At 52.1% G+C, this 68,421-nt stretch overlaps 1 protein-coding gene across 1 annotated transcript; it reads left to right on the plus strand.

The window, feature by feature from the left end:
- Nucleotides 1–28,783: 28,783 nt before the first annotated feature.
- LOC115187897 (E3 ubiquitin-protein ligase RNF19B) lies at nt 28,784–60,548 on the plus strand (the record flags this gene model as incomplete). Its single annotated transcript, XM_029746951.1, is given in 3 exon segments — nt 28,784–29,445; nt 49,080–49,288; nt 60,407–60,548. Coding segments are annotated over 3 exon segments (986 nt in total), but the record flags the coding sequence as incomplete, so codon positions are not given.
- Nucleotides 60,549–68,421: the final 7,873 nt, after the last annotated feature.

Here is a 68,421-nt window from a genome sequence, read left to right on the forward strand (position 1 = left end):
AATTCATCCCAAAGGTGTTAGATGGGGTTGAGGTAAGGGCTCTGTGAAGGCCAGTCAAGTTATTCCACACTTATCAACAAACCATTTCTGTATGGACCTTGCTTTGTGCACTGGGGCATTGTCATGCTGAAACAGGAAAGAGCCTTCCCCAAACTGTTGCCACAAAGCTAGATGCACAGAATTGTCTAGAATGTCATTGTATGCTGTAGCGTTAAGATTTCCCTTCATTGGAACTAAGGGGCCTGAACCATGAAAAATCAGCTCCAGACCATTATTCCTCCTCCACCAAACTTTACAGTTGGCACTAAGCATTGGGGCAGGTAGCGTTTCTCCTGGCATCCTCCAAACCCAGATTCATCCATCGGACTGCCAGATGGTGAAGCATGATTCATCACTCCAGAGAACGTGTTTCCACTGCTCCAGAGTCCAATGGCGGTGAGCTTTACACCATTCCAGCCGACGCTTGGCGTTGCGCGTGGTGATGTTAAGTTGCTCGGCCATGGAAACCCATTTCATGAAGCTCCCGACAAAATAGTTATTGTCCCAACGTTGCTTCCAGAGACAGTTTGGAACTCGGTAGGGAATGTTGCAACTGAGGACAGACGACTTTTACACACTTCAGCACTCTGCGGTCCCGTTCTGTGAGCTTGTGTGGCCTACCACTTCGCGGTTGAGTCGTTGTTGCTCCTAGACTTTTTCCACTTCAGAATAACAGCACTTACAGTTGAACCGGGGGCAGAAATGTGACGAACTGTCTTGTTGGAAAAGGTGGCATCCTATAACGGTGCCACGTTGAAAGTCACTGAGTTCTTCAGTACGGCCAAATAGCTGAATCTACTAATTTGATGTGGTGTCCACATACTTTTGTGTTCTCTCTCTCTCTCTCTCTCTCTCTCTGTCTCTGTCTCTCGTCTGTGACAGAATGTTTTTTGGAACGCGAAGCGAATGGCGCTCCGTAGTGCCGGTTGTGAAATCACTGTGGAGAACCCTCAAGAGGCACTGTAAAACTATCGTGTGAAAGTGTGGGAGTTGTGGAACAATCCAGGTTTATAAGTGTGGATATCAACTCTCTCTTATAAATGTTTTTGTGGCACAGTTGATGGCTCGCTGGGCTTGGGACCAGAAGGCCGAGGGTTCCGAGCCTGTTCCACTACATAATGATTTCTTGGCTGTCCCACAGCCTCAGTAGTGTGCATGTGGTGACACAGAAAGAAAGGGAGAGGTTCCTCAGATGAGCTTCAAAATTATCTAAACTCAGCAAAAAAAGAAACGTCCCTTTTTCAGGACCCTATCTTTCAAAGATAATTTGTAAAAATCCAAATAACTTCACAGATCTTCATTGTAAAGGGTGTAAACACTGTTTCCCATGCTTGTTCAATGAACCATCAACAATTAATGAACATGCACCTGTGGAACGGTCATTAAGACACTAACAGCTTACAGACGGTAGGCAATTAAGGTCACAGTCATGAACTTAGGACACTAAAGAGGCCTTTCTACTGACTCTGAAAAACACCAAAAGAAAGATGCCCAGGGTCCCTGCTTATCTGCGTGAACGTGCCTTGGGCATGCTGCAAGGAGGCATGAGGACCGCAGATGTGGCCAGGGCAAAAAATTGCAATGTCTGTACTGTGAGATGCCTAAGACAGGGAGACAGGACGGACAGCTGATCGTCCTCGCAGTGGTAGACCACGTGTAACAACACCTGCACAGGATTGGTACATCTGAACATCACACATGCGGGACAGGTACAGGATGGCAACAACAACTACCTGAGTTACACCAGGAACGCACAATCCCTCCATCAGTGCTCAGACTGTCCGCAATAGGCTGAGAGAGGCTGGACTGAGGGCTTGTAGGCCTGTTGTAAGGTAGGTCCTCACCAGACATCACCGGCAACAACGTCGCCTATGGGCACAAACCCACCGTCGCTGGACCAGACAGGACAGGCAAAAAGTGCTCTTCACTGACGAGTCGCGGTTATGTCTCACCAGGGGTGATGGTCGGATTCGCATTTATCGTCAAAGGAATGAGCGTTACTCCGAGGCCTGTACTCTGGAGTGGGATCGATTTGGATGTGGAGGGTCTGGGGCGGTGTGTCACAGCATCCGACTGAGCTTGTTGTCATTGCAGGCAATCTCAACGCTGTGCGTTACAGGGAAGACATCCTCCTCCCTCATGTGGTACGCTTCCTGCAGGCTCATCCTGACATGACCCTCCAGCATGACAATGCCACCAGCCATACTGCTCGTTCTGTGCATGATTTCCTGCATGACAGGAATGTCAGTGTTCTGCCATGGCCAGCGAAGAGCCCGGATCTCAATCCCATTTAGCACGTCTGGGACCTGTTGGATCGGAGGGTGAGGGCTTGGGCCATTCCCCCCAAGAAATGTCCGGGAACTTGCAGGTGCCTTGGAAGAGTAAGTTAACACAGCAAGAACTGGCAAATCTGGTGCGGTCCATGAGGAGGAGATAAACTGCAATCAATCAAATGTATTTATAAAGCCCTTCTTACATCAGCCGATGTCTCAAAGTGCTGTACAGAAACCCAGCCTAAAACCCCCAACAGCAAGTAATGCAGGTGTAGAAGCACGGTGGCTAGGAAAAACTCCCTAGAAAGGCCAAAACCTTGGAAGAAACCTAGAGAGGAACCAGACTGAGGGGTGGCCAGTCCTCTTCTGGCTGTGCTGGGTAGAGATTATAACAGAACATGGCCAAGATGTTCAAATGTTCATAAATGACCAGCAGGGTCAGATAATAATAATCACAGTGGTTGTAGAGGGTGCAACAGGTCAGCTCCTCAGGAGTAAATGTCAGTTGGCTTTTCATAGCTGGCTGGATATAACCCCACCCACTTTGCCAAAGCACAGCCCCCACACCACTAGAGGGATATCTTCAACCACCAACTTACCATCCTGAGACAAGGCTGAGTATCGCCCACAAAGATTTCCCCCACGGCACAACCCAAGGGGGGGCCAACCCAGACAGGAAGATCACGTCAGTGACTCAACCCACTCAAGTGACACACCCCTCCTAGGGACGGCATGGAAGAGCACCAGTCAGCCAGTGACTCAGCCCCTGTAATAGGGTGAGAGGCAGAGAATCCCAGTGGAGAGAGGGGAACCGGCCAGGCAGAGACAGCAAGGGCGGTTCATTGCTCCAGTGCCTTTCTGTTCACCTTCACACTCCTGGGCCAGACGACACTCAATCATAGGACCTACTGAAGAGATGAGTCTTCAGTAAAGACTTAAAGGTTGAGACTGAGTCTGCGTCTCTCACATGGATAGGCAGACCATTCCATAAAAATGGAGCTCTATAGGAGAAAGCCCTGCCTCCAGCTGTTTGCTTAGAAATTCTAGGGACAATTAGGAGGCCTGCGTCTTGTGACCGTAGCGTACGTGTAGGTATGTACGGCAGGACCAAATCGGGAAGATAGGTAGGAGCAAGCCCATGTAATGCTTTGTAGGTTAGCAGTAAAACCTTGAAATCAGCCCTTGCCTTAACAGGAAGCCAGTGTAGGGAGGCTAGCACTGGAGTAATATGATCAAATTTTCTTTGGTTCTAGTCAAGATTCAAGCAGCCGTGTTTAGCACTCACTGAAGTTTATTTAGTGCTTTATCCGGGTAGCCGGAATGTCGAGCATTGCAGTAGTCTAACCTAGAAGTGACAAAAGCATGGATACATTTTTCTGCATCATTTTTAGGCAAAGTTTCAGATTTTTGCAATGTTACGTAGATGGGGGGGGGGGGTAAGCTGGCCTTGAAACAATCTTGATATGTTCTTCAAAAGAGAGATCAGGGTCGAGAGTAACACTGCAGTACTGAATTAATGCAGCTGGTGGCCACACCAGATACTGACTGTTACTTTTGATTTTGACCCTCTTTGTTCAGGGACACATTATTCCATTTCTGTTAGTCACGTCTGTGGAACTTGTTCAGTTTATGTCTCAGTTGTTGAATCTTGTTCTGTTCATACAAATATTTACACATGTTAAGTTTGCTGAAAATAAAACACAGTTGAGTGAGAGGACATTTCTTTTAGCTGAGTTTAGGATTTATTTTGGCCCCGTGTTGGCTCTCAATCTTTAAAAAAAAGATCATTTTCTGGTGCTCCTAAACCAGGGCTCTACAGTGAACATTTTACACGCGTGTATGTGCCTAAGTATTTTGCTGTGCGACCTGGATTTAAAAAAAATATATTTATATTTATATTTATGAGCACCAGCGCTCAATTAAATATTTTTCTCCTCAATTTCTTTGTGTACGCCTCCGTTTTTCAACACGTGCTCCTTGTAAGACAAGACAAGACAAAACAAGATAAGTCAGTGTAGAGCCCTTGTCCTGAAACCGGTATTTTGTAATTGCCGGCAATTCTTATCATTTAAAGGGGCAATCTGCAGTTACTACATATGTTTTTGGACGTATAAATGAATGCTATAAACCCATTGACTCTTAAAGGATATAACGTACAGTTGAAGTCGGAAGTTTACGTCCGCTCAGGTTGGGGACATTAAAACTCGTTTTTCAACCATCTCCACAAATTTCTTGTTAACAAACTATTGTTTTTGGCAAGTTTTTCCAACAATTGTTTGCAGACAGATTATTTCTCTTTTTATAATTCACTGTATCACAATTCCAGTGGTTGAGACACTTAAGTTGACTGCCTTTTTATAAACCGCTTGGAAAATTCCAGAATATGATGTCATGGCTTTAGAAGCTTCTGATAGGCTGATTGACAGTTGGTTAGGAGCATATAAAATGGCAGCCATCCCCTTCGGTGCCACTTCTCATTCCTTATAGTTGGTGCGTCTCCTTTTGAGGATTTTCCCCAGTGTTTTACCCAGAAGGCTTAGACTTTTCTGTTTACATTTTACGCGGGCTGGAACTCGTGTCTCATTTGGGCCGTGGCTCTGGCGGACCTGCTGTAACTTGGAGCCAAGGCAAGGCCCTGGGTACTTTTTCAGCTGGCGTTTACATAATAATGGCAACCTGAACTTTAACACCTTCTCACAGAGCAACAGTCTCTCGACGATGCTGAGGTTGTTGATTCTGCTCGCCATCAGTCTTTAGCGTCACACACCTCCATACACAATTACATTTTTAACTTAGATTGTTTTTGAGGGGGGGAAAAAAATTATACCTTTTGCCGCAATCTCAGTATGAAAAAGTGGAAATGTATGCCCTCAATACTGTAAGTCTCTCTTGGATAAGAGCGTCTGCTAAATGTATTCCCTCAATACTGTAAGTCTCTCTTGGATAAGAGCGTCTGCTAAATGTATTCCCTCAATACTGTAAGTTTCTCTTGGATAAGAGCGTCTGCTAAATGTATGTCCTCAATACTGTAAGTCTCTCTTGGATAAGAGCGTCTGCTAAATGTATGTCCTCAATACTGTAAGTTTCTCTTGGATAAGAGCGTCTGCTAAATGTATTCCCTCAATACTGTAAGTCTCTCTTGGATAAGAGCGTCTGCTAAATGTATGCCCTCAATACTGTAAGTTTCTCTTGGATAAGAGCGTCTGCTAAATGTATGTCCTCAATACTGTAAGTCTCTCTTGGATAAGAGCGTCTGCTAAATGTATGTCCTCAATACTGTAAGTTTCTCTTGGATTAGAGCGTCTGCTAAATGTATGTCCTCAATACTGTAAGTTTCTCTTGGATAAGAGCGTCTGCTAAATGTATGTCCTCAATACTGTAAGTTTCTCTTGGATTAGAGCGTCTGCTAAATGTATGTCCTCAATACTGTAAGTTTCTCTTGGATAAGAGCGTCTGCTAAATGTATGTCCTCAATACTGTAAGTCTCTCTTGGATAAGAGCGTCTGCTAAATGTATGCCCTCAATACTGTAAGTTTCTCTTGGATAAGAGCGTCTGCTAAATGTATGTCCTCAATACTGTAAGTCTCTCTTGGATAAGAGCGTCTGCTAAATGTATGTCCTCAATACTGTAAGTTTCTCTTGGATTAGAGCGTCTGCTAAATGTATGTCCTCAATACTGTAAGTTTCTCTTGGATAAGAGCGTCTGCTAAATGTATGTCCTCAATACTGTAAGTTTCTCTTGGATTAGAGCGTCTGCTAAATGTATGTCCTCAATACTGTAAGTCTCTCTTGGATAAGAGCGTCTGCTAAATGTATGCCCTCAATACTGTAAGTCTCTCTTGGATAAGAGCGTCTGCTAAATGACTGAAATGTGATTTAACCGTTTTGAACAGTCAGCAGCCTACAGTTCTGCTCTATAAAAATACCTTCCATCTTTTGCTATATTCCGCTTTCCTTTGTTTTGTTGTTCCCAGTTTCTGAGTTGTATTTTTTTTCAGGTTCTCTCTCACTCACTCACTCACTGTTGTTTATAGAAGGAAATGATTTTAAGTCAGTAACGATGCTTAAACCACATCAGGAGAGCTCTTTTCAGGTCTGCCAACATTTTTTATTTTAGGGTGTCGTTGCCCTTTAATGCAATTGCACACCCAGCACAGAGACCGTTGTGTTTGGCTAGCAGTGTTTTTAGTACTGTACAGCGTAGGCTAGCTTACACGTGACGGACAAGTTTGCATAAACAAATGCCCCCGTGCGATTTGATCGTCGCCGTGATATTCGACCAGGAAAACCTACTTTGCAGTCGACGTTTTTAATTGACAAGGTGTTTGTGGAAATACAACCGAAAGTAATGACAGAATCTCGCATCGCAAAGATTTCAACCTCAGACTTGGGACAAAACCTTTTTTATTTTAAATACATGGTTTGCATCCCCATTTTTTTGGCTTAGTGTTTACTGATAGATCTCAAGGTTACTTATCTACCTACTCCTAGATATCATAAGGTTTCCTACTTGTCCTACCGCTGTCGGGCTTTGTTCTGTGAGCTGCTCCATCCATCAGCCAGTTGAGAGCTGAACGTTCCCGCTGCCTAAATAATCAACATAGAATAATAACTGCAGGATATATTTTCCATCAATTTAAATAGCCTATAATTCAAAAATAGCATTAATGCAATATTTTTTTCCCCACTGGCCCGTGTGGGCCACTGACGTGGATGATGGACTGGCCCGGAGGGTTTCCAGAACCTCCCTGTATGTGGAGCCCTGTGGCGGGCTGCTCCGCAGCCTAATTGGAGATGCAAGTTCAGTTTGGTGTATATAAACAGCATGATTGCATAGCATTTGGTGTTTTTCCAACAGATTGTTCAATTATTATTATTTTTTGTTGCCTGATTGTAGTTTCAGAGGAACATGTAACTTGCATGTGTCTTTTACTTTATTATTATTTTTAACCAAGCTGCTTTATTCCAGCCGTCTCTGCTGTCCCTTTTGGTTTACACATGGACATCAGAGGCCAGGGCAGGGCGTCAGGGGCCAGGGCAGGGCGTCAGGGGCCAGGGCAGGGCGTCAGGGGCCAGGGCAGGGCGTCGTCAGGGGCCAGGGCAGGGCGTCGTCAGGGGCCAGGGCAGGGCGTCAGGGGCAAGGGCAGGGCAGGGCGTCAGGGGCCAGGGCAGGACGTCAGAGGCCAGGGCGTCATGTGTGTTGAGATTAAACAGCTTCTTTATATAGGCCTGCTAGGGCCCAAGCAAGCTGGTTTATCTGTCTGTCATTAAACCGCTCTAAATGTGTCCAGGCACAGCACTGCCTGCCTGGTTACATGGCTGGTATTTCAAATCAACTCCCATTGTATTTTTCACATGCTTCACCTGTAAACAACAGGGGGAGACAACGGGGGGAGACAACGGGGGGAGACAACGGGGGGAGACAACGGGGGGAGACAACGGGGGGAGACAACGGGGGGAGACTAAGTGAAATGCTTACGGGTCCATGTCCAACAAGAGAAAACGGAAATAGTGACACCTTGAATAACGAATAAAGAGAATAAAAATAACATGGTTATATACAGGAAGTACCGGGTAATAACGGGGTTATATACAGGAACTACCGGGTAATAACGGGGTTATATACAGGAAGTACTGGGTAATAACATGGTTATATACAGGAAGTACCGGGTAATAACATGGTTATATACAGGAAGTACTGGGTAATAACATGGTTATATACAGGAAGTACTGGGTAATAACGGGGTTATATACAGGAAGTACTGGGTAATAACATGGTTATATACAGGAAGTACCGGGTAATAACATGGTTATATACAGGAAGTACCGGGTAATAACGTGGTTATATACAGGAAGTACCGGGTAATAACGTGGTTATATACAGGAAGTACCGGGTAATAACGGGGTTATATACAGGAAGTACCGGGTAATAACGGGGTTATATACAGGAAGTACCGGGTAATAACGGGGTTATATACAGGAAGTACCGGGTAATAACATGGTTATATACAGGAAGTACCGGGTAATAACATGGTTATATACAGGAAGTACCGGGTAATAACATGGTTATATACAGGAAGTACCGGGTAATAACTTGGTTATGTACAGGAAGTACCGGGTAATAACGTGGTTATGTACAGGAGGCACCGGGTAATAACGTGGTTATGTACAGGAGGCACCGGGTAATAACGTGGTTGTGTACAGGGGGTACCGGGTAATAACGTGGTTGTGTACAGGAGGCACCGAGTAATAACGTGGTTATGTACAGGGGGCACCGGGTAATAACGTGGTTGTGTACAGGGGGTACCGGGTAATAACGTGGTTGTGTACAGGGGGCACCGGGTAATAACGTGGTTGTGTACAGGGGGCACCGGGTAATAACGTGGCTGTGTACAGGGGGCAACGGGGGGTAATAACGTGGCTGTGTACAGGGGGCACCGGGGGGGTAATAACGTGGCTGTGTACAGGGGGCACCGGGGGGTAATAACGTGGCTGTGTACAGGGGGCAACCGGGGGGTAATAACGTGGCTGTGTACAGGGGGCACCGGGGGGGTAATAACGTGGCTGTGTACAGGGGGCAACGGGGGAGTAATAACGTGGCTGTGTACAGGGGGCAACGGGGGGTAATAACGTGGCTGTGTACAGGGGGCAACGGGGGGTAATAACGTGGCTGTGTACAGGGGGCAACGGGGGGTAATAACGTGGCTGTGTACAGGGGGCAACGGGGGGTAATAACGTGGCTGTGTACAGGGGGCAACGGGGGGTAATAACGTGGCTGTGTACAGGGGGCAACGGGGGGTAATAACGTGGCTGTGTACAGGGGCAACGGGGGGTAATAACATGGCTGTGTACAGGAAGTACCTGTTCACATCAGCCCCCCCCTCTCTGATTCAGAGGGTTAAATGTGGAAGACACATTTCAGTTGAAGGCATTCAGCTGTTCAACTGACTAGGTATTCCCTTTTTCCGTGACGCTAGCTAGCTTAGTGAGAGTACTTGACGCCGTTCACCTAGGGTTAGTGTTAGCCGGGATCCTCTGGACGTCCCTCCGCTTAACTGTAACCCCGACCATAACCCTTACCTAACGTTAACCGTAACCCTTACTCAACCTTAACCCTAACCTTAACCCCGACCATAACCCTTACCCAACCCGAACCTTAACCCCGACCGTAACCCAACCCGAACCTTTACCCTGACCGTAACCCAACCCGAACCTTTACCCTGACCGTAACCCAACCCGAACCTTAACCCTGACCGTAACCCAACCCGAACCTTAACCCTGACCGTAACCCAACCCGGACCTTTACCCTGACCGTAACCCAACCCGAACCTTAACCCCGACCATAACCCTTACCCAACCCGAACCTTAACCCCGACCGTAACCCTTACCCAACCCGAACCGTAACCCAACCCGAACCTTAACCCTGACCGTAACCCAACCCGAACCTTAACCCTGACCGTAACCCAACCCGAACCTTAACCCTGACCGTAACCCAACCCGAACCTTAACCCTGACCGTAACCCTTACCTTAACCCGAACCGTAACCCTGACCCAACCCGAACCTTAACCCTGACCCAACCCGAACCTTAACCCTGACCGTAACCCTTACCCAACCCGAACCTTAACCCTGACCCAACCCGAACCTTAACCCCGACCGTTACCCTAACCCAACCCGAACCTTAACCCTGACGTAACCCTTACCTTAACCCTGACCGTAACCCAACCCGAACCTTAACCCCGACCGTTACCCTGACCCAACCCGAACCTTAACCCTGACCGTAACCCGAACCGTAACCCTTACCCAACCCGAATCATAACCCTGACCTTAACCCTTACTTAAACCTGACCGTAACCCTTACCCAACCCGAACCGTAACCCTGACCCAACCCGAACCTTAACCCTGACCGTAACCCTGACCCAACCCGACCTTAACCCTGACCGTAACCCTGACCTTAACCCTGACCTTAACCATTTTAAATGTCAACTTCAGTGGGGTGAGGACGTCTCAATGATTCCAGGTAGTAAGGACAGTTCACCGAGGTAACGCTGGGGGCAAGATACAGCGCTGTGCCAGCGACAAAGTGAGTTTTTATTTTTTTAATAGTTTTCCTTTTCAAGTGGCTACAACTCCCATAATTAATGAGAATGTAGTTTAATATCAATACAGTGAAAATGTTTCCTGTGTCGCTGTTTTGTAGCTCGCTAGCATGAGGCAGCTCCGTGTTCAGAGTCTGGGTCATTTTGTAGCTCGCTGGCATGAGGCAGCTCCGTGTTCAGAGTCTGGGTCATTTTGTAGCTCGCTGGCATGAGGCAGCTCCGTGTTCAGAGTCTGGGTCATTTTGTAGCTCGCTGGCATGAGGCAGCTCCGTGTTCAGAGTCTGGGTCATTTTGTAGCTCGCTGGCATGAGGCAGCTCCGTGTTCAGAGTCTGGGTCATTTTGTAGCTCGCTGGCATGAGGCAGCTCCGTGTTCAGAGTCTGGGTCATTTTGTAGCTCGCTGGCATGAGGCAGCTCCGTGTTCAGAGTCTGGGTCATTTGTTGTTGTTGTTTCTGGAATCAGTGCTGTTTATCCTCCTTTCATTAGAGTAACACTTTTCCCCCCCCATATTAAAAACCAAAACTAGTATTTCCGGTGCTCTTAAATTCTGTGTTACGATTTAATGTAGATTTCTGACTCTCTTTGCAGTGCTGCTTTCAAGAACGATCCCTACAGAATTATTATTATTATTATTATTATTATTATTATTATTTTTAATTCTAGCTATTAATAACAAAAATATCGGCAGATTATATTGGTTTAGTGAATATTTCTAGAATCGCAATCGGATCCAAATATCCCATGTCAGTTGGGACATGTCACTGTGGGGACGATGGGGACGTGGTCACTGTGGGGACGATGGGGACGTGGTCACTGTGGGGACGATGGGGACGTGGTCACTGTGGGGACGATGGGGACGTGGTCGCTGTGGGGAAGACGTGGTCGCTGTGGGGAAGACGTGGTCGCTGTGGGGACGACGTGGTCGCTGTGGGGACGACGGGGTCGTGTCGCTGTGGGGACGACGGGGACGTGTCGCTGTGGGGACGACGGGGACGTGTCGCTGTGGGGACGACGGTGATGATGCACTAACTAATGAAGCCAGTAACCGATGTGGTAAACTGCCATCGGATAAATCCCTGAACACATTCCAATCTGTGCTAACAAAACAGTCCTGTAGCTTTACGGTCTGTCATTAAACAGCTCTAAAGGTGGCCGGCGCCGCGCTGCCTGCCTGGCGAGATGGCTTCTCCAGATGAATCTTTTAGGAAATGTCCGTTTTCAGCTCTGCACATTGAGTCCTCCACTATAGAACAGAGAGGCAGTATTTACAAGGCCCAGTACTGTGACCACTACAGCCCTGGAGTGGGGGGGTCTACCTCCCAGCCCTGGAGTGGGGGGGTCTACCTCCCAGCCCTGGAGTGGGGGGGTCTACCTCCCAGCCCTGGAGTGGGGGGGTCTACCTCCCAGCCCTGGAGTGGGGGGGTCTACCTCCCAGCCCTGGAGTGGGGGGGTCTACCTCCCAGCCCTGGAGTGGGGGGGTCTACCTCCCAGCCCTGTGAACACTACAGCCCTGTCAGGTTTAAATCAACTGGGACACCTATTCTCCTGCCCTGACCCTCGTCCCTGAGTCGTCCTGCCCTGACCCTCGTCCCTGTCTCTTAGTGTTGTTCAGAGTCGTCCTGCCCTGACCCTCGTCCCTGTCTCTTAGTGTTGTTCAGAGTCGTCCTGCCCTGACCCTCGTCCCTGTCTCTTAGTGTTGTTCAGAGTCGTCCTGCCCTGACCCTCGTCCCTGTCTCTTAGTATTGTTCAGAGTCGTCCTGCCCTGACCCTCGTCCCTGTCTCTTAGTGTTGTTCAGAGTCGTCCTGCCCTGACCCTCGTCCCTGTCTCTTAGTGTTGTTCAGAGTCGTCCTGCCCTGACCCTCGTCCCTTGGGCTGTGGATGAAAACATACACCATGTGTTAGTTTGGCAGCTGGTTGTCCTGTGACTGTCACTGGCTGACTGACTAATTTAGGCTGGTGGCACTGGAGCTAAATTAGAATGAAACATTGTTTGTTGTTGTGATGGGCAAGCTGGTTGCCTAGCTTTTTAAAGGGGGGCAGAGATGGCATCCTGTCAAAAGAACAAATGAAGGAAAGAGAATGAAATGATTTGAATTGTATTGAAGCCACTACATTCACCCAAATATTACTGCCCTTCTCATATCAGGCATAGCCTAAGTCCACTCTCTCAGCACGTCCTGGTCTGGAGTAGAGCGGTCCCTCCTCTCCCCGGCCCGTCCTGGTCTGGAGTAGAGCGGTCCCTCCTCTCCCCGGCCCGTCCTGGTCTGGAGTAGAGCGGTCCCTCCTCTCCCCGGCCCGTCCTGGTCTGGAGTAGAGCGGTCCCTCCTCTCCCCGGCACGTCCTGGTCTGGAGTAGAGCGGTCCCTCCTCTCCCCGGCCCGGTGACGTGGTCTGGAGTAGAGCGGTCCCTCCTCTCCCCGGCCCGTCCTGGTCTGGAGTAGAGCGGTCCCTCCTCTCCCCGGCACGTCCTGGTCTGGAGTAGAGCGGTCCCTCCTCTCCCCGGCACGTCCTGGTCTGGAGTAGAGCGGTCCCTCCCCGGCCCGGCACGTCCTGGTCTGGAGTAGAGCGGTCCCTCCTCTCCCCGGCCCGTCCTGGTCTGGAGTAGAGAGGTCCCTCCTCTCCCCGGCCCGTCCTGGTCTGGAGTAGAGCGGTCCCTCCTCTCCCCGGCCCGTCCTGGTCTGGAGTAGAGCGGTCCCTCCTCTCCCCGTCCTGGTCTGGAGTAGAGCGGTCCCTCCTCTCCCCGTCCTGGTCTGGAGTAGAGCGGTCCCTCCTCTCCCCGGCCCGTCCTGGTCTGGAGTAGAGCGGTCCCTCCTCTCCCCGTCCTGGTCTGGAGTAGAGCGGTCCCTCCTCTCCCCGGCACGTCCTGGTCTGGAGTAGAGCGGTCCCTCCTCTCCCCGGCCCGGCACGTCCTGGTCTGGAGTAGAGCGGTCCCGGCCCGGCACGTCCTGGTCTGGAGTAGAGCGGTCCCTCCTCTCCCCGGCACGTCCTGGTCTGGAGTAGAGCGGTCCCTCCTCTCCCCGGCACGTCCTGGTCTGGAGTAGAGCGGTCCCTCCTCTCCCCGGCCCGTCCTGGTCTGGAGTAGAGAGGTCCCTCCTCTCCCCGGCCCGGCACGTCCTGGTCTGGAGTAGAGCGGTCCCTCCTCTCCCCGGCCCGGCACGTCCTGGTCTGGAGTAGAGCGGTCCCTCCTCTCCCCGGCCCGGCACGTCCTGGTCTGGAGTAGAGAGGTCCCTCCTCTCCCCGTCCTGGTCTGGAGTAGAGCGGTCCCTCCTCTCCCCGGCACGTCCTGGTCTGGAGTAGAGCGGTCCCTCCCCGGCCCGGCACGTCCTGGTCTGGAGTAGAGCGGTCCCTCCTCTCCCCGGCACGTCCTGGTCTGGAGTAGAGCGGTCCCTCCTCTCCCCGGCCCGTCCTGGTCTGGAGTAGAGCGGTCCCTCCTCTCCCCGGCACGTCCTGGTCTGGAGTAGAACGGTCCCTCCTCTCCCCGGCACGTCCTGGCCTGGAGTAGAGCGGTCCCTCCTCTCCCCGTCCTGGTCTGGAGTAGAGCGGTCCCTCCTCTCCCCGGCCCGTCCTGGTCTGGAGTAGAGCGGTCCCTCCCCGGCCCGGCACGTCCTGGTCTGGAGTAGAGCGGTCCCTCCTCTCCCCGGCACGTCCTGGTCTGGAGTAGAGCGGTCCCTCCTCTCCCCGGCCCGGCACGTCCTGGTCTGGAGTAGAGCGGTCCCGGCCCGGCACGTCCTGGTCTGGAGTAGAGCGGTCCCTCCTCTCCCCGGCACGTCCTGGTCTGGAGTAGAGCGGTCCCTCCTCTCCCCGGCCCGTCCTGGTCTGGAGTAGAGAGGTCCCTCCTCTCCCCGGCCCGGCACGTCCTGGTCTGGAGTAGAGCGGTCCCTCCTCTCCCCGGCACGTCCTGGTCTGGAGTAGAGCGGTCCCTCCTCTCCCCGGCCCGGCACGTCCTGGTCTGGAGTAGAGAGGTCCCTCCTCTCCCCGTCCTGGTCTGGAGTAGAGCGGTCCCTCCTCTCCCCGGCCCGTCCTGGTCTGGAGTAGAGCGGTCCCTCCTCTCCCCGGCACGTCCTGGTCTGGAGTAGAGAGGTCCCTCCCCGGCCCGGCACGTCCTGGTCTGGAGTAGAGCGGTCCCTCCTCTCCCCGTCCTGGTCTGGAGTAGAGAGGTCCCTCCTCTCCCCGTCCTGGTCTGGAGTAGAGCGGTCCCTCCTCTCCCCGGCACGTCCTGGTCTGGAGTAGAGCGGTCCCTCCCCGGCCCGGCACGTCCTGGTCTGGAGTAGAGCGGTCCCTCCCCGGCCCGGCACGTCCTGGTCTGGAGTAGAGAGGTCCCTCCTCTCCCCGGCCCGTCCTGGTCTGGAGTAGAGAGGTCCCTCCTCTCCCCGGCCCGTCCTGGTCTGGAGTAGAGCGGTCCCTCCTCTCCCCGGCACGTCCTGGTCTGGAGTAGAGCGGTCCCTCCCCGGCCCGGCACGTCCTGGTCTGGAGTAGAGCGGTCCCTCCTCGCCCCGGCGCGGTGACGTGGCCTGTAATTGCGACTCAACTTTCTCTATACTGACGCTTTGCTTGTTCGATTGCCTTACGGAGGGAATAACTACGCTGTTTGTTTTCGGCCATGTTTCCAGTCGCCTTGCCATGATTAAATGCGGTGGTACGTGCTTTCAGTTTTGCGCGAATGCTGCCATCAATCCACGGTTTCCGGTTAGGGAAGGTTTTAATAGTCACAGTGGGTACAACATCTCCTATACACTTCCTTATAAACTCGCTCACCGAGTCAGCGTATACGTCGATGTTATTGTCTGAGGCTACCCGGAACATATCCCAGTCCACGTGATCGAAGCCATCTTGACGCGTGGAATATTTCAGTGTGATTGTGAAATAGGCCTCTAGCCTACTGTATTTCAGTGTGATTGTGAAATAGGCCTGTAGCCTACTGTATTTCAGTGTGATTGGGAAATAGGCCTCTAGCCTACTGTATTTCAGTGTGATTGTGAAATAGGCCTCTAGCCTACTGTATTTCAGTGTGATTGTGAAATAGGCCTCTAGCCTACTGTATTTCAGTGTGATTGGGAAATAGGCCTCTAGCCTACTGTATTTCAGTGTGATTGGGAAATAGGCCTCTAGCCTACTGTATTTCAGTGTGATTGTGAAATAGGCCTCTAGCCTACTGTATTTCAGTGTGATTGTGAAATAGGCCTCTAGCCTACTGTATTTCAGTGTGATTGGGAAATAGGCCTCTAGCCTACTGTATTTCAGTGTGATTGGGAAATAGGCCTCTATAGCCTACTGTATTTCAGTGTGATTGGGAAATAGGCCTCTAGCCTAATGTATTTCAGTGTGATTGTGAAATGGGCCTGTAGCCTACTGTATTTCAGTGTGATTGTGAAATGGGCCTGTAGCCTACTGTATTTCAGTGTGATTGTGAAATAGGCCTGTAGCCTACTGTATTTGTGTGATTGTGAAATAGGCCTCCAGCCTACTGTATTTCAGTGTGATTGTCAAATAGGCCTCCAGCCTACTGTATTTCAGTGTGATTGTCAAATAGGCCTGTAGCCTACTGTATTTCAGTGTGATTGTCAAATGGGCCTCTAGCCTACTGTATTTCAGTGTGATTGTCAAATAGGCCTGTATCCTACTGTATTTCAGTGTGATTATGAAATAGACCTCTAGCCTACTGTATCTGTGTGATTGTGAAATAGGCCTGTAGCCTACTGTATTTCAGTGTGATTGTGAAATAGGCCTCTAGCCTACTGTATTTCAGTGTGATTGTGAAATAGGCCTCTAGCCTACTGTATTTCAGTGTGGTTGGGAAATAGGCCTGTATCCTACTGTATTTATATTTTATTGCAGTCATCAGTTTTCATTTCAACCATCCTTTTTCTTGTTATACGCTGCTTGTTTGTATCAATTGCAAAGACATCGCCAACTTTTGTATTTTGTAGTCAACATTGTTCTGTTCGTCTCTCCCAGAGAGACCGATAACTACGTGATTCTATGTTTAGCAGAGATCTGTGTATTACCTAGTGGCTTCCACGTTCTGATTCAACTATATTACTACCTGCCTCTACCTGTTACTCTGAGAGACGCCAGGCTTCATCCACTCTGTTCCTCAACCCTGATGTAGTCCACCTGCCTCTACCTGTTACTCTGAGAGACAAGCCAGGCTTCATCCACTCTGTTCCTCAACCCTGATGTAGTCCACCTGCCTCTACCTGTTACTCTGAGAGACAAGCCAGGCTTCATCCACTCTGTTCCTCAACCCTGGTGTAGTCCACCTGCCTCTACCTGTTACTCTGAGAGACGCCAGGCTTCATCCACTCTGTTCCTCAACCCTGGTGTAGTCCACCTGCCTCTACCTGTTACTCTGAGAGACAAGCCAGGCTTCATCCACTCTGTTCCTCAACCCTGATGTAGTCCACCTGCCTCTACCTGTTACTCTGAGACACAAGCCAGGCTTCATCCACTCTGTTCCTCAACCCTGATGTAGTCCACCTGCCTCTACCTGTTACTCTGAGAGACAAGCCAGGCTTCATCCACTCTGTTCCTCAACCCTGATGTAGTCCACCTGCCTCTACCTGTTACTCTGAGAGACAAGCCAGGCTTCATCCACTCTGTTCCTCAACCCTGATGTAGTCCACCTGCCTCTACCTGTTACTCTGAGAGACGCCAGGCTTCATCCACTCTGTTCCTCAACCCTGATGTAGTCCACCTGCCTCTACCTGTTACTCTGAGAGACGCCAGGCTTCATCCACTCTGTTCCTCAACCCTGATGTAGTCCACCTGCCTCTACCTGTTACTCTGAGAGACAAGCCAGGCTTCATCCACTCTGTTCCTCAACCCTGATGTAGTCCACCTGCCTCTACCTGTTACTCTGAGAGACGCCAGGCTTCATCCACTCTGTTCCTCAACCCTGATGTAGTCCACCTGCCTCTACCTGTTACTCTGAGAGACAAGCCAGGCTTCATCCACTCTGTTCCTCAACCCTGATGTAGTCCATTTTCATTTGAATACAATTTTAGGAAATCATTTGAAATTCAATTTCCTGTTAATCAAATTCAGGAAATAAAAGTTAACTCCAGCCCTTGTCCTAACCTAAACCATGGACCTCACAGTGCAGTGCTCTGTTTCCCAGACTAATGTATCCTTGTCTTGTCCTAACCTAAACCGTGGACCTCACAGTGCTCTGTTTCCCAGGCTAATGTATCCTTGTCTTGTCCTAACCTAAACCGTGGACCTCACAGTGCAGTGCTCTGTTTCCCAGACTAATGTATCCTTGTCTTGTCCTAACCTAAACCGTGGACCTCACAGTGCTCTGTTTCCCAGGCTAATGTATCCTTGTCTTGTCCTAACCTAAACCGTGGACCTCACAGTGCAGTGCTCTGTTTCCTAACCTAAACCGTGGACCTCACAGTGCAGTGCTCTGTTTCCCAGGCTAATGTATCATTGTCTTGTCCTAACCTAAACCATGGACCTCACAGTGCAGTGCTCGGTTTCCCAGGCTAATGTATCCTTGTCTGGTCCTAACCTAAACCGTGGACCTCACAGTGCTCTGTTTCCCAGGCTAATGTATCCTTGTCTTGTCCTAACCTAAACCGTGGACCTCACAGTGCAGTGCTCGGTTTCCCAGGCTAATGTATCCTTGTCTGGTCCTAACCTAAACCGTGGACCTCACAGTGCTCTGTTTCCCAGGCTAATGTATCCTTGTCTTGTCCTAACCTAAACCGTGGACCTCACAGTGCAGTGCTCTGTTTCCCAGACTAATGTATCCTTGTCTTGTCCTAACCTAAACCGTGGACCTCACAGTGCTCTGTTTCCCAGACTAATGTATCCTTGTCTTGTCCTAACCTAAACCGTGGACCTCACAGTGCAGTGCTCTGTTTCCCAGGCTAATGTATCCTTGTCTTGTCCTAACCTAAACCGTGGACCTCACAGTGCAGTGCTCTGTTTCCCAGGCTAATGTATCCTTGTCTTGTCCTAACCTAAACCGTGGACCTCACAGTGCTCTGTTTCCCAGGCTAATGTATCCTTGTCTTGTCCTAACCTAAACCGTGGACCTCACAGTGCTCTGTTTCCCAGGCTAATGTATCGTTGTCTTGTCCTAACCTAAACCGTGGACCTCACAGTGCAGTGCTCTGTTTCCTAACCTAAACCGTGGACCTCACAGTGCAGTGCTCTGTTTCCCAGGCTAATGTATCCTTGTCTTGTCCTAACCTAAACCGTGGACCTCACAGTGCTCTGTTTCCCAGGCTAATGTATCCTTGTCTTGTCCTAACCTAAACCGTGGACCTCACAGTGCTCTGTTTCCCAGGCTAATGTATCGTTGTCTTGTCCTAACCTAAACCGTGGACCTCACAGTGCAGTGCTCTGTTTCCTAACCTAAACCGTGGACCTCACAGTGCAGTGCTCTGTTTCCCAGGCTAATGTATCATTGTTGACAGATTGTTTGTTCCTGTATTTCAAGGTGGGTGTTCCACTGAACCGTATGTGAGCCAACCGAGCAGCTATCTGGGTACAGCTGTGGGCCTGCTGAGAGCAGGATGAGAGTGGTGGTGTCTGGGAAATATAACCAAATGTTATTATAGAGTCCAAGCTGGCCTAGTAGTGCTCTCCTTTTTAAAAAATCTGTAACATCCTTGAAAATGTTGTGACCTGTAAGGCAGGGTCATCTCTGAACAGGCGTGGTAATGATTGGGGATTCAGACTGCTGTTTGCAGAGGACCATATTACCTCCATATTGTGGTTCTCTCCCTACAGAAGCAACAACATTCAGCCTATTTTGAGCTATTTAACATCCTGGCAGAGAGACGAGGGTTGAAGATGGTTCTTCCAGGACTGGACTAAACAGGCGAACAGAACCTAATCTAATCTGGGTGATATAGGCTGGGCCAGACAGGCGAACAGAACCTAATCTAGGGCTTGGTGATATAGGCTGGGCCAGACAGGCGAGCAGAACCTAATCTAATCTGGGTGATATAGACTGGGCCAGACAGGCGAACAGAACCTAATCTAGGGCTGGGTGATATAGACTGGGCCAGACAGGCGAACAGAACCTAATCTAATCTGGGTGATATAGGCTGGGCCAGACAGGCGAACAGAACCTAATCTAGGGCTGGGTGATATAGGCTGGGCCAGACAGGCGAACAGAACCTAATCTAATCTGGGTGATATAGGCTGGGCCAGACAGGCGAACAGAACCTAATCTAATCTGGGTGATATAGACTGGGACAGACAGGCGAACAGAACCTAATCTAATCTGGGTGATATAGACCGGGCCAGACAGGCGAACAGAACCTAATCTAATCTCGGTGATATAGGCTGGGCCAGACAGGCGAACAGAACCTAATCTAGGGCTGGGTGATATAGGCTGGGCCAGACAGGCGAACAGAACCTAATCTAATCTCGGTGATATAGGCTGGGCCAGACAGGCGAACAGAACCTAATCTAGGGCTGGGTGATATAGGCTGGGCCAGACAGGCGAACAGAACCTAATCTAGGGCTGGGTGATATAGACTGGGCCAGACAGGCGAACAGAACCTAATCTAATCTGGGTGATATAGGCTGGGCCAGACAGGCGAACAGAACCTAATCTAATCTGGGTGATATAGGCTGGGCCAGACAGGCGAACAGAACCTAATCTAGTGCTGGGTGATATAGACCGGGCCAGACAGGCGAACAGAACCTAATCTAGGGCTGGGTGATATAGACCAAAAATCAGATCTCTTTATTTATTATAGTTATAGCTACTCATTCCAGGGTTTTTCTTTATGTTTTCCTATTTTCTACGTTGTAGAATAATAGTGAAGACATCAACATTATGGAATCATGAAGTAACCAAAAAAGTGTTTAACAAATCAAAATATTTTTGAGGTTCTTCAAAGTAGCCGCCCTTTGCCTTGATGACAGCTTGGCGTTCTCTCAACCCTCTTCACCTGGAATGCTTTTCCAACCGTCTTGAAGGAGTTCCCACATATGCTGAGCGCTAGTTGGCTGCTTTTCCTTCACTCTGCGGTCCAACTCATCCCAAACCATCTCAATTGGGTTGAGGTCAGGTGATTGTGGAGGCCAGGTCATCTGATGCAGCACTCCACCACTCTCCTTCTTGGTCAAATAGCCCTTACACAGCCTGGAGGTGTGTTGGGTCATTGTCCTGTTGAAAAACAAATGATAGTCCCACTAAGCATAAACCAGATGGGATGGCGTATCGCTGTAGGGTGCTGTGGTAGCCGCGCTGGCGGCTACCACAGTTGTTGTTTAACAAATCTGGATGAAAATCCCCTCCAATTAAAGCTGACAGTCTGCACTTTAACCTCCATAGTCATTGTATCATTTCTAATTCAAAGTGCTGGAGCACAGAGCCAAAACAGCAATGTGTCACTGTCGCCAATACTTTTGGAGATCCATTGTAAATTTGAATGAATTCCATATATCGACCGCGACCCCCCCCCCGCCCTGCCGCGACCCCCCCCCCCCGCCCTGCCGCACCCCCCCCCCCGCCCTGCCGCGACCCCCCCCCCCGCCCTGCCGCGACCCCCCCCCCGCCCTGCCGCACCCCCCCCCGCCCTGCCGCACCCCCCCGCCCTGCCGCGACCCCCTGCCGCGACCGCCCTGCCGCGCCCCCCCCCCCCCCCCGCCCTGCCGCACCCTCCCGCCCTGCCGCGACCCCCCCCGCCCTGCCGCGACCCCCCCCCCCGCCCTGCCGCGACCCCGGGTAATATAATGCCTATTAGTCTTTTTTTTTCAGATGCTCGTCGTTCTGTTCCTTTATGAACTCTGACCCTGCTGACTGACTGTTTTTTTGTTGTTGTTGTCAGTGTCCTCCTGTTAGACAGAAACCTCGAGGCCTCTCATGTTGGGATCTTTTCAGGGGCCCCTCGAGGTACTACTGAAGGCTCTCTTCCTCTGGCCTCACAGATCCTCTGGCCTCAGATCCTCTGGCCTCACAGATCCTCTGGCCTCACAGATCCTCTGGCCTCACAGATCCTCTGGCTTCACAGATCCTCTGGCTTCACAGATCCTCTGGCTTCACAGATCCTCTGGCCTCACAGATCCTCTGGCCTCACAGATCCTCTGGAACAGCTTCAAGGGATAACCTAAAGGCCTCGTCACGTCACACGGGCTCAGATGTGTGTCGTCAGTCTAAACATGAGGCCTACTGTCTGTGATATGAGGTCCACTGTGGGAGTGTTTGAGCTGCTGGTCTGGGGTTTTTTTGGGGGGGGTGGGCTTACTTTTCCCATATTGACTTATCTGTCTTTTACTGAGGGATATTTTTAACAGCTTGGGTGGGGTTGAGTAGGGGGGGGGGATTTCCCCCCCTGGCCTGATCTGCACGACACAATTTATAGGAGCTGTTAGCTGTATGTTTATCCTGCTTCTCTGGTTGTCCCTGACTTTACGGAAGGAGTGTTTCTTTACGGAGGGGGAGTGTTTCTTTGCGGAGGGGGAGTGTTTCTTTGCGGAGGGGGAGGGTTTCTTTGCGGAGGGGGAGGGTTTCTTTGCGGAGGGGGAGTGTTTCTTTGCGGAGGGGGAGGGTTTCTTTGCGGAGGGGGAGGGTTTCTTTGCGGAGGGGGAGTGTTTCTTTGCGGAGGGGGAGTGTTTCTTTGCGGAGGGGGAGGGTTTCTTTGCGGAGGGGGAGTGTTTCTTTGCGGAGGGGGAGGGTTTCTTTGCGGAGGGGGAGTGTTTCTTTGCGGAGGGGGAGTGTTTCTTTGCGGAGGGGGAGTGTTTCTTCAGGGATCAGTCAAGTTTACCTCTCCCTCCCCTCCCCTCCCTCTTTCCTCTCCTCAGTCCTCTGTTTCTCCCTCTCCTCCATGCTTCCCCAGCGGAGCGAGGCCAGGGATGCCTGGGTGCTTACCTAATTTCCTCTCCTTTACAGCCAGTGAGGAGAGGAGAGGAGAGGAGAGGAGAGGAGAGGAGAGGAGAGGAGAGGAGAGGAGAGGAGAGGAGAGGAGAGGAGAGGAGAGGAGAGGAGGGAGAGGAGGGAGAGGAGAGGAGAGGAGAGGAGAGGAGAGGAGAGGAGGGAGAGGAGAGGAGGGAGGCTGCTGTCTTTGTTGGGATTGGAAACATTCCGTTTCTCTTGTTTGTCGTAGTGGCTTTAACAACAGAACAATGGATGTTGTTTTCATTTGTCTTTGCTGCACATATGTTTGTATCGTACATGTAGTGGGCAGTAATATGTGTGTGTATATTTTATTTATATATATATATATATATATCTCACATGAGAGTCCAAATAAGACTATGCTATTAGCCCATTATACAGACGCTATAACCCTTTACATGGCTGACAGTCAGATAGTATTTCTGAGTTATACTGTACATAACGAGCTATAGACTACTTGGCAGATTCCCCTGTCCACGTCCTTCAGTAATTCTGCTAATGCAGAGCATTCAGAAAGTATTCAGACCCCTTCCCTTTTCCCACATTTTGTTACGTTACAGCCTTATTCTAAAATTGATTAAATACATTTTTTTTTTAAACATCAATTTACACACAATACTACATAATGACAATGCAAAAACAGGTTTAGACATTTTTGCAAATGTATTAATAATAAACAGAAATACTTTATTTACGTAAGTATTCAGACCCTTTGCTATGAGACTTGAAATTGAGCTCAGGTGCATCCTGTTTCCATAGATCATCCTTGAGATGTTTCTACAACTTGATTGGAGTCCACCTGTGGTAAATTCAATTGATTAGACATGATTTGGAAAGGCACAGACCTGTCTATATAAGGCCCCACAGTTGACAGAGCATGTCACAGTAAAAACCAAGCCATTGGGTCAAAGGAATTGTCTGTAGATCTCCGAGACAGGATTGTGTCGAGGCACAGATCTGGAGAAGGGCACCAAAACATTTCTGCAGCATTGAAGGTCCCCAAGAACACAGTGGCCTCCATCATTCTAAATGGAAGAAGTTTGGAACCACCAAGACTCTTCCTAGAGCTGGCCGCCCGGCCAAACTGAGCTATCGGGGGAGAAGAGCTCCAGAGTTCCTCTATGGAGATGGGAGAACCTTCCAGAAGGACAACCATCTCTGCAGCACTCCACCAATCAGGCCTTTATTGTAGAGTGGCCAGACGGAAGCCACTCCTCAGTAAAAGGCACATGACAGACACCTGTAGCTAGGTTAACCCGCCGCACCTGTAGCTAGGTTAACCCGCCGCGCCTGTAGCTAGGTTAACCCGCCGCGCCTGTAGCTAGGTTAACCCGCCGCGCCTGTAGCTAGGTTAACCCGCCGCGCCTGTAGCTAGGTTAACCCGCCGCGCCTGTAGCTAGGTTAACCCGCCGCGCCTGTAGCTAGGTTAACCCGCCGCGCCTGTAGCTAGGTTAACCCGCCGCGCCTGTAGCTAGGTTAACCCGGGGCGCCTGTAGCTAGGTTAACCCGGGGCGCCTGTAGCTAGGTTAACCCGGGGCGCCTGTAGCTAGGTTAACCCGGGGCGCCTGTAGCTAGGTTAACCCGGGGCGCCTGTAGCTAGGTTAACCCGCCGCGCCTGTAGCTAGGTTAACCCGCCGCGCCTGTAGCTAGGTTAACCCGCCGCGCCTGTAGCTAGGTTAACCCGCCGCGCCTGTAGCTAGGTTAACCCGCCGCGCCTGTAGCTAGGTTAACCCGGAGCGCCTGTAGCTAGGTTAACCCCAGCGCGCCTGTAGCTAGGTTAACCCCAGCGCGCCTGTAGCTAGGTTAACCCGCCGCGCCTGTAGCTAGGTTAACCCCGGAGCACCTGTAGCTAGGTTAACCCCGGAGCACCTGTAGCTAGGTTAACCCCGGAGCACCTGTAGCTAGGTTAACCCCGGAGCACCTGTAGCTAGGTTAACCCAGAGCACCTGTAGCTAGGTTAACCCCGGAGCACCTGTAGCTAGGTTAACCCCGGAGCACCTGTAGCTAGGTTAACCCGGAGCACCTGTAGCTAGGTTAACCCCGGAGCACCTGTAGCTAGGTTAACCCCGGAGCACCTGTAGCTAGGTTAACCCCGGAGCACCTGTAGCTAGCCTTGCTCCACACTTGGTCAGTGAGTAGTGGAGCTGGGAGGGACTGATCAACTCCATCTCTAGACCACATCAGTCAGTCAGTCTACTGTTATCCTGCCTGTCCCCACTAAAACCCTGATGCCCTGGCCTGGCTGTCCTGTCTGTCCCCACTAAAGCCCTGATGCCTTGTCCTGTCTGTCCCCACTAAAGCCCTGATGTCCTGTCTGTCCCCACTAAAACCCTAATGTCCTGGCTGTCCTGTCTGTCCCCACTAAAACCCTAATACTCTAGTTGTCCTGTCCCCACTAAAGCCCTGGCTGTCCTGTCTGTCCCCACTAAAGCACTAAAGCCCTGGCCTGTCTGCCCTGTCTGTCCCCACTAAAGCCCTGGCCATGTGTCACTCCTTCCCCCCACAGCAGCACAGGAATGTGCAGAAGGTCTGAATAGACCAGAGCAGGATCAGAATGTGTCCACTTTGCTCTCTCCAGTGAGGTTATGACTGAGGTCTGCTGTTTGTTGTAAGGGGTTTAGTGTTGTGAGTGTTGGCTTGGGGCTGCTGGTCCATAACCCTGGACTATTGTGACGGACACATCATCTATTTACACTGGAATCTCTCCTGTTTGATACGGATATGTCTGTCCTTTCATTATGTCACCGGCGGTGTGGTTCTGGACTGGGCCTGTCAGTCTGGTTTCATTATGTCAAGGTCGGTGTGGTTCTGGACTGGGCCTGTCAGTCTGGTTTTATTATGTCAAGGTCGGTGTGGTTCTGGACTGGGCCTGTCAGTCTGGTTTCATTATGTCACCGGCGGTGTCGTTGTGGTTCTGGATTGGGCCTGTCAGTCTGGTTTCATTATGTCGTTGTGGTTCTGGACTGGGCCTGTCAGTCTGGTTTCATTATGTCACCGGCGGTTCTGGACTGGGCCTGTCAGTCTGGTTTCTGTGTCTAAGCTCGGTGCCTCATTTGGAGCTCGTGGGCCCAACTATGTTGTCCATCAGTGTATCTGGCTACTGGAGTGTCTCTGATCCTCATCTGGAAGGGATTTATCTGAAGGTGTAGGAGGTCTTGTGTTCGTCTTGGCCTGGACCTCGTCTCACGCTGCCAGACACCATTATTACTGAGAGGTCATTGAGAGAGACTGTAGGCGTGCCACTCTGGCTGTGGGTGGCGTGTTCTCTCACCACCCGACATATATGGGCCTGTCTGTGGGTCTAGTTGAAGCCCACTAGGGTGGCTGTAAAATGGAGACCCACAGAGTAGTACCACTGGTAACTGAGCAAAGGTGCTGTCTTACGTCCGCCAGAGAGGAGGAAACCCTCCCTGTTGTATCTGAGGGTCAGTCAGTCAGCCAGGAGGCAACCCTCCCTGTTGTATCTGAGGGCCAGTCAGTCAGCCAGGAGGCAACCCTCCCTGTTGTATCTGAGGGCCAGTCAGTCAGGAGGCAACCCTCCCTGTTGTATCTGAGGGCCAGTCAGTCAGCCAGGAGGCAACCCTCCCTGTTGTATCTGAGGGCCAGTCAGTCAGCCAGGAGGCAACCCTCCCTGTTGTATCTGAGGGTCAGTCAGTCAGGAGGCAACCCTCCCTGTTGTATCTGAGGGCCAGTCAGTCAGGAGGCAACCCTCCCTGTTGTATCTGAGGGCCAGTCAGTCAGGAGGCAACCCTCCCTGTTGTATCTGAGGGCCAGTCAGTCAGGAGGCAACCCTCCCTGTTGTATCTGAGGGCCAGTCAGTCAGGAGGCAACCCTCCCTGTTGTATCTGAGGGCCAGTCAGTCAGTCAGGAGGCAACCCTCCCTGTTGTATCTGAGGGTCAGTCAGTCAGGAGGCAACTCCCCCTGTTGTATCTGAGGGTCAGTCAGTAAATATTTAACCAGTGGTAACAGGTTTGGGAAATGATTTTCTGGGCGTTCTAAAGGTCCAGTAATCCACTGTGTGGTTTTGAATGTTTGCCAGTGAGTCAATGTCTGTGGGCCACTGTCAGCAAATTCACTTCCTACTCAGAACTACATGTTCTCTCTGTCAGGATTCCCGTCCCTCACAGCGTTCTTTCACAGGGAAGGTTGTTTTGACTTATCAAGTGTTTCTGGAGAGAACTCAGGAGCTCTTCTAGAGAATTTAAGAGCTCTATGGAGAGAACTTAACGGTCTGAGTCCCTGTAGATCTGTCGTGACTGAGTCTCAGGGTATCTGAGATCACATGATGGGAGGTCTGGGGGGGGTGGACGGGAGATCTGGGGGAGGGGGTGGACGGGAGATCTGGGGGAGGGGGTGGACGGGAGGTCTGGGGGAGGGGGTGGACGGGAGGTCTGGGGGGGAGGTGGACGGGAGGTCTGGGGGGGGTGGACGGGAGGTCTGGGGGGGGGTGGACGGGAGGTCTGGGGGGGAGGTGGACGGGAGGTCTGGGGGGGGGTGGACGGGAGGTCTGGGGGGGAGGTGGACGGGAGGTCTGGGTGGGGGTGGACGGGAGGTCTGGGGGGGAGGTGGACGGGAGGTCTGGGGGGGGGAGGTGGGGGGGAGGTCTGGGGGGGAGGTGGACGGAAGGTCTGGGGGAGGTAGAAGGGATGAGATCTCAGCTTGTTGAAGGGTGCTGATGCTAGATGGTATCTTCCTGCGGTTGTATGGTGAAGGGTGCTCTCTCTCTCGCTCAGGCACATTTTCTCAGGCCTGTGCTCAGCTGGTTCTAGTCTATCGTCTTAATAAAGCCATGTGAGGAGTTTGAATAAGCTCCTCTCTGCTGACTTCAGTTCTTGTCCAGATGAGCTGAGTGTTTCGTTCTGCGAGGATACTGAAACCCTGTCTGGAGACGGGCTAGCTAGTTGACCTGTCCCCCCCCCCCCCATCAGAATAACACAGTACTACTTACTCTCTACATCTGCTCCTGGTGATGAACACATACCAACCAGTACAGCTGTCAGGACAATCTGACTGAAATGCAATATCCTCTATTCTCTCTGTCTTTTTTGGAAAGCACTGTCCTTCTCTCACTCGTCGTTTGTTTTCGGGAGAAACCTCTTGTGCTATTTCACCGTAGTCGTTAGGGTTCAGAGCCCTAAAGGACGAACTGCACAATGGTCTTTTGAAGTGGGTTAGGAGGTAATATCCTGGTGGAAGAGCTGAGGGCTCTTCTCGTCAGAAGGCTGTTCTGTAGAGGACTATAGGGTAATTCCACAGTAAAGGACTATAGGGTAATTCCACAGTAAAGGACTATAGGGTAATTCCACAGTAAAGGACTATAGGGTAATTCCACAGTAAAGGACTATAGGGTAGTTCCACAGTAAAGGACTATAGGGTAGTTCCACAGTAAAGGGCTATAGGGTAGTTCCACAGTAAAGGGCTATAGGGTAGTTCCACAGTAAAGGGCTATAGGGTAGTTCCACAGTAAAGGGCTATAGGGTAGTTCCACAGTAAAGGGCTATAGGGTAGTTCCACAGTAAAGGACTATAGGGTAGTTCCACAGTAAAGGACTATAGGGTAATTCCACAGTAAAGGAATTGCTCTGAGGATCAGATGTGTCACTTAAAGCTGCTGTGTGTCACTTTTTTGGGCTACCTGACCAAATTCACATAGAAATGTGTGTTATAGATATGTCATTCTCATTGAAAGCAAGTCTCTAAGAAGCCGTAGATCTGTTCTATGTGCGCTATTTCTATACTTCCTGTTCTTAAGTTCATTTTTTGCGTCTTTTACTTTCGGTTTTGTACACCAGCTGAGAATACAATAATATGGTTACGGAAAATATATTTCACAGCGGTTTTAGACGGTACAATGATTATCTATATTATGCATTGCTTGTTTTGTCACAAACTGAAAATTAGGTGAAATATTAGAAGTTTAGCAACCAGGAAATGGAGATATTTCTACATAGTGCACCTTTAAAACAAAATGTCTGCCAAACAAAAAACATAGATTTTTAAAGTTGAACAAACCATACAACTCTATGCACAATGATTACTTTTAACAATTCATATTGAACATTCATATTAGACGGTACGCTGGGCAGCAGCGGGGGACGGTGCGCTGGGCGGCAGCGGGGGACGGCGCGCTGGGCGGCAGCGGGGGACGGCGCGCGACGGCGCAGCGGGGGACGGCGCGCTGGGCGGCAGCGGGGGACGGCGCGCTGGGCGGCAGCGGGGGACGGCGCGCTGGGCGGCAGCGGGGGACGGTGCGCTGGGCGTTTTGAATACTTGTTAACAGTTTCTTCCGTCTCTCTTCTCCTCAGACTGACAGAACCTGGAGCCCCTCTGAGCCCCGAAGCCCCCAGGAAAGGACTGACGACAACCACCATGGCTTAAACCCTGCGTGCCTTCCTAGACACCTGTCCCCCTCTCCCCTGTCCCCAACCCCACCCCCAGTCTCTCCCTCTCCCCCCCCTCCCCGGCCTCCCTAACCCTGTCCATGTGAGGGGTTGGGCAGCCCCCCCCCCCCCCCCCCCCCCAGAATCCCTCTGGAGACATGATGAACCTCCAGAAGCACCAAACCATGGACTCTGACCGGGACCTTCAGTCCTCCTCCTCAGTCAGCCTGCCCTCCGTCAAGAAGGCCCCCAAGACAAGACGCCTGTCTGTGGGGAACCTGTTCAGACGGCGCCGGGACCCCAGGAGGAAGTCCAAGGAGCTCGGAGGAGGAGGAGAAGGAGAAGGAGGAGGAGGGGTGGATGGCATCGCCAGCACAGACGGCACCCACTCAGACCTCATACTAAACGATAAGAACTCTGCTTTCTCAGTAGCAGGAGCTGCCTGCACCTCCTCCCTAGGGGCGTCGTCGTCCTCCTCCTCCTCTTCCTCCCGGGGTGGAGAGCTGCTCGAGTGCCCTCTGTGCCTTCTACGTCACTCTCGGGACAGTTTCCCAGACATCATGACCTGTCACCACCGCTCCTGTGCCGATTGCCTGCGCCAATACTTACGGATAGAGATCAGTGAGTCGCGCGTCAACATCAGCTGTCCAGAGTGCTCTGAGCGGTTCAACCCCCACGACATCCGCATCATCCTGGGAGACCAGCCCCTCATGGAGAAGTACGAGGAGTTCATGTTGAGGCGATGGCTGGTGGCCGACCCAGACTGCCGCTGGTGCCCCGCCCCCGACTGCGGGTAAGAACCTGAGCTCAGACACACAGGGCAGACTGCTGGTAAGAACAGAACCTGAGCTCAGACACACAGGGCAGACTGCTGGTAAGAACAGAACCTGAGCTCAGACACACAGGGCAGACTGCTGGTAAGAACAGAACCTGAGCTCAGACACACAGGGCAGACTGCTGGTAAGAACCTCAGCTCAGACACACACACAGGGCAGACTGCTGGTAAGAACAGAACCTGAGCTCAGACACACACACAGGGCAGACTGCTGGTAAGAACAGAACCTGAGCTCAGACACACAGGGCAGACTGCTGGTAAGAACAGAACCTGAGCTCAGACACACAGGGCAGACTGCTGGTAAGAACCTCAGCTCAGACACACACACAGGGCAGACTGCTGGTAAGAACAGAACCTGAGCTCAGACACACACACAGGGCAGACTGCTGGTAAGAACAGAACCTGAGCTCAGACACACACACAGGGCAGACTGCTGGTAAGAACAGAACCTGAGCTCAGACACACAGGGCAGACTGCTGGTAAGAACAGAACCTGAGCTCAGACACACAGGGCAGACTGCTAGTAAGAACAGAACCTGAGCTCAGACACACAGGGCAGACTGCTGGTAAGAACAGAACCTGAGCTCAGACACACAGGGCAGACTGCTGGTAAGAACAGAACCTGAGCTCAGACACACAGGGCAGACTGCTGGTAAGAACCTCAGCTCAGACACACAGGGCAGACTGCGGGTACTGCACAAACCTCAATGCTGTTTTCAATTGGTTAATGTTGAGCGGTAGATTTCGACTTGCATTTTTACTTAAAGTGATCTTGACTCAGAAAAGGGTGGTGACCACTGGTCTAAGAGAATGCTTTGAACCAAAGACAATGCTTTTGGTTTTTGATGTATTTAACCCAATTTTATTGTTAATTACCCATTCTGACACTGTCTAACTCCTTGCTAAGAGTCTGTGAGGTCACTGGCTGTAGGTGCTGATGTGAAGAGTGTGCAGTCATCAGCATACAAAGTAATTTTAGCTTATTTTAAGACAAGGGGCAAATCATTTGTAAAAAAAGAGTAACAGCCCAAGGCAACTGCCCTGAGGGACACCGCACATACAGTGCCTTCGGAAAGTATTCAGACCCCTTGAAGTTTTTCTAAATTTTGTTACGGCCCTTTTCTAAAATGGATAAAACATTTTATTGCTATGAGACTCGAAATTGAGCTCAGGTGCATCCTGTTTCCGTTAAACTTCCTTGAGATGTTTCTACAACTTGATTGGAGTCCACCTGTGGTAAATTCAATTGATTGGACATAATTTCGAAAGACAAAGCCATGAGGTCGAAGGAATTGTCCGTAGAGCTCAGAGACAGGATTGTGCCGAGGCACAGATTTGGGGAAGGCTGCCAAAACAATTCTGCAGCCTTGAAGGTTCCCAAGAACACAGTGGCCTCCATTCTTAAATGGAAGAAGTTTGGGACCACCAAGACTCTTCCTAGAGCTGGTCGCCAGGAAAAACTGAGCAATCGGGGGAGAAGGGCCTTGGTCAGGGAGGTGACCAAGAACCCCATGGTGACTCTTACAGCGCTCCAGAGTTTCTCTGTGGAGATGGGAGAACCAGAAGGACAACCATCTCTGCAGCACTCCACCAATCAAGGCCTTTATGGTGGAGTGGCCAGACGGAAGCCGCTCCTCAGTAAAAGGCACATGACAGCCCGCTTGGAGTTTGCCAAAAGTCACCTAAAGGACTTTCAAACCATGAGAAACAAGATTCTCTAGTCTGATTAAACCAACATTGAAGTCTTTGGCCTGAATGCCAAGCGTCACGTCTGGAAGAAACCAGTCACCATCCCTACGGTGAAACATGGGGGTGGCAGCATCATGCTGTGGGGATGTTTTTCAGAGGCAGGGACTGGGAGACTAGTCAGGATCGAGGCAAAGATGAACGGTGCAAAGCACAGAGAGATCATTGATGAAAACCTGCTCCAGAGCACTCAGGACCTCAGACATGGACGAAGGTTCACCTTCCAACAAGAAAACAATCCTGAGCAGATGGTGGTCAGTGCAGATACATTTTTTTGGTAGCTGAAGGAATTATTGGATTTTCTTACCCAAATATGACCATTTGATCATTTCTAAGGTCATAAATCCCCGTATGAATATGGTTTAGTTTGTTTACCAAAGTAATTGATTACTTTCTGCAAGTTATTCACCTCTAAAACAATTAAGTTAGCCATATCCGCTAGCTAGCTCAAAAACTAGCTTGTCTAATGTTACATGGAAACTTCCAGAACAAAAAGAAAAGAAATGGAAAATCATCAGATGGACAATTAACAGCAAAAGATGGTGGTATGGTTTTGGGTACTGAATTAACTTCTAATTCATTAGATAACACTGTAGTCAAGGTATCTATTGAACCATCCAATTCTTACTGATCATAAAGTTATATTCTTATCTTTCAATATGAATGGATCTGAACTTAATAAACTGAGAGTTATTGGAAACTCAATAGTAGACTGTTGGAAGAGGATCATTTCAAGATGGATGCCAAAGATATTATACAAGAACATTGGAGGAAATCACAACTATTTAAGTCTTATGGAAAATATTTGGAATGAATGAAGTATGAAATTAGACTAACGGCCATGAAAAGAGGTAAAGAAATTGCTGCGGATTAAAAGATTAAGGGAAGATAAACTTGTTAAGGAAATTCTTTCTCTAATCTCTATGGAGGACCTTGATGAAGAAGGAAAGGGTCAGTTATTTACTTTACAACTAGAAATGAAGGATCTAGGAATGTATGAAGAGAGAGCTAAAATTGGGCATTTTTAAAAGATCAAGAAGGAGATGGTTGGAGGAAGGTGAGGGGGGGAAAAAACACTTTTACAATTTAGAGAAATTCTGAATTTCCATCTATTCATAAGCTCAATATAGATGGCGAAGATAATGAAAACCCCGAAGATATTTCCAAATATGTTTCATAATTCTATGGTAACCTTTATATCAGTAATGCCTGTCCTACAAGTGACATATCTGCCTGTCCTGACTCTGTCAAAGACGATGCAAAATTCATAGACTTCCAAAAGTCTTGTGATTAATTTATTTCTATTAATGAAATACATTTTTTTTTTAACCAGCATGTTAAATTATCCTATGAAACTTCACAGAGATTCAACATTAGATGCGGAATTAAACAAGGATGTCCAATTTCTCCTTATTTTTTATTGGTCACACAAGTTATGGCACTTCATATCAATAAGGATAGTCTTAGGGGTGTTATGACACTTCATATCAATAAGGATAGTTTTAGGGGTGTTATGGCACTTCATATCATTAAGGATCGTTTTAGGGGTGTTATGGCACTTCATACCAATAAGGATAGTTTTAGGGGTGTTATGGCACTTCATATCAATAAGGATAGTTTTAGGGCTGTTATGACACTTCATATCATTAAGGATCGTTTTAGGGGTGTTATGGCACTTCATACCAATAAGGATCGTTTTAGGGGTGTTATGACACTTCATATCAATAAGGATCGTTTTAGGGGTGTTATGACACTTCATATCAATAAGGATAGTTTTAGGGGTGTTATGGCACTTCATATCAATAAGGATAGTTTTAGGGGTGTTATGGCACTTCATATCAATAAGGATAGTTTTAGGGGTATTCCCATACAAGATAAAGAGAGAACATGTTCACAATTGGCTGACGCCATTTTTTTGTTGTTGTTGTTGAAAGATCATAATGAAGTCAGGAAAGCTATTGAGTGTTTTAATGCCTTTTCACATGTATCAGGTTTATCTCTGAATATCAGGAAATGTGAATGATTTGTGTTGTTGAGATGGCCGCCACCCGGCTCAGGTTGCTTGGTGTCTGGCACAACAACCTGCTTCCTCTGACTCACTGAACAAGTATTGGACGACATTTCATGTAATGTCTACTACTAACAACAGCTCTGTAGTCAGTCTGTTCTGTATTAACTGTCTGGTTTCACCGTGCAGTTGAAAGCGCTGCTGGTCAGAGGGGATTTGGGGAACCTGAGGTCAGTCCAGAGTCCAGCCTGTAGAGAGGGACTGACTGAGAGGAGAGAACGCACATGTTGGAGCAGCCAGCTCTGGGAAGGAGGGGCCGATGGTTCCAGCTGAACTTTAGCCCTGCTGGGCTGGGTGGGGCTGGGTGTGAAGAGTACAGGGCTGGAGCAGGAGAGAGACTGGCTACACTATGGGCCAAAACCACACACTCAAGCCTCCCTATGGGCCAAACCAACCGTCACTATGGGCCAAACCAACCGTCCTCCCAGTCCTCTTCTCCCTGTCTCACTATGGGCCAAACCAACCGTCACTATGGGCCAAACCAACCGTCCTCCCAGTCCTCTTCCTGTCTCACTATGGGCCAAACCAACCGTCCTCCCAGTCCTCTTCCTGTCTCACTATGGGCCAAACCAACCGTCACTATGGGCCAAACCAACCGTCCTCCCGGTCCTCTTCTCCCTGTCTCACTATGGGCTAAACCAACCGTCCTCTTCTCCCTGTCTCACTATGGGCTAAACCAACCGTCCTCTTCTCCCTGTCTCACTATGGGCTAAACCAACCGTCCTCTTCTCCCTGTCTCACTATGGGCTAAACCAACCGTCCTCTTCTCCCTGTCTCACTATGGGCCAAACCAACCGTCACTATGGGCCAAACCAACCGTCCTCCCGGTCCTCTTCTCCCTGTCTCACTATGGGCTAAACCAACCGTCCTCTTCTCCCTGTCTCACTATGGGCTAAACCAACCGTCCTCTTCTCCCTGTCTCACTATGGGCTAAACCAACCGTCCTCTTCTCCCTGTCTCACTATGGGCTAAACCAACCGTCCTGCCGTTCCTCTTCTCCCTGTCTCACTATGGGCTAAACCAACCGTCCTCTTCTCCCTGTCTCACTATGGGCCAAACCAACCGTCCTCTTCTCCCTGTCTCACTATGGGCCAAACCAACTGTCCTCCATGATGCTATTAACATGAGACAGCAACAACCAGTTCTGTCAGGCCTTTTTAAACCAGGCTTTTTCTCCCCCCCCCCCTAAACCTGCTGACTGAGTAAGAATGGACTTTGGCTGGATCCGCGGCTGCTGTCTTTTAGTCATTGACCTGCTGGAAAGGAGAGGAAGGAGCAAGGAAGGAGAGACGAGGTCCTCCCTCAGTGGTGTGAGAGGGCCAGCGGTCCGTCCATTAGCCTACTGTCTAAATCATTTAGCAGATGCTCTTATCCAGAGCGATTTACAGAAGCAGTTAGGGTGAAGTGGAAGGAGAGACGAGGTCCTCCCTCAGTGGTGTGAGAGGGCCGGCGGTCCGTCCATTAGCCTACTGTCTAAATCATTTAGCAGATGCTCTTATCCAGAGCGATTTACAGAAGCAGTTAGGGTGAAGTGCCTTGCTCAAGGGCACATCAATATATTTTTTTATTCCACCTAGTCTGCTCGTGGATTCGAACCAGCAACCTTTTGGTTACTGGCCCAACGCTCTTAACCGCTAGGCTACCTGCCGGCCTATAGATTACATCATCAGCGTGATGCTGCAGGCTGGCCTGGCTCCTATATATTACATCATCAGCGTGATGCTGCAGGCTGGCCTGGCTCCTATAGATTACATCATCAGCGTGATGCTGCAGGCTGGCCTGGCTCCTATAGATTACATCATCAGCGTGATGCTGCAGGCTGGCCTGGCTCCTATAGATTACATCATCAGCGTGATGGTGCAGGCTGGCCTGGCTCCTATAGATTACATCATCAGCATGATGCTGCAGGCTGGCCTGGCTCCTATATATTACATCAGCATGATGCTGCAGGCTGGCCTGGCTCCTATATATTACATCAGCGTGATGCTGCAGGCTGGCCTGGCTCCTATATATTACATCATCAGCGTGATGCTGCAGGCTGGCCTGGCTCCTATATATTACATCATCAGCGTGATGCTGCAGGCTGGCCTGGCTCCTATATATTACATCATCAGCGTGATGCTGCAGGCTGGCCTGGCTCCTATAGATTACATCATCAGCGTGATGCTGCAGGCTGGCCTGGCTCCTATAGATTACATCATCAGCGTGATGCTGCAGGCTGGCCTGGCTCCTATAGATTACATCATCAGCGTGATGCTGCAGGCTGGCCTGGCTCCCTCCCTGCCTCCCTGCCTCCCTACCTCCCTACCTGCCTCCCTCCCTCCCTCCCTGCCTCCCTCCCTCCCTCCCTACCTGCCTCCCTGCCTCCCTCCCTCCCTCCCTACCTGGCTCTGCGGTACAGGACAGTCAGTAATCCCCTGGACATGTTCTGTGTAAAGTTGGTAGCTGTCTAATTCCCTTCCTGACTGGGTGTTGGCAGAAAGCCAGGTCCAGGGTGTCTGTTGTACCACGAGGCTGGAATAGGGAGGGAGCGGGACGGGGTGGGAGGGACGGAGAGGGAGGCAGGGACGGAGAGGGAGGCAGGGACAGGGAGGGAGGGACGGAGAGGGGGGGGGGAGGGACGGAGAGGAGGGAGGGAGGGACAGGGAGGGAGGCAGGGACAGGGAGGGAGGGAGGGAGGGACGGAGAGGAGGGAGGGAGGGACAGGGAGGGAGGGGGAGGGACAGGGAGGGAGGGAGGGAGGGACGGAGAGGGACGGACGGAGAGGGAGGGAGGGAGGGACGGACGGAGAGGGAGGGATGGAGGGACAGGGAGGGACGGACGGAGAGGGAGGGAGGGACGGACAGTTTAAAAACCACATGTTTAGTTTTGCCCGTATTCAGCACAAGTTTTAAATCAGCAAGGGATACATTACCCTCAGGATAATCATTTGGGGACTTGTTCCACCTCCGTTGGTCTCTGTTGTTCCCCCCAGTCTCTCCCCTCTGTCTTTATAGTCGTTGGTCTCTGTAGTTCCCCCCAGTCTCTACCCTCTGTCTTTATAGCCGTTGGTCTCTGTAGTTCCCCCCCAGTCTCTCCCCTCTGTCTTTATAGTCGTTGGTCTCTGTAGTTCCCCCCAGTCTCTCCCCTCTGTCTTTATAGTCGTTGGTCTCTGTAGTTCCCCCCAGTCTCTCTGTCTTTATAGCCGTTGGTCTCTGTAGTTCCCCCCAGTCTCTCCCCTCTGTCTTTATAGTCGTTGGTCTCTGTAGTTCCCCCCAGTCTCTCTGTCTTTATAGCCGTTGGTCTCTGTAGTTCCCCCCAGTCTCTCCCCTCTGTCTTTATAGTCGTTGGTCTCTGTAGTTCCCCCCAGTCTCTACCCTCTGTCTTTATAGTCGTTGGTCTCTGTAGTTCCCCCCAGTCTCTCCCCTCTGTCTTTATAGTCGTTGGTCTCTGTAGTTCCCCCCAGTCTCTCCCCTCTGTCTTTATAGCCGTTGGTCTCTGTAGTTCCCCCCAGTCTCTCCCCTCTGTCTTTATAGTCGTTGGTCTCTGTAGTTCCCCCCAGTCTCTACCCTCTGTCTTTATAGCCGTTGGTCTCTGTAGTTCCCCCCAGTCTCTCCCCTCTGTCTTTATAGCCGTTGGTCTCTGTAGTTCCCCCCAGTCTCTCTGTCTTTATAGTCGTTGGTCTCTGTAGTTCCCCCCAGTCTCTACCCTCTGTCTTTATAGTCGTTGGTCTCTGTAGTTCCCCCCAGTCTCTACCCTCTGTCTTTATAGTCGTTGGTCTCTGTAGTTCCCCCCAGTCTCTCTGTCTTTATAGTCGTTGGTCTCTGTAGTTCCCCCCAGTCTCTCTGTCTTTATAGCCGTTGGTCTCTGTAGTTCCCCCCAGTCTCTCCCCTCTGTCTTTATAGTCGTTGGTCTCTGTAGTTCCCCCCAGTCTCTACCCTCTGTCTTTATAGTCGTTGGTCTCTGTAGTTCCCCCCAGTCTCTCCCCTCTGTCTTTATAGTCGTTGGTCTCTGTAGTTCCCCCCAGTCTCTCCCCTCTGTCTTTATAGTCGTTGGTCTCTGTAGTTCCCCCCAGTCTCTCTGTCTTTATAGCCGTTGGTCTCTGTAGTTCCCCCCAGTCTCTCCCCTCTGTCTTTATAGTCGTTGGTCTCTGTAGTTCCCCCCAGTCTCTCCCCTCTGTCTTTATAGCCGTTGGTCTCTGTAGTTCCCCCCAGTCTCTACCCTCTGTCTTTATAGTCGTTGGTCTCTGTAGTTCCCTCCAGTCTCTCTGTCTTTATAGTCGTTGGTCTCTGTAGTTCCCCCCAGTCTCTCTGTCTTTATAGTCGTTGGTCTCTGTAGTTCCCCCCAGTCTCTACCCTCTGTCTTTATAGTCGTTGGTCTCTGTAGTTCCCCCCAGTCTCTACCCTCTGTCTTTATAGCCGTTGGTCTCTGTAGTTCCCCCCAGTCTCTCTGTCTTTACAGTCGTTGGTCTCTGTAGTTCCCCCCAGTCTCTCCCCTCTGTCTTTATAGCCGTTGGTCTCTGTAGTTCCCCCAGTCTCTCCCCTCTGTCTTTATAGTCGTTGGTCTCTGTAGTTCCCTCCAGTCTCTCTGTCTTTATAGCCGTTGGTCTCTGTAGTTCCCCCCAGTCTCTCCCCTCTGTCTTTATAGCCGTTGGTCTCTGTAGTTCCCCCCAGTCTCTCTGTCTTTATAGCCATTGGTCTCTGTAGTTCCCCCCAGTCTTTCCCCTCTGTCTTTATAGTCGTTGGTCTCTGTAGTTCCCCCCAGTCTCTCTGTCTTTATAGCCGTTGGTCTCTGTAGTTCCCCCCAGTCTCTCCCCTCTGTCTTTATAGTCGTTGGTCTCTGTAGTTCCCTCCAGTCTCTCTGTCTTTATAGTCGTTGGTCTCTGTAGTTCCCCCCAGTCTCTCCCCTCTGTCTTTATAGCCGTTGGTCTCTGTAGTTCCCCCCAGTCTCTCCTCTCTGTCTTTATAGCCGTTGGTCTCTGTAGTTCCCCCCAGTCTCTCCCCTCTGTCTTTATAGTCGTTGGTCTCTGTAGTTCCCCCCAGTCTCTACCCTCTGTCTTTATAGCCGTTGGTCTCTGTAGTTCCCCCCAGTCTCTCTGTCTTTATAGTCGTTGGTCTCTGTAGTTCCCCCCAGTCTCTCTGTCTTTATAGTCGTTGGTCTCTGTAGTTCCCCCCAGTCTCTCCCCTCTGTCTTTATAGTCGTTGGTCTCTGTAGTTCCCCCCAGTCTCTACCCTCTGTCTTTATAGTCGTTGGTCTCTGTAGTTCCCCCCAGTCTCTCCCCTCTGTCTTTATAGTCGTTGGTCTCTGTAGTTCCCCCCAGTCTCTCCCCTCTGTCTTTATAGCCGTTGGTCTCTGTAGTTCCCCCCAGTCTCTCTGTCTTTATAGCCGTTGGTCTCTGTAGTTCCCCCCAGTCTTTCCCCTCTGTCTTTATAGCCGTTGGTCTCTGTAGTTCCCCCCAGTCTCTCTGTCTTTATAGCCGTTGGTCTCTGTAGTTCCCCCAGTCTCTACCCTCTGTCTTTATAGTCGTTGGTCTCTGTAGTTCCCCCCAGTCTCTCCCCTCTGTCTTTATAGCCGTTGGTCTCTGTAGTTCCCCCCAGTCTCTCTGTCTTTATAGCCGTTGGTCTCTGTAGTTCCCCCCAGTCTCTCCCCTCTGTCTTTATAGTCGTTGGTCTCTGTAGTTCCCCCCAGTCTCTACCCTCTGTTTTTATAGTCGTTGGTCTCTGTAGTTCCCCCCAGTCTCTACCCTCTGTCTTTATAGTCGTTGGTCTCTGTAGTTCCCCCCAGTCTCTCTGTCTTTATAGCCGTTGGTCTCTGTAGTTCCCCCCAGTCTCTACCCTCTGTCTTTATAGTCGTTGGTCTCTGTAGTTCCCCCCAGTCTCTACCCTCTGTCTTTATAGCCGTTGGTCTCTGTAGTTCCCCCCAGTCTCTACCCTCTGTCTTTATAGTCGTTGGTCTCTGTAGTTCCCCCCAGTCTCTCTGTCTTTATAGCCGTTGGTCTCTGTTGTTCCCCCCAGTCTCTCTGTCTTTATAGCCGTTGGTCTCTGTAGTTCCCCCCAGTCTCTACCCTCTGTCTTTATAGCCGTTGGTCTCTGTAGTTCCCCCCAGTCTCTACCCTCTGTCTTTATAGTCGTTGGTCTCTGTAGTTCCCCCCAGTCTCTCTGTCTTTATAGCCGTTGGTCTCTGTTGTTCCCCCCAGTCTCTCTGTCTTTATAGCCGTTGGTCTCTGTAGTTCCCCCCAGTCTCTACCCTCTGTCTTTATAGTCGTTGGTCTCTGTAGTTCCCCCCAGTCTCTACCCTCTGTCTTTATAGTCGTTGGTCTCTGTAGTTCCCCCCAGTCTCTCCCCTCTGTCTTTATAGCCGTTGGTCTCTGTAGTTCCCCCCAGTCTCTGTAGTTCCCCCCCAGTCTCTCCCCTCTGTCTTTATAGTCGTTGGTCTCTGTAGTTCCCCCCAGTCTCTCTGTCTTTATAGCCGTTGGTCTCTGTAGTTCCCCCAGTCTCTCCCCTCTGTCTTTATAGTCGTTGGTCTCTGTAGTTCCCCCCAGTCTCTCCCCTCTGTCTTTATAGTCGTTGGTCTCTGTAGTTCCCCCCAGTCTCTCCCCTCTGTCTTTATAGCCGTTGGTCTCTGTAGTTCCCCCCCAGTCTCTCCCCTCTGTCTTTATAGTCGTTGGTCTCTGTAGTTCCCCCCAGTCTCTCTGTCTTTATAGTCGTTGGTCTCTGTAGTTCCCCCCCAGTCTCTACCCTCTGTCTTTATAGCCGTTGGTCTCTGTAGTTCCCCCCAGTCTCTCTGTCTTTATAGCCGTTGGTCTCTGTAGTTCCCCCCAGTCTCTCTGTCTTTATAGTCGTTGGTCTCTGTAGTTCCCCCCAGTCTCAACCCTCTGTCTTTATAGTCGTTGGTCTCTGTAGTTCCCCCCAGTCTCTCTGTCTTTATAGTCGTTGGTCTCTGTAGTTCCCCCCAGTCTCTCCCCTCTGTCTTTATAGTCGTTGGTCTCTGTAGTTCCCCCCCAGTCTCTCCCCTCTGTCTTTATAGTCGTTGGTCTCTGTAGTTCCCCCCAGTTTCTCTGTCTTTATAGTCGTTGGTCTCTGTAGTTCCCCCCTGTCTCTACCCTCTGTCTTTATAGTCGTTGGTCTCTGTAGTTCCCCCCAGTCTCTACCCTCTGTCTTTATAGTCGTTGGTCTCTGTAGTTCCCCCCAGTCTCTCTGTCTTTATAGTCGTTGGTCTCTGTAGTTCCCCCCAGTCTCTCTGTCTTTATAGCCGTTGGTCTCTGTAGTTCCCCCCAGTCTCTCTGTCTTTATAGTCGTTGGTCTCTGTAGTTCCCCCCAGTCTCTCTGTCTTTATAGCCGTTGGTCTCTGTAGTTCCCCCCAGTCTCTCTGTCTTTATAGCCGTTGGTCTCTGTAGTTCCCCCAGTCTCTGTCTTTATAGCCGTTGGTCTCTGTAGTTCCCCCCAGTCTCTCTGTCTTTATAGTCGTTGGTCTCTGTAGTTCCCCCCAGTCTCTCCCCTCTGTCTTTATAGTCGTTGGTCTCTGTAGTTCCCCCCAGTCTCTACCCTCGTTGGTCTCTGTAGTTCCCCCCAGTCTCTACCCTCGTTGGTCTCTGTAGTTCCCCCCAGTCTCTCTGTCTTTATAGCCGTTGGTCTCTGTAGTTCCCCCCAGTCTTTCCCCTCTGTCTTTATAGCCGTTGGTCTCTGTAGTTCCCCCCAGTCTCTCCCCTCTGTCTTTATAGTCGTTGGTCTCTGTAGTTCCCCCCAGTCTCTCTGTCTTTATAGCCGTTGGTCTCTGTAGTTCCCCCCAGTCTCTCTGTCTTTATAGCCGTTGGTCTCTGTAGTTCCCCCAGTCTCTGTCTTTATAGCCGTTGGTCTCTGTAGTTCCCCCCAGTCTCTCTGTCTTTATAGCCGTTGGTCTCTGTAGTTCCCCCAGTCTCTGTCTTTATAGCCGTTGGTCTCTGTAGTTCCCCCCAGTCTCTCTGTCTTTATAGTCGTTGGTCTCTGTAGTTCCCCCCAGTCTCTGTCTTTATAGCCGTTGGTCTCTGTAGTTCCCCCCAGTCTCTACCCTCTGTCTTTATAGTCGTTGGTCTCTGTAGTTCCCCCCAGTCTCTCCCCTCTGTCTTTATAGTCGTTGGTCTCTGTAGTTCCCCCCAGTCTCTCCCCTCTGTCTTTATAGTCGTTGGTCTCTGTAGTTCCCCCCAGTCTCTCTGTCTTTATAGTCGTTGGTCTCTGTAGTTCCCCCCAGTCTCTGCTCTTGGCCGTTCAGTCCTCCTTGCTTGGCTGTTTTTCAGACTGCTGCTCTTAAGTTGTTGGCAGCCACATTTCCTTTGGAACTTTCCCTTCCCTCAGCAGAGCACAGTTACAGCTACTCAGACAGTCTGGTTCTTAGTGTTGAAGCCTGTTTGTTACAGTCCACACAGTCAGTTTGGTTCTTAGTGTTGAAGCCTGTTACAGTCCACACAGCCAGTCTGGTTCCTAGTGTTGAAGCCTGTTTGTTACAGTCCACACAGCCAGTCTGGTTCTTAGTGTTGAAGCCTGTTACAGTCCACACAGCCAGTCTGGTTCTTAGTGTTGAAGCCTGTTACAGTCCACACAGTCAGTCTGGTTCTTAGTGTTGAAGCCTGTTACAGTCCACACAGTCAGTCTGGTTCTTAGTGTTGAAACCTGTTTGTTACAGTCCACACAGTCAGTCTGGTTCTTAGTGTTGAAGCCTGTTACAGTCCACACAGTCAGTATGGTTCTTAGTGTTGAAGCCTGTTTGTTACAGTCCACACAGCCAGTCTGGTTCTTAGTGTTGAAGCCTGTTACAGTCCACACAGTCAGTCTGGTTCTTAGTGTTGAAGCCTGTTTGTTACAGTCCACACAGTCAGTCTGGTTATTAGTGTTGAAGCCTGTTACAGTCCACACAGTCAGTCTGGTTCTTAGTGTTGAAGCCTGTTACAGTCCACACAGTCAGTCTGGTTCTTAGTGTTGAAGCCTGTTTGTTACAGTCCACACAGTCAGTCTGGTTCTTAGTGTTGAAGCCTGTTACAGTCCACACAGTCAGTCTGGTTCTTAGTGTTGAAGCCTGTTTGTTACAGTCCACACAGTCAGTCTGGTTCTTAGTGTTGAAGCCTGTTACAGTCTACACAGTCAGTATGGTTCTTAGTGTTGAAGCCTGTTTGTTACAGTCCACACAGCCAGTCTGGTTCTTAGTGTTGAAGCCTGTTACAGTCCACACAGTCAGTCTGGTTCTTAGTGTTGAAGCCTGTTTGTTACAGTCCACACAGTCAGTCTGGTTATTAGTGTTGAAGCCTGTTACAGTCCACACAGTCAGTCTGGTTCTTAGTGTTGAAGCCTGTTACAGTCCACACAGTCAGTCTGGTTCTTAGTGTTGAAGCCTGTTTGTTACAGTCCACACAGTCAGTCTGGTTCTTAGTGTTGAAGCCTGTTACAGTCCACACAGTCAGTCTGGTTCTTAGTGTTGAAGCCTGTTTGTTACAGTCCACACAGTCAGTCTGGTTCTTAGTGTTGAAGCCTGTTTGTTACAGTCCACACAGTCAGTCTGGTTCTTAGTGTTGAAGCCTGTTTGTTACAGTCCACACAGTCAGTCTGGTTCTTAGTGTTGAAGCCTGTTTGTTACAGTCCACACAGTCAGTCTGGTTCTTAGTGTTGAAGCCTGTTTGTTACAGTCCACACAGTCAGTCTGGTTCTTAGTGTTGAAGCCTGTTACAGTCCACACAGTCAGTCTGGTTCTTAGTGTTGAAGCCTGTTTGTTACAGTCCACACAGTCAGTCTGGTTCTTAGTGTTGAAGCCTGTTACAGTCCACACAGTCAGTCTGGTTCTTAGTGTTGAAGCCTGTTACAGTCCACACAGTCAGTCTGGTTCTTAGTGTTGAAGCCTGTTTGTTACAGTCCACACAGTCAGCCAGCAAGTCAGACGATCAGCCAGTCAGTCAGTCAGTTACATGGGCCTTTAACAGTTAGTAGGGGTGCAACTTCCACTGGGGACGGGGGGACGAGGACATGTCCCCCCCCCCACATTCTGAAATAGCTTTTCTGTACCCCCCCAGTTTTATCATTGGAATGTGATACAAAACGAGGCAACGTTGTGCTTTAGGACCATGGGATGACTCAGTAGGCGGGTAGGCTGTTTGGACTGTTTCTCAGACTGGAAAATATATATCCCCAAATCCCCTCTAACCAATGGGAGTGGTCCAAGCCAGCCCCACCCAGACAGCTGGGTCTCCCCTCTCTCTCTCCTCCCAGAGAGGAGCTCTAAGAGCCCTGGGCCTCCCCTCTCTCTCCTACCAGAGAGGAGTCCTGGGCCTCCCCTCTCTCTCCTACCAGAGAGGGGTCCTGGTCCTCCCCTCTCTCTCCTACCAGAGAGGGGTCCTGGGCCTCCCCTCTCTCTCCTACCAGAGAGGAGCCCTGGGCCTCCCCTCTCTCTCCTCCCAGAGAGGAGCCCTGGGCCTCCCCCCTCTCTCCTACCAGAGAGGAGCTCTAAGAGTCCTGGGCCTCCCCTCTCTCTCCTCCCAGAGAGGAGTCCTGGGCCTCCCCTCTCTCTCCTACCAGAGAGGAGCTCTAAGAGCCCTGGGCCTCCCCTCTCTCTCTCCTACCAGAGAGGAGCTCTAAGAGCCCTGGGCCTCCCCTCTCTCTCTCCTACCAGAGAGGAGCTCTAAGAGCCCTGGGTCTCCCCTCTCTCTCTCGTACCACAGAGGAGCCCTGGGTCTCCCCCCTCTCTCCTACCAGAGAGGAGTCCTGGGTCTCCCCTCTCTCTCCCCTACCAGAGAGGAGCTCTAAGAGTCCTGGTCCTCCCCCCTCTCTCCTCCCAGAGAGGAGTCCTGGGCCTCCCCCCTCTCTCTCCTCCCCGAGAGGAGTCCTGGGCCTCCCCCCTCTCTCTCCTCCCAGAGAGGAGCCCTGGGCCTCCCCCCTCTCTCTCCTCCCAGAGAGGAGCCCTGGGCCTCCCCTCTCTCTCCTCCCAGAGAGGAGCCCTGGTCCTCCCCTCTCTCTCCTCCCAGAGAGGAGCCCTTGTCCTCCCCTCTCTCTCCTCCCAGAGAGGAGCCCTTGTCCTCCCCTCTCTCTCCTCCCAGAGAGGAGCCCTGGTCCTCCCCTCTCTCTCCTCCCAGAGAGGAGCCCTGGTTCTCCCCTCTCTCTCCTCCCAGAGAGGAGCCCTGGGTCTCCCCTCTCTCTCCTGCCAGAGAGGAGTCCTGGGTCTCCCCTCTCTCTCCTACCAGAGAGGAGCCCTGGTCCTCCCCTCTCTCTCCTACCAGAGAGGAGCCCTGGGTCTCCCCTCTCTCTCCTACCAGAGAGGAGCCCTGGGTCTCCCCTCTCTCTCCTGCCAGAGAGGAGCCCTGGGTCTCCCCTCCCTCTCCTACCAGAGAGGAGCCCTGGTCCTCCCCTCTCCTACCAGAGAGGAGCCCTGGGTCTCCCCCCTCTCTCTCCTACCAGAGAGGAGCTCTAAGAGCCCTGGTCCTCACTGAGCCAGCCTCCATCACCACTGATCAGGGTCTCCCCTCTCTCTCCTCCCAGAGAGGAGTCCTGGTCCTCCCCTCTCTCTCCTACCAGAGAGGAGTCCTGGTCCTCACTGAGCCAGCCTCCATCACCACTGATCAGGGTCTCCCCTCTCTCTCCTACCAGAGAGGAGTCCTGGTCCTCACTGAGCCAGCCTCCATCACCACTGATCAGGGTCTCCCCTCTCTCTCCTACCAGAGAGGAGTCCTGGTCCTCACTGAGCCAGCCTCCACCACTGATCAGGGTCTCCCCTCTCTCTCCTCCCAGAGAGGAGTCCTGGTCCTCACTGAGCCAGCCTCCACCACTGATCAGGGTCTCCCCTCTCTCTCCTACCAGAGAGGAGTCCTGGTCCTCCCCTCTCTCTCCTCCCAGAGAGGAGTCCTGGTCCTCACTGAGCCAGCCTCCTTCACCACTGATCAGGGTCTCCCCTCTCTCTCCTACCAGAGAGGAGCCCTGGGTCTCCCCTCTCTCTCCACCCAGAGAGGAGCCCTGGTCCTCCCCTCTCTCTCCTCCCAGAGAGGAGTCCTGGTCCTCACTGAGCCAGCCTCCTTCACCACTGATCAGGGTCTCCCCTCTCTCTCCTACCAGAGAGGAGTCCTGGGCCTCCCCTCTCTCTCCTACCAGAGAGGAGTCCTGGTCCTCCCCTCTCTCTCCTACCAGAGAGGAGCTCTAAGAGTCCTGGTCCTCACTGAGCCAGCCTCCTTCACCACTGATCAGGGTCTCCCCTCTCTCTCCTACCAGAGAGGAGTCCTGGTCCTCCCCTCTCTCTCCTACCAGAGAGGAGCTCTAAGAGTCCTGGTCCTCACTGAGCCAGCCTCCTTCACCACTGATCAGGGTCTCCCCTCTCTCTCCTACCAGAGAGGAGTCCTGGTCCTCCCCTCTCTCTCCTACCAGAGAGGAGCTCTAAGAGTCCTGGTCCTCACTGAGCCAGCCTCCTTCACCACTGATCAGGGTCTCCCCTCTCTCTCCTACCAGAGAGGAGTCCTGGTCCTCCCCTCTCTCTCCTACCAGAGAGGAGCTCTAAGAGTCCTGGTCCTCACTGAGCCAGCCTCCATCACCACTGATCAGGGTCTCCCCTCTCTCTCCTACCAGAGTGGAGTCCTGGTCCTCCCCTCTCTCTCCTACCAGAGAGGAGCCCTGGGCCTCCCCTTTCTCTCCTACCAGAGAGGAGTCCTGGTCCTCCCTTCTCTCTCCTACCAGAGAGGAGTCCTGGTCCTCCCCTCTCTCTCTCCTACCAGAGAGGAGCCCTGGGTCTCCCCCCTCTCTCTTCTACCAGAGAGGAGCTCTAAGAGTCCTGGTCCTCACTGAGCCAGCCAACATCACCACTGATCAGGGCCTAAAATAAAACGTTTTGGTCCACCAGCCGCTGTTGCAGGTAGATTACAAAATCTACCAGCCACTCAGATTTGTCATAATTACATCAACAAAAAAACTTTACAACAAAAAACAAGAAATGTATTAGTATGAAGTAATGTGGTATATTACTGAATTTAATGACTTTTTTTGTCTTTTAATAAAAATATCAGAGACAATGTTTAGCTGCCCAGAGGTAATGGGACCGCTCGAGGTCGAGGCCTGTCACGTGTGTAGGGTGTGTGTGTAGGGTGTGTGTGTGTGTGTGAGAGAGAGATTAGGGAACTGACTGAGGCGTCGTGTTCCCAATCAGTTGAAGCAGCAGACTCCCAAACTAACGTGGAAAAACAACCGAGCTTGTGAACAAAACAATGTAAATAGCCAAGAAACACAAGGACAAAGTCTCACTTTGTAAACTTTCCAGTAAATTAGACCAACTTTTAAGGCCTGTGTGTGCGTAGCGCTTCCAAAAATGAGTCTATCATTACACACATCTCCCCTGTCAGGCTGTGTGAGGTGGGGATCTAGGATCTGTATTTCTATGTGCGATCAGCATCTATGAAACAAAACGGCAGAAACACTTTGAAAACCAAAAAACTGCAGCATTCTAACCTTAACTACCAATATATTTATCATTTTATTTATTTATTTGTATTTATATTATATGTATTTGGCGGGTGTTAATGTCCACGCCCTGCCACTGATCCATCCTGGAGTACCCTGGTCGGCCTTTAACTGGAGTTAATCAGTGAGAGGGGGGCAGCACTGAGCTAGCCTGCAGTTCCCTGGTCGGCCTTTAACTGGAGTTAATCAGTGAGAGGGGGGCAGCACTGAGCTAGCCTGCAGTACCCTGGTCGGCCTTTAACTGGAGTTAATCAGTGAGAGGGGGGCAGCACTGAGCTAGCCTGCAGTACCCCTGGTCGGCCTTTAACTGGAGTTAATCAGTGAGAGGGGGGCAGCACTGAGCTAGCCTGCAGTACCCTGGTCGGCCTTTAACTAGAGTTAATCAGTGAGAGGGGGGGCAGTACTGAGCTAGCCTGCAGTACCCTGGTCGGCCTTTAACTGGAGTTAATCAGTGAGAGGGGGGCAGCACTGAGCTAGCCTGCAGTACCCTGGTCGGCCTTTAACTAGAGTTAATCAGTGAGAGGGGGGCAGTACTGAGCTAGCCTGCATTACCCTGGTCGGCCTTTAACTGGAGTTAATCAGTGAGAGGGGGGCAGCACTGAGCTAGCCTGCAGTACCCTGGTCGGCCTTTAACTAGAGTTAATCAGTGAGAGGGGGGCAGCACTGAGCCAGCCTGCAGTACCCTGGTCGGCCTTTAACTGGAGTTAATCAGTGAGAGGGGGGCAGCACTGAGCCAGCCTGCAGTACCCTGGTCGGCCTTTAACTGGAGTTAATCAGTGAGAGGGGGGCAGCACTGAGCTAGCCTGCAGTACCCTGGTCGGCCTTTAACTGGAGTTAATGAGGGGGGCAGCACTGAGCTAGCCTGCAGTACCCTGGTCGGCCTTTAACTGGAGTTAATCAGTGAGAGGGGGGCAGCACTGAGCTAGCCTGCAGTACCCTGGTCGGCCTTTAACTAGAGTTAATCAGTGAGAGGGGGGCAGTACTGAGCTAGCCTGCAGTCCCCTAGTCGGCCTTTAACTGGAGTTAATCAGTGAGAGGGGGGGCAGCACTGAGCTAGCCTGCAGTACCCTGGTCGGCCTTTAACTAGAGTTAATCAGTGAGAGGGGGGCAGCACTGAGCCAGCCTGCAGTACCCTGGTCGGCCTTTAACTAGAGTTAATCAGTGAGAGGGGGGCAGCACTGAGCCAGCCTGCAGTACCCTGGTCGGCCTTTAACTGGAGTTAATCAGTGAGAGGGGGGCAGCACTGAGCTAGCCTGCAGTACCCTGGTCGGCCTTTAACTAGAGTTAATCAGTGAGAGGGGGGCAGCACTGAGCTAGCCTGCAGTACCCTGGTCGGCCTTTAACTAGAGTTAATCAGTGAGAGGGGGGCAGCACTGAGCTAGCCTGCAGTACCCTGGTCGGCCTTTAACTAGAGTTAATCAGTGAGAGGGGGGCAGTACTGAGCTAGCCTGCAGTCCCCTAGTCGGCCTTTAACTGGAGTTAATCAGTGAGAGGGGGGCAGCACTGAGCTAGCCTGCAGTACCCTGGTCGGCCTTTAACTAGAGTTAATCAGTGAGAGGGGGGCAGCACTGAGCCAGCCTGCAGTACCCTGGTCGGCCTTTAACTGGAGTTAATCAGTGAGAGGGGGGCAGCACTGAGCTAGCCTGCAGTACCCTGGTCGGCCTTTAACTAGAGTTAATCAGTGAGAGGGGGGCAGCACTGAGCTAGCCTGCAGTACCCTGGTCGGCCTTTAACTAGAGTAATCAGTGAGAGGGGGGCAGCACTGAGCCAGCCTGCAGTACCCTGGTCGGCCTTTAACTAGAGTTAATCAGTGAGAGGGGGGCAGCACTGAGCCAGCCTGCAGTATCACTTCCTTGACTTCAAACGCGTGCAATTTAATACTAATAGAATTACACTCTGATTTTTCACTTTGAAATGTATACAAAACAATATCCATTGCATATATATATTTTTTTATGTGAAAAATCTTGAGTCTCAGCGTAAATCCCGTTACTGGTCTTCACATAGGAATGAATGATGTGACGTGATCGATGACTTTGTCCATTTAGTATAGATATAGAGACATTGGTTCTGTCTGAGGGTTGAGAGAGGGAGTCTGTCCTGTCTGTCCTGTCTGTCTGTCTGTCTGTCTGTCTGTCTGTCTGTCTGTCTGTCTGTCTGTCTGTCTGTCTGTCTGTCTGTGTCTGTCTTGAATTAATGCAGCTAGATTTGTTCAGGAAGCTGAATGAGCCTAGCTAGAAACAGGGGTTGTTCAGAGGACTCAGGCAGACTCCTGTACAGAGAGCATTGTATCCCTTTCTGTCCTGTAGTCAAGGTGGATCCCTGACTTGTTCCCCCCCCCCCCTCCAGGTATGCAGTCATTGCCTTTGGCTGCGCCAGCTGTCCTAAGATCACATGTGAGCGTGAGGGTTGTGGCACAGAGTTCTGCTACCACTGTAAGCAGCTGTGGCACCCCGACCAGACGTGTGATGCAGCGCGGCAGCAGAGAGCCCAGAGCCTGAGGCTGCTCACCTTCAGCTCCTCGTCTCTTAGCTACAGCCAGGAGAGTGGAGCTGCAGGTAACTCACACACACACACACACACACACACACACCGAGAGAGATACACACACACACACACACACACACACACACACACACACACACACACACACACACACACACACACACACACACACACACACACCGAGAGAGATACACACACACACACACACCGAGAGAGATACACACACACACACACACACACACACACACACACACACCGAGAGAGATACACACACACACACACACACACCGAGAGAGATACACACACACACACACACACACACACACACACCGAGAGAGATACACACACACACACACACCGAGAGAGATACACACACACACACACACACACACACACCGAGAGAGATACACACACACACACACACACACACACACACACACACACACACACACACACACACACACACACCGAGAGAGATACACACACACACACACACACACACACACCGAGAGAGATACACACACACACACACACACACACACCGAGAGAGATACACACACACACACACACACACACACACACACCGAGAGAGATACACACACACACACACACACACACCGAGAGAGATACACACACACACACACACACACACCGAGAGAGATACACACACACACACACACACACCGAGAGAGATACACACACACACACACACACACACACACACACACACACACACACACACACACACACACACCGAGAGAGATGAACACACACACACCGAGAGAGATGAACACACACACACCGAGAGAGATGAACACACACACCAGGGGAGATGCTTTGAACCAAATACAAAACTTTCAAAACAAATATGTAAACCCGTTGTTTTTAAACTTCCTAAAGTTACTTGAATGACTTTTTAAAACCAGTTGGTCATGTTAACCGAACGTGAACAGTCTGCTGCTTAAAGAGTCTGACGGATAATAACCCCGAAGGAAACTCGCCAAAACCACGGCGCTGGTATAGTGAAAGATCTGAAGTTGTTCAATGGACACAATGCAAATAAACAGGAAGGTGAACCGTCTCCGTGACAACCTGGAGAAGCTGCTCACAGACCATCTAAATCACATAAACAGGAAGGTGAACAGTCTCCATGACAACCCGGTGAACCGTCTCCGTGACAACCTGGAGAAGCTGCTCATAGACCATCTAAATCACATAAACAGGAAGGTGAACAGTCTCCATGACAACCCGGTGAACCGTCTCCATGACAACCTGGAGAAGCTGCTCATAGACCATCTAAATCACATAAACAGGAAGGTGAACCGTCTCCGTGACAACCCGGAGAAGCTGCTCACAGACCATCTAAATCACATAAACAGGAAGGTGAGCGGTCTCCGTGACAACCTGGAGAAGCTGCTCATAGACCATCTAAATCACATAAACAGGAAGGTGAACCGTCTCCGTGACAACCCGGAGAAGCTGCTCACAGACCATCTAAATCACATAAACAGGAAGGTGAGCGGTCTCCGTGACAACCTGGAGAAGCTGCTCATAGACCATCTAAATCACATAAACAGGAAGGTGAACCGTCTCCGTGACAACCCGGTGAACCGTCTCCATGACAACCCGGAGAAGCTGCTCACAGACCATCTTAATCACATAAACAGGAAGGTGAACGGTCTCCATGACAACCCGGAGAAGCTGCTCACAGACCATCTAAATCACATAAACAGGAAGGTGAGCGGTCTCCGTGACAACCTGGAGAAGCTGCTCACAGACCATCTAAATCACATAAACAGGAAGGTGAACGGTCTCCATGACAACCCGGAGAAGCTGCTCACAGACCATCTAAATCACATAAACAGGAAGGTGAGCGGTCTCCGTGACAACCCGGAGAAGCTGCTCATAGACCATCTAACTGTCATGAAGAAAACTGATTTGAAACCGAAGAAGGCCGTGATGGTGTTGACCTGGAAACAGCGCTCCGGAGACCCAATAATAGAACCCAACTAAACGTGTTGTACCCAGACGTGTACAGTATCTACAATACCTATCTATATAACCTTATGGGGACAACGAAGATACAGCAGAAAAAGGTGAAGGAGCTGCTCACCAAGGGTCTGTGCTGGGAGCAGGAGCTGCTCACCAAGGGTCTGTTCTGGGAGCAGGAGCTGCTCACCAAGGGTCTGTGCTGGAGCAGGAGCTGCTCACCGAGGGTCTGTGCTGGGAGCTGCTCACCAAGGGTCTGTTCTGGGAGCAGGAGCTGCTCACCAAGGGTCTGTGCTGGGAGCAGGAGCTGCTCACCAAGGGTCTGTGCTGGAAGCAGGAGCTGCTCACCAAGGGTCTGTGCTGGGAGCAGGAGTTGCTCACCAAGGGTCTGTGCTGGGAGCAGGAGCTGCTCACCAATGGTCTGTGCTGGGAGCAGGAGCTGCTCACCAATGGTCTGTGCTGGGAGCAGGAGTTGCTCACCAAGGGTCTGTGCTGGGAGCAGGAGTTGCTCACCAAGGGTCTGTGCTGGGAGCAGGAGTTGCTCACCAAGGGTCTGTGCTGGGAGCAGGAGCTGCTCACCGAGGGTCTGTGCTGGGAGCTGCTCACCAAGGGTCTGTTCTGGGAGCAGGAGCTGCTCACCAAGGGTCTGTGCTGGGAGCAGGAGCTGCTCACCAAGGGTCTGTGCTGGGAGCAGGAGCTGCTCACCAAGGGTCTGTGCTGGGAGCAGGAGCTGCTCACCAAGGGTCTGTGCTGGGAGCAGGAGCTGCTCACCAAGGGTCTGTGCTGGGAGCAGGAGCTGCTCACCAAGGGTCTGTTCTGGGAGCAGGAGCTGCTCACCAAGGGTCTGTGCTGGGAGCAGGAGCTGCTCACCGAGGGTCTGTGCTGGGAGCTGCTCACCAAGGGTCTGTTCTGGGAGCAGGAGCTGCTCACCAAGGGTCTGTGCTGGGAGCAGGAGCTGCTCACCAAGGGTCTGTGCTGGAAGCAGGAGCTGCTCACCAAGGGTCTGTGCTGGGAGCAGGAGTTGCTCACCAAGGGTCTGTGCTGGGAGCAGGAGCTGCTCACCAATGGTCTGTGCTGGGAGCAGGAGCTGCTCACCAATGGTCTGTGCTGGGAGCAGGAGTTGCTCACCAAGGGTCTGTGCTGGGAGCAGGAGTTGCTCACCAAGGGTCTGTGCTGGGAGCAGGAGTTGCTCACCAAGGGTCTGTGCTGGGAGCAGGAGCTGCTCACCAAGGGTCTGTTCTGGGAGCAGGAGCTGCTCACCAAGGGTCTGTGCTGGGAGCAGGAGCTGCTCACCAAGGGTCTGTGCTGGGAGCAGGAGCTGCTCACCAAGGGTCTGTGCTGGGAGCAGGAGCTGCTCACCAAGGGTCTGTGCTGGGAGCAGGAGCTGCTCACCAAGGGTCTGTGCTGGGAGCAGGAGCTGCTCACCGAGGGTCTGTGCTGGGAGCTGCTCACCAAGGGTCTGTTCTGGGAGCAGGAGCTGCTCACCAAGGGTCTGTGCTGGGAGCAGGAGCTGCTCACCAAGGGTCTGTGCTGGGAGCAGGAGCTGCTCACCAAGGGTCTGTGCTGGGAGCAGGAGCTGCTCACCAAGGGTCTGTGCTGGAGCAGGAGCTGCTCACCAATGGTCTGTGCTGGGAGCAGGAGTTGCTCACCAAGGGTCTGTGCTGGGAGCAGGAGCTGCTCACCAAGGGTCTCTCCTGGGAGCAGGAGCTGCTCACCAAGGGTCTGTGCTGGGAGCAGGAGCTGCTCACCAAGGGTCTGTGCTGGGAGCAGGAGCTGCTCACCAAGGGTCTGTGCTGGGAGCAGGAGCTGCTCATCAAGGGTCTGTGCTGGGAGCAGGAGCTGCTCACCGAGGGTCTGTGCTGGGAGCTGCTCACCAAGGGTCTGTGCTGGGAGCAGGAGCTGCTCACCAAGGGTCTGTGCTGGGAGCAGGAGCTGCTCACCAAGGGTCTGTGCTGGGAGCAGGAGCTGCTCACCAAGGGTCTGTGCTGGGAGCAGGAGCTGCTCACCAAGGGTCTGTGCTGGGAGCAGGAGCTGCTCACCAAGGGTCTGTGCTGGGAGCAGGAGCTGCTCACCAAGGGTCTGTGCTGGGAGCAGGAGCTGCTCACCGAGGGTCTGTGCTGGGAGCTGCTCACCAAGGGTCTGTGCTGGGAGCAGGAGCTGCTCACCAAGGGTCTGTGCTGGGAGCAGGAGCTGCTCACCAAGGGTCTGTGCTGGGAGCAGGAGCTGCTCACCAAGGGTCTGTGCTGGGAGCAGGAGCTGCTCACCAAGGGTCTGTGCTGGGAGCAGGAGCTGCTCACCAATGGTCTGTGCTGGGAGCTGCTCACCGAGGGTCTGTGCTGGAGCAGGAGCTGCTCACCAATGGTCTGTGCTGGGAGCTGCTCACCGAGGGTCTGTGCTGGGAGCAGGAGCTGCTCACCGAGGGTCTGTGCTGGGAGCAGGAGCTGCTCACCAAGGGTCTGTGCTGGGAGCAGGAGCTGCTCACCAAGGGTCTGTGCTGGGAGCAGGAGCTGCTCACCAAGGGTCTGTGCTGGGAGCAGGAGGTGCTCACCAATGGTCTGTGCTGGGAGCTGCTCACCGAGGGTCTGTGCTGGGAGCAGGAGCTGCTCACCAATGGTCTGTGCTGGGAGCTGCTCACCGAGGTCTGTGCTGGGAGCAGGGAGCTGCTCACCGAGGGTCTGTGCTGGGAGCAGGAGCTGCTCACCAAGGGTCTGTGCTGGGAGCAGGAGCTGCTCACCAAGGGTCTGTGCTGGGAGCAGGAGCTGCTCACCAAGGGTCTGTGCTGGGAGCAGGAGCTGCTCACCAAGGGTCTGTGCTGGGAGCAGGAGCTGCTCACCAAGGGTCTGTGCTGGGAGCAGGTGTTGCTCACCAAGGGTCTGTGCTGGGAGCAGGAGCTGCTCACCAAGGGTCTGTGCTGGGAGCTGCTCACCAAGGGTCTGTGCTGGGAGCTGCTCACCAAGGGTCTGTGCTGGGAGCAGGAGCTGCTCACCAAGGGTCTGTGCTGGGAGCAGGAGCTGCTCACCAAGGGTCTGTTCTGGGAGCAGGAGCTGCTCACCAAGGGTCTGTGCTGGAAGCAGGAGCTGCTCACCAAGGGTCTGTGCTGGGAGCAGGAGTTGCTCACCAAGGGTCTGTGCTGGGAGCAGGAGCTGCTCACCAATGGTCTGTGCTGGGAGCAGGAGCTGCTCACCAATGGTCTGTGCTGGGAGCAGGAGTTGCTCACCAAGGGTCTGTGCTGGGAGCAGGAGTTGCTCACCAAGGGTCTGTGCTGGGAGCAGGAGTTGCTCACCAAGGGTCTGTGCTGGGAGCAGGAGCTGCTCACCGAGGGTCTGTGCTGGGAGCTGCTCACCAAGGGTCTGTTCTGGGAGCAGGAGCTGCTCACCAAGGGTCTGTGCTGGGAGCAGGAGCTGCTCACCAAGGGTCTGTGCTGGGAGCAGGAGCTGCTCACCAAGGGTCTGTGCTGGGAGCAGGAGCTGCTCACCAAGGGTCTGTGCTGGGAGCAGGAGCTGCTCACCAAGGGTCTGTGCTGGGAGCAGGAGCTGCTCACCGAGGGTCTGTGCTGGGAGCTGCTCACCAAGGGTCTGTTCTGGGAGCAGGAGCTGCTCACCAAGGGTCTGTGCTGGGAGCAGGAGCTGCTCACCAAGGGTCTGTGCTGGGAGCAGGAGCTGCTCACCAAGGGTCTGTGCTGGGAGCAGGAGCTGCTCACCAAGGGTCTGTGCTGGGAGCAGGAGCTGCTCACCAATGGTCTGTGCTGGGAGCAGGAGTTGCTCACCAAGGGTCTGTGCTGGGAGCAGGAGCTGCTCACCAAGGGTCTCTCCTGGGAGCAGGAGCTGCTCACCAAGGGTCTGTGCTGGGAGCAGGAGCTGCTCACCAAGGGTCTGTGCTGGGAGCAGGAGCTGCTCACCAAGGGTCTGTGCTGGGAGCAGGAGCTGCTCATCAAGGGTCTGTGCTGGGAGGCAGGAGCTGCTCACCGAGGGTCTGTGCTGGGAGCTGCTCACCAAGGGTCTGTGCTGGGAGCAGGAGCTGCTCACCAAGGGTCTGTGCTGGGAGCAGGAGCTGCTCACCAAGGGTCTGTGCTGGGAGCAGGAGCTGCTCACCAAGGGTCTGTGCTGGGAGCAGGAGCTGCTCACCAAGGGTCTGTGCTGGGAGCAGGAGCTGCTCACCAAGGGTCTGTGCTGGGAGCAGGAGCTGCTCACCAAGGGTCTGTGCTGGGAGCAGGAGCTGCTCACCGAGGGTCTGTGCTGGGAGCTGCTCACCAAGGGTCTGTGCTGGGAGCAGGAGCTGCTCACCAAGGGTCTGTGCTGGGAGCAGGAGCTGCTCACCAAGGGTCTGTGCTGGGAGCAGGAGCTGCTCACCAAGGGTCTGTGCTGGGAGCAGGAGCTGCTCACCAAGGGTCTGTGCTGGGAGCAGGAGCTGCTCACCAATGGTCTGTGCTGGGAGCTGCTCACCGAGGGTCTGTGCTGGGAGCAGGAGCTGCTCACCAATGGTCTGTGCTGGGAGCTGCTCACCGAGGGTCTGTGCTGGGAGCAGGAGCTGCTCACCGAGGGTCTGTGCTGGGAGCAGGAGCTGCTCACCAAGGGTCTGTGCTGGGAGCAGGAGCTGCTCACCAAGGGTCTGTGCTGGGAGCAGGAGCTGCTCACCAAGGGTCTGTGCTGGGAGCAGGAGGTGCTCACCAATGGTCTGTGCTGGGAGCTGCTCACCGAGGGTCTGTGCTGGGAGCAGGAGCTGCTCACCAATGGTCTGTGCTGGGAGCTGCTCACCGAGGGTCTGTGCTGGGAGCAGGAGCTGCTCACCGAGGGTCTGTGCTGGGAGCAGGAGCTGCTCACCAAGGGTCTGTGCTGGGAGCAGGAGCTGCTCACCAAGGGTCTGTGCTGGGAGCAGGAGCTGCTCACCAAGGGTCTGTGCTGGGAGCAGGAGCTGCTCACCAAGGGTCTGTGCTGGGAGCAGGAGCTGCTCACCAAGGGTCTGTGCTGGGAGCAGGTGTTGCTCACCAAGGGTCTGTGCTGGGAGCAGGAGCTGCTCACCAAGGGTCTGTGCTGGGAGCTGCTCACCAAGGGTCTGTGCTGGGAGCTGCTCACCAAGGGTCTGTGCTGGGAGCAGGAGCTGCTCACCAAGGGTCTGTGCTGGGAGCAGGAGCTGCTCACCAAGGGTCTGTTCTGGGAGCAGGAGCTGCTCACCAAGGGTCTGTGCTGGGAGCAGGAGTTGCTCACCAAGGGTCTGTGCTGGGAGCTGCTCACCAAGGGTCTGTGCTGGGAGCTGCTCACCAAGGGTCTGTGCTGGGAGCAGGAGTTGCTCACCAAGGGTCTGTGCTGGGAGCAGGAGCTGCTCACCAAGGGTCTGTGCTGGGAGCAGGAGCTGCTCACCAAGGGTCTGTGCTGGGAGCTGCTCACCAAGGGTCTGTGCTGGGAGCAGGTGTAAGAGCTGCTGACCACCGACAGGATGAGAGAAGAGAAGCCGGGAACCTGGAGTCGTCAAGATAAAGTGGATGTCCTCCCCCAGCTGAAGCAACATCTGAAAAGCAACCAAACATTTGAGAGATTGTTCATCAGATCGGCCAAGTCCCACACAGATCGAATCATCCAACTCCACTTCCGAACGCTCCTACGAGAGATCCCAGCTGGGAGAGATTTCTACATTTCGGGGAAATGGGAGGATGATTAAAACGGGTTCCATATCCCAAGGGGAGAAAACAGGGGCCCGGGAAACTGGACCTGCAGGCTGGGAACCATCTGCCCAGTCAGTCCGTAAGTGCTGAACAATTTCCTGGATGACCACAAACTGTAGACAACATTACTACTACAGGCCTTAAACCCTGGCTGTAGACGACATTACTACTACACATCATCAGACTGAGCTTGTTGTCATTGCAGGCAATCTCAACGCTGTGCGTTACGGGAAGACATCCTCCTCCCTCATGTGGTACCCTTCCTGCAGGCTCATCATGACATGACCCTCCAGCATGACAATGCCACCAGCCATACTGCTCGTTCTGTGCGTGATTTCCTGCAAGACAGGGAATGTCAGTGTTCTGCCATGGCCAGCGAAGAGCCCGGATCTCAATCCCATTTAGCACGTCTGGGAACTGTTGGATCGGAGGGTGAGGGCTAGGGCCATTCCCCCCCAGAAATGTCTGGGAACATGCAGGTGCCTTGGTGGAAGAGTGGGGTAACATCTCACAGCAAGAACTGGAAAATCTGGTGCAGTCCATGAGGAGGAGATGCACTGCAGTACTTAATGCAGCTGGTGGCCACACCAGATACTGACTGTTACTTTTGATTTTGACCCCCCCTTTGTTCAGGGACACATTATTCAATTTCTGTTAGTCACATGTCTGTGGAACTTCTTGAATCTTGTTATGTTCATACAAATATTTTACACATGTTAAGTTTGCTGAAAATAAACACAGTGGACAGTGAGAGGACATTTTTATTTGTTGTTGTTGCTGAGTTTAGCTCTCCTGTGGAAGGAAACATGGAGCCCTGTGAAATAAGACAGTGGTGAAATGATTAGGTTATGGATCCGTCTTATCGATATGGCAGAGGACAGAATAACAAACAAGGTTTTCATCTGGGATACAGAGCATTCAGGAAAGTATTCAGACCCCTTGACTTTTTCCACATTTTGTTACGTTACAGCCTTATTCTAAAATTGATTAAATGTGTTTTTTTCCTCATCAATCTACACACAATACTTCATGACAAAGCAAAAAAAACAGGTTTTTAGAAATGTTAGCAAATGTATTAAAAAATAAATAACACATACCTTATTGACATAAGTATTCAGACCCTTTGCTATGAGACTGGAAATAGAGCTCAGGTGCTTCCTGTTTCCATTGATCATCCTTGAGATGTTTCTACAACTTGATTGGAGTCCACCTGTGGTAAATTCAATTGATTAGACATGATTTGGAAAGGCACACACCTGTCTAAGGTCCCACAGTTGACAGTGCATGTCAGAGGAGAAACCAAGCCATGTCGAAGAAATTGTCCGTAGAGTTCTTCTGAACCTTCCAGAAGGACAACCATCTCTGCTGCACTCCACCAATCAAGGCCTTTATGGTAGAGTGGCCAGCTGGAAGCCACTCCTCAGTAAAAGGCACATGACAGCCCGCTTGGAGTTTGCCAAAAGGCACCTGAAGGACTCTGACCATGAGAAACAAGATTCTCCGGTCTGATTAAACTAAAATGTAAGTCTTTGGCCTGAATGCCAAGTGTCGAGTCTGGAGGAAACCTGGCACCATTCCTACGGTGAAGCATGGGGGTGGTAGCATCATGCTGTGGGGATGTTTTTCAGTGGCGCGGACTGGGAGACTAGTCAGGATCGAGAGAAAGATGACCGGAGCAAAGTACAGAGAGATCCTTGATGAAAACCTGCTCCAGAGCACTCAGGACCTCAGACTGGGGTGAAGGTTCACCTTCCAACAGGACAACGACCCTAAGCACACAGCCAAGACAATGCAGGAGTGGCTTCGGGACAAGTCTCTGAATGTCCTTGAATGGCCCTGCCAGAGCCCGGACTTGAACCTGATCGAACATCTCTGGAGAGACCTGAAAATAGCTGTGCAGCGACGCTCCCCATCCAACCTGACAGAGCTTGAGAGGATCTGCAGAGAAGAATGGGAGAAACTCCCCAAATACAGGTGTGCCAAGCTTGTAGCCTCATACCCAAGAAGACTCAAAGGTCTCAAAGGCCAAAGGTGCTTCAACAAAGTACCGAGTAAACGGTCTGAATACTTCAGTTAATTTTTTTTATATATTTGCAAAAAAAATATTTTAACCTGTTTCTGCTTTGTCATTATGGGGTATTGTGTGTAGATTGATGAGGGGAAAAAACAATGTAATCCATTTTAGAATAAGGCTTTAACGTAACAAAATGTGGAAAATGTCAAGGGGTCTGAGTACTTTCCGAGTGCACTGTAAAACACACAACTACCCTTGGACAAAGGAACTCAATGCCATATTTAATAAGGAAACTGATATACAACAAGTTGGGATGCAATGTCAACATGATCAAACACAAGTTAACCCTTAAACTACCAAGAAACATGGTCGACTGGCATACAGCTAAAACCAAGAACTCACAACTTCAAACCAGATCAAATCCCTCTACGATCCAGAACCTTATATTACCTCTCACCTAACCAGAACTCACAACTTCAAACCAGATCAAATCCCCTCTACGATCCAGAACCTTATATTACCTCTCACCAAACCAGAACTCACAACTTCAAACCAGATCAAATCCCTCTACGATCCAGCACCTTATATTACCTCTCACCTAACCAGAACTCACAACTTCAAACCAGATCAAATCCCTCTACGATCCAGAACCTTATATTACCTCTCACCTAACCAGAACTCACAACTTCAAACCAGATCAAATCCCTCTACGATCCAGAACCTTATATTACCTCTCACCTAACCAGAAACCACAAAGGTCCACGTGTGGCAAGGTGAGAACCGGGATACTGCCTCAGGCAATTAGACTGCCTGGGCTTTAGGAGAGGTGGGGGCTTTAGGAGAGGTGGGGGCTTTAGGAGAGGTGGGGGCTTTAGGAGAGGTGGGGGCTTTAGGAGAGGTGGGGGCTTTAGGAGAGGTGGGGGCCTTAGGAGAGGTGGGGCCTTTAGGAGAGGTGGGGCCTTTAGGAGAGGTGGGGGCTTTAGGAGAGGTGGGGCCCTTTAGGAGAGGTGGGGCCTTTAGGAGAGGTGGGGGCTTTAGGAGAGGTGGGGCCTTTAGGAGAGGTGGGGGCCTTAGGAGAGGTGGGGGCCTTTAGGAGAGGTGGGGCCTTTAGGAGAGGTGGGGGCCTTTAGGAGAGGGTGGGGGCCTTTAGGAGAGGGTGGGGCCTTTAGGAGAGGGTGGGGCCTTTAGGAGAGGGTGGGGGCCTTTAGGAGAGGTGGGGCCTTTAGGAGAGGTGGGGGCCTTTAGGAGAGGTGGGGCCTTTAGGAGAGGTGGGGCTTTAGGAGAGGTGGGGCTTTAGGAGAGGTGGGGGCTTTAGGAGAGGTGGGGGCCTTTAGGAGAGGTGGGGGCCTTTAGGAGAGGTGGGGCCCTTTAGGAGAGGGTGGGGGCCTTTAGGAGAGGTGGGGCCTTTAGGAGAGGTGGGGCCTTTAGGAGAGGTGGGGCCTTTAGGAGAGGTGGTCCCATTTGTATCTGTTAAAAAAACAAAACACTGTTTCTATTCCTTCATCCCAGCCGATGACATCAAGCCGTGTCCTCGCTGCGCTGCTTACATCATCAAGATGAACGACGGCAGCTGTAACCACATGACCTGTGCCGTGTGTGGCTGTGAGTTCTGCTGGCTCTGCATGAAGGAGATCTCTGACCTGCACTACCTGAGGTGAGGTACATCACTATCTATACAGTAACCACAGTGTCCTGCCTCTGAATAGAGTTCTGCTAGGCTGTATGTTATCATCTCTGTCCCCTGGTCAGCCTGTCAGGATTGGGTTGTTATCATCTCTGTCCTCTGGTCAGCCTGTCAGGATTGGGTTGTTGTCATCTCTGTCCTCTGGTCAGGATTGGGTTGTTATCATCTCTGTCCTCTGGTCAGCCTGTCAGGATTGGGTTGTTGTCATCTCTGTCCTCTGGTCAGGATTGGGTTGTTATCATCTCTGTCCCCTGGTCAGCCTGTCAGGATTGGGTTGTTATCATCTCTGTCCTCTGGTCAGCCTGTCAGGATTGGGTTGTTATCATCTCTGTCCTCTGGTCAGCCTGTCAGGATTGGGTTGTTATCATCTCTGTCCCCTGGTCAGCCTGTCAGGATTGGGTTGTTATCATCTCTGTCCTCTGGTCAGGATTGGGTTGTTGTCATCTCTGTCCTCTGGTCAGGATTGGGTTGTTATCATCTCTGTCCCCTGGTCAGCCTGTCAGGATTGGGTTGTTATCATCTCTGTCCTCTGGTCAGGATTGGGTTGTTATCATCTCTGTCCTCTGGTCAGCCTGTCAGGATTGGGTTGTTATCATCTCTGTCCTCTGGTCAGGATTGGGTTGTTATCATCTCTGTCCCCTGGTCAGCCTGTCAGGATTGGGTTGTTATCATCTCTGTCCTCTGGTCAGGATTGGGTTGTTGTCATCTCTGTCCTCTGGTCAGGATTGGGTTGTTATCATCTCTGTCCCCTGGTCAGTCTGTCAGGATTGGGTTGTTATCATCTCTGTCCTCTGGTCAGGATTGGGTTGTTATCATCTCTGTCCTCTGGTCAGCCTGTCAGGATTGGGTTGTTATCATCTCTGTCCTCTGGTCAGGATTGGGTTGTTATCATCTCTGTCCCCTGGTCAGCCTGTCAGGATTGGGTTGTTATCATCTCTGTCCTCTGGTCAGGATTGGGTTGTTGTCATCTCTGTCCTCTGGTCAGGATTGGGTTGTTATCATCTCTGTCCCCTGGTCAGTCTGTCAGGATTGGGTTGTTATCATCTCTGTCCCCTGGTCAGTCTGTCAGGATTGGGTTGTTATCATCTCTGTCCTCTGGTCAGCCTGTCAGGATTGGGTTGTTATCATCTGTCCCCTGGTCAGGATTGGGTTGTTATCATCTCTGTCCCCTGGTCAGCCTGTCAGGATTGGGTTGTTATCATCTCTGTCCTCTGGTCAGGATTGGGTTGTTGTCATCTCTGTCCTCTGGTCAGGATTGGGTTGTTATCATCTCTGTCCTCTGGTCAGCCTGTCAGGATTGGGTTGTTATCATCTCTGTCCTCTGGTCAGGATTGGGTTGTTGTCATCTCTGTCCTCTGGTCAGCCTGTCAGGATTGGGTTGTTATCATCTCTGTCCTCTGGTCAGGATTGGGTTGTTATCATCTCTGTCCTCTGGTCAGGATTGGGTTGTTATCATCTCTGTCCTCTGGTCAGCCTGTCAGGATTGGGTTGTTATCATCTCTGTCCTCTGGTCAGCCTGTCAGGATTGGGTTGTTATCATCTCTGTCCCCTGGTCAGCCTGTCAGGATTGGGTTGTTATCATCTCTGTCCTCTGGTCAGGATTGGGTTGTTATCATCTCTGTCCCCTGGTCAGCCTGTCAGGATTGGGTTGTAATCATCTCTGTCCCCTGGTCAGCCTGTCAGGATTGGGTTGTTAACATCTCTGTCCTCTGGTCAGGATTGGGTTGTTATCATCTCTGTCCTCTGGTCAGCCTGTCAGGATTGGGTTGTAATCATCGTGTGTGTGTGTGTGTGTGTGTGTGTGTGTGTGTGTGTCCCTCCCAGCCCGTCAGGATGTACCTTCTGGGGCAGGAAGCCGTGGAGCAGGAAGAAGAAGATCCTGTGGCAGCTGGGCACGCTGGTGGGCGCTCCGGTGGGCATCGCTCTGATCGCTGGCATCGCCGTCCCCGCCATGATCATAGGCATCCCTGTGTATGTGGGGAGAAAGGTGAGGTGACCACAACACACGTCGGGCTGAGGGTCGGCGGGCTGAGGGTCCGAGGGCTGAGGGGCCTGAGGGTTCCGGGGGCCTGAGGGTTCCGGGGGCCTGAGGGTTCCGGGGGCCTGAGGGGTCCGGGGGCTGAGGGGCCCGGGGCCGAGGGTCCGGGGTCGAGGGTCCGGGGCCCGAGGGTCCGGGCTGAGGGTCGTCAGGTTATATTTAACAGTTGTGTTGACAGCGAGATGACCAGGCAACAGTGAAGCCGTTCATCAGTAATGGGTCTGTGCTGTAATGTGACTATCAGGTGAATGTCTGGTCGTCTGTACGACACAAAAGATGAGAAGCTCGTGGACTAAAGATGCAGGAATGTTCTGTACAACTTCACCTGCAACGTTGTTTCCAACAACTACCGTATACAACTCAATGATTACACAGCCTTGTTTTATATAAATACAGACCGCAGCATAATGCAGTTAGCCAGTAGGTGGAACCAGAGCTGGATGGAACCAGAGCTGGATGGAACCAGAGCTGGATGGAACCAGAGCTGGGCCAGTAGATGGAACCAGAGCTGGGGCCAGTAGGTGGAACCAGTAGATGGAACCAGAGCTGGGGCCAGTAGATGGAACCAGAGCTGGATGGAACCAGAGCTGGGGCCAGTAGGTGGAACCAGAGCTGGGGCCAGTAGATGGAACCAGTAGATGGAACCAGAGCTGGGGCCAGTAGATGGAACCAGTAGATGGAACCAGAGCTGGGGCCAGTAGATGGAACCAGGGCTGGGGCCAGTAGATGGAACCAGTAGATGGAACCAGAGCTGGGGCCTGTAGATGGAACCAGAGCTGGATGGAACCAGAGCTGGGGCCAGTAGGTGGAACCAGAGCTGGGGCCAGTAGATGGAACCAGAGCTGGGACCAGTAGATGGAACCAGTAGATGGAACCAGAGCTGGGGCCAGTAGATGGAACCAGTAGATGGAACCAGAGCTGGGGCCAGTAGATGGAACCAGTAGATGGAACCAGAGCTGGGGCCAGTAGATGGAACCAGAGCTGGGGCCAGTAGATGGAACCAGAGCTGGGGCCAGTAGATGGAACCAGAGCTGGGGCCAGTAGATGGAACCAGAGCTGGGGCCAGTAGATGGAACCAGAGCTGGGGCCAGTAGATGGAACCAGAGCTGGGGCCAGTAGATGGAACCAGAGCTGGGGCCAGTAGATGGAACCAGAGCTGGGGCCAGTAGATGGAACCAGTAGATGGGGCCAGTAGATGGAACCAGTAGATAAAACCAGTAGATGGAACCAGTAGATGGAACCAGTAGATGGAACCAGTAGATGGAACCAGAAGATGGAACCAGAGCTGGGGCCAGTAGATGGAACCAGGGCTTGGACCAGTAGATGGAACCAGGGCTGGGGCCAGTAGATGGAACCAGAGCTGGGGCCAGTAGATGGAACCAGAGCTGGGGCCAGTAGATGGAACCAGAGCTGGGGCCAGTAGATGGAACCAGAGCTGGGGCCAGTAGATGGAACCAGAGCTGGGGCCAGTAGATGGAACCAGAGCTGGGGCCAGTAGATGGAACCAGTAGATGGGGCCAGTAGATGGAACCAGTAGATGGGGCCAGTAGATGGAACCAGTAGATGGAACCAGTAGATGGAACCAGAGCTGGGGCCAGTAGATGGAACCAGAGCTGGGGCCAGTAGATGGAACCAGAGCTGGGGCCAGTAGATGGAACCAGGGCTGGGACCAGTAGATGGAACCAGGGCTGGGACCAGTAGATGGAACCAGGGCTGGGGCCAGTAGATGGAACCAGGGCTGGGGCCAGTAGATGGAACCAGGGCTGGGGCCAGTAGATGGAACCAGAGCTGGGGCCAGTAGATGGAACCAGTAGATGGAACCAGTAGATGGAACCAGTAGATGGACCAGAAGATTGGAACCAGAAGATTGGAACCATAGCTGGGGCCAGTAGATGGAACCAGAGCTGGGGCCAGTAGATGGAACCAGAGCTGGGGCCAGTAGATGGAACCAGAGCTGGGGCCAGTAGATGGAACCAGAGCTGGGGCCAGTAGATGGAACCAGAGCTGGGGCCAGTAGATGGAACCAGAGCTGGGGCCAGTAGATGGAACCAGTAGATGGAACCAGAGCTGGGGCCAGTAGATGGAACCAGAGCTGGGGCCAGTAGATGGAACCAGAGCTGGGGCCAGTAGATGGAACCAGGGCTGGGGCCAGTAGATGGAACCAGGGCTGGGACCAGTAGATGGAACCAGGGCTGGGACCAGTAGATGGAACCAGGGCTGGGGCCAGTAGATGGAACCAGTAGATGGAACCAAAGCTGGGGCCAGTAGATGGAACCAGTAGATGGAACCAGAAGATGGAACCAGGGCTGGGGCCAGTAGATGGAACCAGGGCTGGGACCAGTAGATGGAACCAGAGCTGGGCCCAGTAGATGGAACCAGAGCTGGGGCCAGTAGATGGAACCAGAGCTGGGGCCAGTAGATGGAACCAGAGCTAGGGCCAGTAGATGGAACCAGTAGATGGAACCAGGGCTGGGACCAGTAGATGGAACCAGGGCTGGGACCAGTAGATGGAACCAGGGCTGGGGCCAGTAGATGGAACCAGGGCTGGGGCCAGTAGATGGAACCAGGGCTGGGGCCAGTAGATGGAACCAGGGCTGGGGCCAGTAGATGGAACCAGAGCTGGGGCCAGTAGATGGAACCAGTAGATGGAACCAGTAGATGGAACCAGTAGATGGACCAGAAGATTGGAACCAGAAGATTGGAACCATAGCTGGGGCCAGTAGATGGAACCAGAGCTGGGGCCAGTAGATGGAACCAGAGCTGGGGCCAGTAGATGGAACCAGAGCTGGGGCCAGTAGATGGAACCAGAGCTGGGGCCAGTAGATGGAACCAGTAGATGGAACCAGAGCTGGGGCCAGTAGATGGAACCAGAGCTGGGGCCAGTAGATGGAACCAGAGCTGGGGCCAGTAGATGGAACCAGAGCTGGGGCCAGTAGATGGAACCAGGGCTGGGGCCAGTAGATGGAACCAGGGCTGGGACCAGTAGATGGAACCAGGGCTGGGACCAGTAGATGGAACCAGGGCTGGGGCCAGTAGATGGAACCAGTAGATGGAACCAGAGCTGGGGCCAGTAGATGGAACCAGTAGATGGAACCAGAAGATGGAACCAGGGCTGGGGCCAGTAGATGGAACCAGGGCTGGGACCAGTAGATGGAACCAGGGCTGGGTCCAGTAGATGGAACCAGAGCTGGGTCCAGTAGATGGAACCAGAGCTGGGTCCAGTAGATGGAACCAGAGCTGGGTCCAGTAGATGGAACCAGAGCTGGGGCCAGTAGATGGAACCAGAGCTGGGGCCAGTAGATGGAACCAGAGCTGGGGCCAGTAGATGGAACCAGAGCTGGGGCCAGTAGATGGATCCAGAGCTGGGGCCAGTAGATGGAACCAGTAGATGGAACCAGAGCTGGGACCAGTAGATGGAACCAGTAGCTGGGACCAGTAGATGGAACCAGTAGCTGGGACCAGTAGATGGAACCAGTAGCTGGGACCAGTAGATGGAACCGTAGCTGGGACCAGTAGATGGAACCAGAGCTGGGCCCAGTAGATGGAACCAGAGCTGGGGCCAGTAGATGGAACCAGAGCTGGGGCCAGTAGATGGAACCAGAGCTAGGGCCAGTAGATGGAACCAGTAGATGGAACCAGAGCTGGGACCAGTAGATGGAACCAGTAGCTGGGACCAGTAGATGGAACCAGTAGCTGGGACCAGTAGATGGAACCAGTAGCTGGGACCAGTAGATGGAACCGTAGCTGGGACCAGTAGATGGAACCAGAGCTGGGCCCAGTAGATGGAACCAGAGCTGGGGCCAGTAGATGGAACCAGAGCTGGGACCAGTAGATGGAACCAGAGCTGGGGCCAGTAGATGGAACCAGAGCTGGGGCCAGTAGATGGAACCAGTAGATGGAACCAGAGCTGGGACCAGTAGATGGAACCAGTAGATGGAACCAGAGCTGGGGCCAGTAGATGGAACCAGAGCTGGGGCCAGTAGATGGAACCAGAGCTGGGGCCAGTAGATGGAACCAGTAGATGGAACCAGAGCTGTGGCCAGTAGATGGAACCAGAGCTGGGGCCAGTAGATGGAACCAGAGCTGGGGCCAGTAGATGGAACCAGAGCTGGGGCCAGTAGATGGAACCAGAGCTGGGGCCAGTAGATGGAACCAGAGCTGGGGCCAGTAGATGGAACCAGAGCTGGGGCCAGTAGATGGAACCAGAGCTGGGGCCAGTAGATGGAACCAGGGCTGGGGCCAGTAGATGGAACCAGTAGATGGAACCAGAGCTGGGACCAGTAGATGGAACCAGTAGCTGGGACCAGTAGATGGAACCAGTAGCTGGGACCAGTAGATGGAACCAGGGCTGGGCCCAGTAGATGGAACCAGAGCTGGGGCCAGTAGATGGAACCAGAGCTGGGGCCAGTAGATGGAACCAGTAGATGGAACCACTGCATCACTCATGTAATATGTTTTCATTATAACCTCTGACCTTTAACCCCTGTCTGTCTGTCTGTCTGTCTGTCTGTCTGTCTGTCTGTCAGATCTATAACCGCTATGAGGGGAAGGACGTCTCTCCTCACAGGAGGAACCTGGTGATCGCAGGAGGAGTCACTCTGTCTGTCATCATGTCCCCTGTGGTGGCAGCCGTCTCTGTGGGTCAGTATACTTTACTCTGTCTGTCATCATGTCCCCTGTGGTGGCAGCCGTCTCTGTGGGTCAGTCTACTTTACTCTGTCTGTCATCATGTCCCCTGTGGTGGCAGCCGTCTCTGTGGGTCAGTATACTTTACTCTGTCTGTCATCATGTCCCCTGTGGTGGCAGCCGTCTCTGTGGGTCAGTATACTCTGTCTGTCATCATGTCCCCTGTGGTAGCAGCCGTCTCTGTGGGTCAGTATACTCTGTCTGTCATCATGTCCCCTGTGGTGGCAGCCGTCTCTGTGGGTCAGTATACTCTGTCTGTCATCATGTCCCCTGTGGTGGCAGCCGTCTCTGTGGGTCAGTCTACTTTACTCTGTCTGTCATCATGTCCCCTGTGGTGGCAGCCGTCTCTGTGGGTCAGTATACTCTGTCTGTCATCATGTCCCCTGTGGTGGCAGCCGTCTCTGTGGGTCAGTATACTCTACTCTGTCTGTCATCATGTCCCCTGTGGTGGCAGCCGTCTCTGTGGGTCAGTCTACTTTACTCTGTCTGTCATCATGTCCCCTGTGGTGGCAGCCGTCTCTGTGGGTCAGTATACTCTGTCTGTCATCATGTCCCCTGTGGTAGCAGCCGTCTCTGTGGGTCAGTATACTTTACTCTGTCTGTCATCATGTCCCCTGTGGTGGCAGCCGTCTCTGTGGGTCAGTATACTTTACTCTGTCTGTCATCATGTCCCCTGTGGTGGCAGCTGTCTCTGTGGGTCAGTATACTTTACTCTGTCTGTCATCATGTCCCCTGTGGTAGCAGCTGTCTCTGTGGGTCAGTATACTTTACTCTGTCTGTCATCATGTCCCCTGTGGTGGCAGCCGTCTCTGTGGGTCAGTCTACTTTACTCTGTCTGTCACTGTCTGCAGGGGAGGAGACACAGTGGTCCCTGGTTGTTATGATGAGATGGTAGTGACTGACTGCTCTTAGGGACACAGTGGTCTCTGGTTGTTGTGATGAGATGGTAGTGACTGACTGCTCTTAGGAGACACAGTGGTCTCTGGTTGTTATGATGAGATGGTAGTGACTGACTGCTCTTAGGGACACAGTGGTCTCTGGTTGTTGTGATGAGATGGTAGTGACTGACTGCTCTTAGGAGACACAGTGGTCTCTGGTTGTTATGATGAGATGGTA

The sequence above is a fragment of the Salmo trutta genome, unplaced genomic scaffold (assembly GCF_901001165.1).
Source record: "Salmo trutta unplaced genomic scaffold, fSalTru1.1, whole genome shotgun sequence".
Taxonomy (NCBI): Eukaryota; Metazoa; Chordata; class Actinopteri; order Salmoniformes; family Salmonidae; genus Salmo; species Salmo trutta.